Here is a 72,089-nt window from a genome sequence, read left to right as displayed (position 1 = left end):
CAGTATCCTTCTGCCACGACTCAGTGATGGCCATGACATCATATCTGACAATCTGTAATAGGGCAGTAAGATCATCCACCTTATTTCTTATACTCTGTGGATAGAGATATAACACTCTGAGTATAGTATCGCTACCCTTTGATTCTGCATCTCTCATGCACTGATACTTCCCCTGCGTGCTGCAGTGATGTCCTATCATCTGACAGTGTAATTGCATGCTATCTTTGCTTTTTCACCTTCCCTCCTATCCTGAGTGCCTCCACTCTGGTTTCTACACCCACCCTCACCAAATTAGTTTCATCCTCCCCTACCGCTCCAACAAACTGGTAGTATGCCCACAAGAAAACTAATTTCAGGGTTGTATGTGGTGACAGAAATGTATTTTGATAATACATTTACTTTCAGCTTTGAACTTTGTAGTAGAGAGCCGGGTGTTGCACTGGTCTGTGTCCTCACTGGCCGGTACTGTGCTCTGGCAGCTCAGTGTGCTTGGTATACAGTGTCAGTGTTTTTACTGAAGTGTGTCCTTATTACACAATTGACCTTGTCCACCCTGGAACTGACAAGATTCACTGGTGACCAGAATGTTTTGTTTTGGTCACCCTGCCGTCTGACAGACAGCATTAAGCTGGCAAGAGTGCAGAGGAGATTTGTGGAAAGGATTTTTAGATAATTTTCCCTGGAATATTGGAGAATGAGTGCTGATATTGCAAAGGCGTATAAATTCATGAAGGACCAGGGTTGGGTCAAAGAGAACAGTTTTTTTGCCAGTGTTGGGGAATCAAGAACTGGAGGGCAGGAGAGACTTCCGGTAGCGCTCATGGAGTGAAGTCGCGTTCTTGACTCGCTCCATTACCTCTGAGTTTTTTCTCTCTATGGTCAGCTATACTTTAATTAACTATTAAGGCATCAATTTTTACAATACTTTGAATTAAACTGAATTCTCTGACAATTGGATGATATTGAGATCGGCTATGTCTAAGAACGGGAAAGACGGCAAGGATGGTAAACCTCCGGTTAAACCGAAAGCTACGGATCTCCCTCCGACTGAATCACCGGTGACTTTGAAAGCGATATCGGAGTTAATTCAGAGGGAAATTTCAACCTCTGTTAGGGAGATGATTCGTACAGAAATTATGGGCTTTGTTAAAGACCTGATTCATACGGAAATCTCAACTAAGTTCCAGAAAATTGCCGATTTAATTGATAAGATGCAAACATGTATTGCGGAACATCAGTCGGCTATATCTGATCTTCAAAAATCCGCGCAACAAAGTGAGCTTAAGATGGGGAAAGTCGAAGAAACAATTAATGTAATGAAGAAGAAACTTGACTTTTTGACTTTTAAAAACTCTGACTTGGAATCTAGAATGCGACGGCAGAATTTACGAATGATTGGCGTCAGGGAAGCCGTGGAAGCTAACAACCCTATGAAATATTTCTCCCAACTTTTAAAAGATGCATTCCCTACTGTATTTCCTGACCAACCACCGCTACTGGATCGTGTTCACAGAATCCCATCATACTCGTCTAGGTCAGATAGACCGAGGCATGTTATCTTACGTTTTCATTACTTTCAAGACAAGGAGAGACTGTTTCGATTCGCTCGATCTAAAGGTTTCATTGATTTTTCGGATCTTAAGTTCCGATTCGTGGAAGATTTCAGTAAACCAATCTGGGACCAACGGGTCCGTTACAGATCCGTGATGTCGGAATTCTATAAGATGGATTTAAGACCAGCGCTGCTGTACCCTGCACGTCTAAGGATTCGCATGTTAGATGGAGCCCTTCGTTTTTTTGATTCTCCATCGGATGCCCAGAGTTATCTGGATCAACTTTCATCTTCAACATCTTAATTGCCTTTTTTTTAAATTTTCTCCGTTGATCGGAGGCTGTGAATTGGTTGGTTTTAACTTTTCTGTGCCCTATTTGGGCAGAAAAGTTTACTTTCGATTTCTTAATATGGCTGCTAAACTTTCTTTTTAACTGCGTCATTTCTTTCTTTTCCCAGGGGATTCTGAGTGGTTACTTCCCTTTTGTCATCTTACGTATTTCCTGTGCGGCCTTAAATTTTGTAGTTTTTTTTAAATTTTATTCTGTTTTGCTTTTTATAATCATTTTAGGTTAATAATCCTATTTTTTTTTTGTTGCTATGTCTATTCATGAGTTTGAGGTTTATTGTGGTTTTTTTTTAATATATACTTTCCGGCTTTTGTTCTGTTCTGTGTGTATTTTAATTGAGCTAACTTTTTTTTACTTTTTTTTTACTGTTTTACAATTAGCTGACCCTTTTCATATTTATACCTTTTTTTTAGGGAGCGTATACCGGAAGTCATGGGGGTAGTTTTAGCGCTTGCTTCTTTCTGGCGGGTCTGCTTTAGATTTCGCCTTGGGGTCTTGGGGTGGGGGGTGGTGGGAGGGGCTTCACGTTTTAGTTTGTTTCTCTTTGGGCTATATACATTATTGAAGTATTGGTTGCGTCCTTTTCCCCGGTATCTTTTGTATGTTCTGTTTCCTCTCCGGGTTTGTGGGTCGCGCCTATTGTCAATCCTCCTTGTTATGGGTTGACTTTAGGATTTATGGAGTCTATTATTAATTTTGTCTCCTGGAATACTAATGGTCTTAATCATCCTATTAAAAGGAAAAAAGTTTTTAAAGTGTTCCGGAGACTTAAAGCACAAATTTTATTTTTACAAGAGACCCATGTACGGAGGGGGGACAGACTACGTTTTTTCAAATTCTGGAAGGGACAACAATTTCATTCGAACTCCAATGCTAAGATTCGAGGCGTCTCTATTTTTATAGACTCCTCAGTTACTTTTATACAACAGGATATTATCTCTGATCCGAATGGTAGATTTTTACTGGTTAGTGGTTTACTATTTAATAAAAAAGTAGTTTTGGTTAATGTTTATGCTCCTAATATGGATTGTCCGGAATTTTATAAATCATTGTTTGATCAGTTTCCGAATTTGAACGAGTTTTCATTGATTTGGGGCGGAGATCTTAATACCTGTTTATCTCCAGCTTTGGACCGTTCGGCTCCTTTACGGACTTTACCTAATAAATCTGCAAATTTGATTAATTTTTTCCTTTCTGATTCTGGGTCGACGGACATTTGGCGTTTTCTGCATCCTCAGGAAAAAGATTTTTCCTTCTTTTCACATGTTCATCATTCCTATTCAAGAATTGATTATTTTTTCATCGATTCTCGTCTCATTCCTTCAGTGATTAAATGTGATTATGATTCTATAACCATTTCGGATCATGCTCCACTTAAGCTTTCTATTAAAATTATGGCCAATATACCAAACAATAGACAATGGCGTTTTAATTCGCTGTTGCTTCAGGACTCGGACTTTGTTAATTTTATGAATGAACAGATTGAGCTTTTTTTTACAATTAACCATACAGAAGATATTTCGGTTAACACTCTTTGGGACACTTTTAAAGCCTATATTCGGGGTCAGATTATTTCGTATTCCGTTGCTTTGAGGAAGAAACAGAAGCAGGAGGAGATGGCAATTGTGGACAAGATTAAAGAAATTGATAAGAAATATGTTATGGCTCCTTCTGAGGAGCTATACAAACAAAGAACTGAACTTCAAATGGAACACAGTTTACTACTCTCGTCCTCGATTGTAAACCAATTAAAGAAAACAAGAAGTGATTTTTATGTTCACAGTGATAAAATTGGCAAGCTGCTGGCTAATCAATTGAAATCTAATTATGTTAAATCTCAAATCAATCAGATTTATAACCAAAATGATCGATTGATATTGGATCATGTGGGGATTAATCAAACCTTTTGTGATTTTTATTCTTCTTTATATCAATCAGAGTCTCCTCGAGATTCTAAATATATGAATGATTTTTTAGATAAGTTAGACTTCCCTCAGATTTCACAGGATATGTCTTCTTTATTAGATACTTCCATTACAATGGATGAGATTAAGAATGTTATTTTTTCTATGAATCTGGGGAAAGCTCCTGGCCCTGATGGGTTTACCGTTGAATTTTATAAATGTTTTGCTTCTTTATTGATTCCTTGGCTCTATAAGGTTTTTGAGGCTTCTTTGAAACTTGGTAAACTTCCGGAATCTTTTAATAGAGCATCAATTTCTTTAATACTAAAGAAGGATAAAGACCCTGCTCAATGTGCATCTTATAGACCAATATCTTTATTAAATGTTGATTCTAAAGTTTTTTCCAAGTTATTAGCAAATAGACTAGAAAAAGTACTTCCTTCTATTATTTCGGAAGACCAAACGGGTTTTATTAAAGGTCGTTACTCTTTTTATAATATTCGTACATTGTTAAATATCGTTTATACTCCCTCACAAAATGTTCCTGAGTGTGTTATTTCTTTAGATGCCGAGAAAGCTTTTGATAGAGTAGAATGGCCTTATTTATTTAAGGTGCTTGAAATGTTTAATTTTAGCTTGAAATTTATATCCTGGATTAAACTGTTATATCACTCCCCTGTAGCCTCGGTTCGTACTAACTCCTTAAACTCACCTTTTTTTCCTCTCTTTCGTGGTACTCGACAAGGCTGTCCTCTTAGTCCCCTATTATTTGATATTGCATTAGAACCTCTTGCAATTGCTATTCGAGAATCTTCAAATATTACTGGGATAACTCGGGGATTAAAGTCCCATAAATTATCACTCTATGCTGATGATTTACTTTTATATATTTCTAATCCTGAGAGATCCATTCCTGCTGTTTTAGAGTTATTAGCACAATTTGGTCTTTTCTCAGGTTATAAATTAAATCTTAGTAAGAGTGAATTTTTTCCGATTAATAAACATCTTCCCTTATATTATAAATTTCCATTTAAATTGATTAATAATTACTTTTCATATCTTGGGATTAAAATTACTTGTAAACATAAAGATTTATTTAAGACTAACTTTTTACCATTAATAGACCATATTACTCAACTTTCATCTAAATGGTTTCCCTTATATTTAACTTTGATTGGTCGTATTAATGCAGTTAAGATGTTTTTTTTGCCAAAATTTTTATATGTGTTTCAGGCATTACCAATTTTCGTTCCTAAATCTTTTTTTGATAAAGTTGACTCTAAAATTTCTTCATTTATTTGGCAGAATAAGAATCCGAGACTGGGTAAAACACATTTACAGAAAGCTAAGAGAGATGGAGGTTTAGCATTACCTAACTTTAGATTTTATTATTGGGCTATTAATATTCGACATATGAAATTTTGGTTACTTGACCGGGACATACTATCTATTCCTAAATGGGTAGCATTGGAATTACAATCTGTTCAGGGTTATACACTTGGTTCTATTTTAGGTTCCTCTCTTCCTTTTGATTCGAAACGCCTTAAGCAGGTCTCTAACCCGATAGTTAAATATGCTTTGCGCATTTGGTTTCAATTCAGAAAATTTTTTGATCTTAATCAATTCGGGTTAGCGATTCCTATTTTAGGTAACATATTTTTTCCTCCCTCTTTTACGGATCGCGCTTTTCAAACTTGGAAGACTAAGGGTATTTTACGGTTTTTGGATTTATTTTTAGATGGTTCCCTTATGTCTTTTGAACAATTATCTAATAAATATAACTTATCAAGAATACATTTTTTTAGATATTTACAAGTTAGAAATTTCCTAAGTACTATACTTTCTTCCTCTCCAATGCTTCCTCCTATATATATTTTAGATTCGATAATTAACCTTAATCCATGTCAGAAAGGTGCATCGGCTATGATTTATAATATTATTATGAAACTTAGGAAAGCTCCATTTGATAAGATTAGGGTAGATTGGGAACAGGAATTGGGGCTTACCATTTCTGTGGATGATTGGGGGCAGATTTTACAATTAGTTAATACTTCCTCTATTTGTGCTAAACATTCCCTAATTCAATTTAAAGTGGTTCATAGAGCACATATGTCCAAAGATAAGTTAGCGCGTTTTTACTCGCATATTAATCCTTTCTGTGATAGATGTTCGGGGCAGATAGCCTCTTTAACTCATATGTTTTGGTCTTGCCCTACTTTGGAAACTTTTTGGAGAGATATTTTCAATATTATTTCTAAGGTATTAAATATAGATATCTCTCCTCACCCTATTACTGCTATCTTTGGATTACCTAAAATTTCTAGTAATCTTTCCCCTTCAGCCCGTAGAATGATTGCATTTCTTACTTTAATGGCGAAAAGATGTATTTTACAACATTGGAAAGAGCTTAATGCTCCAACTACCTTTTTTTGGTTTTCTCAGACGATTTTATGTTTGAATCTGGAGAAAATTAGAAGTAACCTTTATGATTCTTCATTTAAATTTGAACAGATTTGGGGACCTTTTATTCGATATTTTCATTTAATGTAATATTTACCCTTCTTGTTTTTTTTTCACTGTTTTAATGGAGGTCGGGATTGAGGACGTGATTTTAAGTTTAACTCTGTTTGGTTTCAAGTTAGCCCATTGCTTTGCTTTGCTTTTAGGTAGTTGCACGGTGGGTTTTTTTTTTGGGGGGTTTTTTTTTTCTTTTTTCTTTTTTTTTCCATTGATATATATAAAATCTAGTATACTATTATGTTATCTTGGTTTCTTATGCTTAAATTACATTGTTTGTAGTATTTTCTTTTTGGTATTGTTATCTTTTGGAATTTTATTGTACTTTAACATTGTATTAATGTTTATATGGCTTACCTTTTTTGTATACTTACTCAATAAAAAGATTTAAAAAGAAAGAACTGGAGGGCATTGGTTTAAGATGAGATTTAATAAGGACCTGAAGGGCAACTTTTCCACACACAGGCTGGTCGGTAAATGGAATGAGCTGCTATGGGGAGTGGTTGAGTCAGGTACATTAAAAAGGTACTTGGGCAGGTAGATGGAAAGGAAAGGTTTTGAAGGATATGGGCCAAATGGAAGGAAATGGGACAAGGAGGAGGATGACCTTGATCATAATGTGGTGGTGAGGGGGTTACAGACCACGAGCTCAGATGGGAACTTTGGTCATCGTGGACCATTTGAGCTGAAGGGCTATGTTCAGTGCTGTGTGAATTGGACTGTAAGCCCTGGTGACTTATTTCAATGACATTAAACTTTTCTAAATGACATTATTTCTTTTTCGATTACAGACCCCGGTACCTGAAGTGAAGTTAACTGGGCTACAGTTACCTGCTTTTCATCTTCCACCCTTCTTCAACAATGGTTTTCAACTCCACTGGGACCTTTCTGTAACAGTGAGTTTTGACAGACTTCAATGTCTTTACTTTCTCTCCAGACTTCCTGTGAAAGCCTCCAGTGCAGGTCATTGGGACCAAGTAATGTTTGCTTTTAGGCCCATTATTTTTTTCCCTCGTGATGGTGATTGTTACACATTATGGCACAATGTTGAAATGTCCCCATCAGATATCTGTGGGATGTTTGCTGTGCCCCCACTGTGAACACTAATGCAAATTATTGGAGTTAACCTCTTGCTTTTTCCTTGTTAGTTTTAGATTTTGTCTCATCACTGGTTCCTGGAAAAATCCTGATCCTCTTGTCTGCCTCCTTTGACCACAGAATGTTCTTTGCTCTCTGTGATCCCTCTGTCTAATCGGGATCAATGTCTGCTAAGTGTTACGAACAGTCTCCTTCAACATCTGCCACTGCTCATTACTGACCCGTCCCTGAGCCTATTTACCCCATCTGCCCCAGACAACTCCACTGTCACGTCTCTGTAATTGCCTTTATTTAGGTTGAGGACACTGGTTCTGGACCCTGGTGTTCACCCTCAATCTGTGATCTGGAGATCTCCCACATTGTGATCACTTCTTCAGGGATCCTTCACCACAAGGTCTTTCGATAATCACACCTCATTACACAGCTTACATCTGAAATGGCCCGTTCATGGGTAAGATACTGCTGTAAGAAACTGTCTCTGACCATTCCATAAATTCCTCTTCCACTGTACCAGTTTGATTGGCTTAATTAATACATAGACTGAAGCAAACACACAGAAAATGCTGGAGGAACCCAGCAAACAGTCGACATTTTGGGCTGAGAACCTTCATCGAGATTAGAAAGAAAGGGACAAAAGCCAGAATAATGTGGTGGGGGAGGGGGAGGAGGACAGGTGAGGGGTGGGGAACGTGTGGTTTGTGGAGGGATGATGATCTCAGGAGCTGGGTGATAGGCAGAAAAGGCAAAGAGATGAAGAGAAAGGAATCTAATAGGAGAGAATGTTGGACCATGGGATGACACAGAGGAGGTGGAGAACCAGAGAGAGATGATGAGCAGGTCATGAGGGTGCATGAGGAGAGGTGAAGGGGTTAAATGGCCATCAGAATGGGTGAAAAGTCAGAAGAAAAGTGGTAGTTAGGTGGGGCGGGTGTGGAAACAGGGTAATGATTTCTCGAATTTGGAGAAATCAATGTTCATGCCATCGAGATTGGAGACTACACAGTCAGAATATGAGGTGTCGCTCGTCCAACCTGTACTCGGCCTCACTGTAGTGGGAGAGGAGGCCGTGTACAGACATGTTGATCATGGCCCTCCGCTGGTCAGGGTCGACCATGGATATTGCACCTGAGTTTCGAAGTCGATATGCAAGTAAGGGAAGTATGATATTTAAAGCAAGCAGTTGCCCATGCAGGGGCCCCTGCTCTCCACACAGCTGATGAATCCATAGCAACGACAGAGACCGATGCAGTCAGGCACCAGCGGTTTTGCAGGATTGCCAGTCTGCATTGAACACAGGACCGACAGGGAATCCAGCTCCGGATTGTTCCTCAGGGTTTACTCCCGAAGTCTTCCCCATGAATGGGTCTCGCCATAGGCCAGTGGAGGTTTGAGATCAGAATTTTTCTTCCACTTGATCTGCCAAGTATGGCTGAGGAGCCTCATCTGCCCATAGCAGTTGGTTATATGACACCAGTAAACCCATTTGCACCTTCCCCGTCACTAGAAATAGTTCGTCGAGTGTAGTAGCGAAGCCATATGTAAAAGCCAGGAGCTGGACTTGATTGACAGAGGCAATTTGAGGCGCACACCATTATCAGCATTTGATGGGAAGTGGGAGCTTGTCCCATTACCACCCCACCACCGGTTAAGACAGCTGTAAGCTATGTCAGTATGTGAATGGGGATACTCACTTGGAATGGGTTGCTGCCAGCAGATCGTGGTTGTTGCAGCTCACAGAGCAAAGATACTCGATGCAGCGCTACCCTAATCTGCTTCTGATTAAATCTCTCATGATAATCACAGTTCCATTCTCATCTCTCTTTGATATTTCCCCTCTTTGTGCTTTATCCCATCGGGAGGAACACCTGAGGATCTTGAGACCACTCCTCCCCATGTCTCCTTTCCCTCCCCCTTTCACCATCACTGTCCCTACATGTAAAGTGCCTATGAAAAGTATTCATGCCCCTTGGAAGTTTTCATCTTTTATTGTTTCACAACATTGAATCACAGTGGATTGAATTTGGGTTTTTTTTGATACTGATCAACGGTAAAAAAACTCATTTGTGTCAAAGTGAAAACAGATCTCTATATTAATTACAAATATAAAAACATAAAACAATTGCCTGTATAATTATTCACCCCCTTTAGTAGTAGTCATAGTCATACTTTATTGATCTGGAGGGAAATTGGTTTTCGTTACAGTTGCACCATAAATAATTAAATAGTAATAAAACCATAAATAATTAAATAGTAATATGTAAATTATGCCAGGAAATAAGTCCAGGACCAGCCTATTGGCTCAGGGTGTCTGACCCTCCAAGGGAGGAGTTGTAAAGTTTGATGGCCACAGGCAGGAATGACTTCCTATGACGCTCAGTGTTGCATCTCGGTGGAATGAGTCTCTGGCTGAATGTACTCCTGTGCCCACCCAGTCCATTATGCAGTGGATGGGAGACATTGTCCAAGATGGCATGCAACTTGGACAGCATCCTCTTTTCAGATACCAGCATCAGAGTCCAGTTCCATCTCCACAACACGCTGGCCTTACGAATGAGTTTGTTGATTCTGTTGGTGTTTGCTACCCTCAGCCTGCTGCCCCAGCACACAACAGCAAACATGATCACACTGGCCACCACAGACTCGTAGAACATCCTCAGCATCGTCCGACAGAGGTTAAAGGATCTCAGTCTCCTCAGGAAATAGAGACGGCTCTGACCCTTCTTGTAGACAGCCTCAGTGTTCTTAGACCAGTCCAGTTTATTGTCAATTCGTATCCCCAGGTATTTGTAATCCTCCACCATGTCCACACTGACCCCCTGGATGGAAACAGGGGTCACCGGTGCCTTAGCCCTTCTCAGGTCTACCACCAGCTCCTTAGTCTTTTTCACATTAAGCAGCAGATAATTCTGCTCACACCATGTGACACAGTTTCCTACTGTAGCCCTGTACTCAGCGTCATCTCCCTTGCTGATGCATCCAACTATGGCAGAGTCATCAGAAAACTTCTGAAGATGACAAGACTCTGTGCAGTAGTTGAAGTCTGAGGTGTAAATGGTGAAGAGAAAGGGAGACCCAGTGCTGCTGATCACTCTGTCGGACACACACAGCTCTGTATGACTCTGTATGACACACCAAATCATCACTGGTGCAGCCACTTGGTTTTAGGAGTTACATAATCAGTTTAATGGAGATCACCATGTGTAGTCAAGGTGTTTCAATTGAATGTAGTAAAATTATGTCTGTATCTGGAAGGTCCAACTACTGGTGAGTCAGTATCCTGGGAGAAACTACACCAGGAAGACAAATTAACACTCGAAGCAGCTCTGCAAAAAGGTTATTGAAAATCACATGTCAGGAGATGGATTCAAGTCACTGAATACCCTTGGAGTACAGTTATGTCAATCATCCAGAAATGGGAAGAATATGGCACAGCTGTAAATCTGCCAAGAGCAGGTCATCCTCAAAAACTGAGTGACGGTGCAAGAAGGGGACAAGTGAGAGAGGCTCCAAGTGACCTGTGACAACTCTGGAGGAGTTACAAGCTGCAGTGGCTGAGATGGGAGAGACTGTGCAGACAACAACTGTTGCCCAGGTGCTTCACTTCAAAGTCACAGCTTTTTGGGAGAGTGGTGAAGAGAAAGCCACTGAAAAATACTCTCATGAAGCCTTGCCTGGAATTTGCCAGAAGAAGTGACAGACCCTGAAGTCAGCTGGAAGAAGTTTCTATGGTCTGACATAAACAAAATTGCCCTTTTTGACCATCAAACTGAACACTAAGTTTGGCGGAAGCCAGTGACCGCAAGCACAAAACCAAAGCTGCACAGGAACGCCTTAAAACAAAGTTAGTGTCCTGCAGTGGCCAAGTCAGAGTCCAGACCTCAATCCAATTGTGACCGGACTTGAAATGGACAGTTCACGCACAAACTGCATGCATTCTGACAGATCTTCAGCAGTTTTGTAAAGAAGAAGGGGGAAAATTGCAGTGTCCAGGTGTGCAAAGCTGATAGAGACCTATCCACACAGAGTCTACTATGATTATTGCCAAAGGTGCATCATCTAATGACAGAATTGATGGAGGTGAATACTAATCCATCAGTAATTTTGTGGTTTATATTTGTAATTAGTTTAAATCCCTTTGTAAAGATCTTCTCATTTCGACACCACAGTCTTTTCTGATCATCAGTGTTTTCAATTAAATCCACGATGATTCAACGTTGTAAAACAATAAAACATGAAAACATCCAGTGAGACTAAATACTATAGGCACTGTATCCACCCCTTCAACAGCATGTTATGAACAAATCCACCCTGCTCCTTTCCATTTTGCCGATTCCGTGTGGAACACTGAACATGATGGAAGGTCGAATTCCCAGTCCCAGTCTCCTTAACTATGTCCCTGCAATAGCTGGTAGATCAAACATATTCGTCAATACACAATTTGGAATAGATGGCAACCTGCCCCTCGGCCCACAATATACGTGCTAATCATAATAATGTTGAGAATTTATAAAGTACTGGTGTGGTCTCACTTGGAGTATTGTGAGCAGTTTTGGGCCTTTTATCTTGGGAAGGATGGGCTGAAACTGGATGGGTTTCAAAGGACATTCTCGAAATTGATTCCAGGATTAAACAGCTTGTCATATGAAGAGTGTTTAATGGCTCTGGGCCTGATTCACTGGAATATCAAATGGTGAAAGGCCTTGATAAATTGGATGTGCAGAGGATGGGAGTATCTGAGACCAGAGGACACAGGCTCAGAGTGGAGGAGGATCCTTGTAGAATGTGGAGATGAGGAATTTCTTGAGCCACAGAGTGGTGAATCTGTGGAATTCATTGCCACAGGCAGCTCTTGATCCAAGACTTCATGTATATTTAAGGTAGAGATTGATAGATTCTTGATTGGTCAGAGCATGAAGGGACACATGGAGAAGGCAGGAGACTGGGGCTGAGAGGGAAAATGGATCAGCCACAATGAAATGTCGGAGCAGACTTGATGGGCCAAATGGTCTAATTCTACTCCTATACCTTATTGTCTGTATCACCACCTCACAAACCTGGAGCAACTTTGTCGTGTGTGATCTGCCCACACAAAGCCATGCTGATTGTCCCTAAGCAGGCCATGCCTTTCCATATGTGCATAAATCCTGTACCTGAATATCCTCCCCAGTAGCTTCCCTACCACAGAAATGAGGCTGCCCTGCCTGTAGAAACATAGAAAACCTACAGCATAATACAGGCCCTTCAGCCCAAAAAGCTGAACCGAACATGTCCTCACCTTTGAATTACCTAGGCTTACCCATAGACCTCTATTTTTCTAAGCTCCAGGTATCCATCCAGGAGTCTCTTAATAGGCTGTATCATTTCCGCCTCCACCACCGCCGCTGTCAGCCAAGTCCATGCACTCACCACTCTCTGCGTTTATTAAAAAAAAAAATTCTCCTCTGTACCTACTTCCAAGCACCTTAAAACTATGCCCCCTCATGTTAGCCATTTCAGCCCTGGGAAAAAGCCTCTGACTATTCACACGATCAACGCCTCTCATTATCTTGTACACCCAATCAGGTCACCTCTCATCCTCTGTCACTTCAAGGAGAAAAGGCCAAGTTCACTCAACCTATTCTCATAAGGCATGCTCCCCAATCCAGGCAACATCCTTGTAAATCTCCTCTGCACTCTTTATATGGTTTCCACGTCCTTCCTGTAGTGAAGTGAGCAGAATTGAGCATGTACTCAAAGTCGGGTCTGACCAGGGTCCTATATAGCTGCAACATTACCTCTCGGCTCTTAAACTCAATCCCACGGTTGATGAAGGCCAATGCACCATGTGCCTTTTTAACCAGAATCAACCTGTTTGGCAGCTTTGAGTATCCTATGAGCATGTACCCCAAGATCCCTCTGATCCTCCACACTGCCAAGAGTCTTACCATTAATGCTATATTCTGACATCATTTTTGACCGAGCTAACTGAACCACCTCACATTTATCTGGGTTGAACTCCATCTGCCACTTCTCAGCCCAGTTTTGTATCCTATCAATGTCCCGCTGTCACTTCTGACAGCCCTCCACACTATCCACAACACCTCCAACCTTTGTGTCATCAGCAAATTTATTAACCCATTCCTCCACTTCCTCATTCAGGTTATTTATAAACATCATGAACAGTAGGGGTCCCAGAACAAATCCCAGAGGCACACCACTGGTCACCGACCTCCATGCAGAATATGACCTAGTCGATGGTACGGTTGCAGTTCAGCATTTCTGTAATGGCCTATTCCATGCAGTATCAGAAACAATCAATTAATCAATAATTAACAGTCTCAGAATGTGGGAAACGACATTTTAGGAGAAATATGACTATTGAATCTTAATATAGAAGCATGCAGAGGCTAAGAGGGTAGCTAGATTTCTAGACACAAAAGGCATCAATGGAAAATTGGTGCTGAGGTAAAGAATGTTCATTTTGGATGGCAGAGTATTCTCTAAGAGCCGAATGACCTCCCTTCTTGCTCTCTTTTTTCCCGTTTGTCATTTTAAATGGGATAGACTCAAACCGTATCTGTATTTCGAAAGAGCCATCTACCCCATTCCCCTGTAGGTACTACATTGACATTTACTGAACGTTATCCTGGTCATGACCTATCTAACAGAAGCAAGAGAAAAGAAAGTCCACTCTGCATCATCAGCAAGGTGGTAAAAGTGTTGTGAAATGTCATCTTCATAATTTGCTCACTGATTTTTACTTTGGGTTTTGTCACAAGACCCAGCTTCAGATCTCGTCACAGCTTTTATCCAAAGAGGTGGAGTGAGAGTAACTGGCTTTGACATTGTACATTCTCCATATATCCCTGACAAGCACTATAAGAAGTTTATACATTTCAAATGGAACTCCTCTCATTTTTCTTAATGCTGGAAGCTAACCTGTCCTCACACAGCAAAGTTCAAAGTAAATATATGCCACCTCATACAACCCTGAGATTCATTTTCTTGTGGGCATACCCAGCAAATCGATAGATTAGTAACGGTAACAGGATCAATGAAAGATCAACCAGAGTGCAGAAAACAAACTGTGCAAATGCAAAAAGAAGAAGCAATAATATAAATAAGTAAACAATAAGTATGGAGATCATGAGATGAAGAGTCCTTGAAAGTGAGTCCTTTGGTTGTGGGAACATTTCAGTGATGGATATGTGAGGTTGAGGGAAGCTGCCCCCTTTAGTTCAAGAGCCTGATGGTTGAGGAGTCCCTGAATCTGGCAGTCCAAGTCTTGAGATTCTTCTACCTTCTTGCTGATGGCAGCAATGAGAAGAGAGCATGTCTACCCCTCACCAAGTCCTGCTGACCAACCCTAACCAGATCATGCTGACGATTCCCAGGCCTCTTTGTTCTTACTGCACACCTCAGTACCCTGCCATTCATATGAAGTGTACGGTCATGCACTTTGGTACAAGAAATGAAAGGGTTGACTATTTTCTAAATGGAGAGAAAATACAAAAAAACTGAGGTGCAAAGCATCTTGGGAGTCCTTGTGCAGGTTTCTCTGAAGGTTAATTTGCATGTTGAGCCTGTGGTGGGGAATGCAAATGCAATGTTAGCATTCACTTTAAGAAGTCTAGAATATAAAAGCAAGGATGTAATGTTGAGGCTTTATATGGAACTGGTGAGGCCTCACTTGGAGTATTGTGAGCAGGTTTGGGCCCCATATCTTACAAAGCATATGCTGAAACTGGAGAAGGTTCAAAAGAGGTTCAGAAAAATGATTGCAAGATTGAATGGCTTGTATTATGAAGAGTGTTGATGGTTCTGGCCTGTATTCACGAGAATTTAGAAGAATGAGGGATGATCTCATTAAAAACCTATCGAGTTGTGAGAGGCCTTGATAGGGTGGATGTGGAGAGGATGTTTTCTATGGTGGGAGAATCTAAGACTAGGGGACACAGCCTCAGAACAGAGGGGTGTCCTTTTAGAATGGAGATGAGGAGGGATTTCTTCAGCCTGAGAGTGGTGAATCTGTGGAATTATTTTCCACAGGCCATTGTGGAAGCCAAGTCTTTATGCATATTTATGGCAGATCTTGGTAGAACCTTGACTGGTCAGGGCCTGAAGGGATATGGGGGAAAGGCAGGAGATTGGGGCTGAGAGGAAAATTGGATCAGCCATGATAAAATAGTGGAGCAGACATGATGGGCCAAATGGCCTAATTCTACTCCTATATCTTGTGGTCTAATCGAGAATCTACTAATCTCTACCTTAAACATACCTAATGACTTGGCCTCCACAGCCGCCTGTAGCAACAAGTTCCACAATTGCTATTATTTTAAAAATAAATGAGCAAAGGCCTTCATTCTTAATCTCCAACACTGTCTCTTATGACAATTGTAAACCAATTACTTTCTGAAGATGACAGCATTTTTGTTCTTTACTTCAGGTTTTCTGCGGTATTTTGTCCTTGGCTAAATTCTACTGGCAAGGTAGACAGTTTACGATCTGCGGTTGTTGGGGTTGGTGATATCCAGAATTAACTCCTCTGCTGTCAACTCGTCCTGTGGGTAGCACTGTCTCTCTCCTTCGGCCGAGGACCGTGAAGCCAAAAGAACGAGAAGGAATAAGTCTCAGTGCAATTCAGAATCCTTTAGCTCTTTAAATAGCCTTCAGAGACAGTACCCCTGGAACAAAGGTATGGTTTTGGGAGTGAGCAGATTGCTGGCTTCTCATTTGATCAAGGTGGCTGTTAGAGGCCAGACTCTCACATCATCTGTTGGGAGCAGAAGCAGGCGTTCACGCTTCCCTTGTCCGTACAACAAAAACAACCCTCTGCTCCCCAATGGGTGCATATCTCTAAACAGCATTACAATAAAGTGAAAAAGGCAGAATACTGTGCAAATACATGGAGGGGGAGAAAAAGACATGGGTTTTCAAACCAATTGCAAATTCATGCAGTCATGAGGCACTGGTTCACTACACAGTATTTTTAGTCCAGCGCTTACTCCTAAACTGGACGTATCGTGAGAAATGTGTTCCATGAATGTGGAAAACAGAATGCGTTTCTCCTTATGTTTTCAACAGGCACATGTTATTTGAAATAAAACACTGGTTAAAATGTTATTACATCACAGCGCTAAGCAGTGTTGCATCCGTATTGTACTGTCTCAGTGCTTTTATATTTGTGTGCTGTAGCACTTTTCTTATTTGCAGTTAATTTTGTAAATAACATTATTGTTTGCATTTCTGGTCAGATGCTAAATGCATTTCATTGGCTTTGTATCTGTACTCGGCACAATGACAATAAAGTTGAATCTAATCTAATCTAAAATGTCCAAGACAATTGCCCATGGTTACACTGCATGCCGCCTTGGCGCACCAACTAATCTAATTAATTATTTAATAAAATAGCATGGAATAGGCCTATCCAGCCTTTAGAGCTGCACTGGCCAACAACCCCCGATTTAATCCCATCCTAATCACAGGACAGTTTACAATGAGCAATTAATCTATCAACCAGTACGTCTTTGGATTGTGGGAGGAGACCGGAGCACCCAGAGGAAACCCACGCGGTCACGGGGAGAACGTACAAACTCCTTACAGGCAGCGGCGGGAATTGAACCCGGGCCACCTGTACTGTAAACCGATGTGCTAACCACTATGCTACTGTGTCACCATTCTTGCATTAGTTGTGAGTATTGAATAATTACACAAAATTGATAAATTTTTGGAAACGAGATGCTGAGGAGTTTTAGTCCTTATAACAACAAATCTCGGCTATGTGTTCTTGGTATTTTGGGAGAATGTAAGAGTGTTAGCTTTCCCTAGAAATCACAAAAGTAAAAAATTGTCAGTATCTTGTTGCAGTAATAAACACATGAGAAATCCTAGCAGGAGACCATCAAAATGTGTTCAAAATTGGGACCTTCACAGTCCTGTTGGTGTTACTCCACAACTATGGGAATTGCATGTTTTCTGGAGAGAAATGGCAAGTGCATCACAAAATATTTCATATTATTGTCCATCTAGGGTGACCATGGAGACAAATCCATACACGTGCACACATGCACACGAGAGAGAGAGAGAGAGAGAGAGAAATACACACACATATATAAGTATGTACAGTATATGTCACCATATACAACCCTGAGCTTCATGGTCATGGTAGTCTTCCTCGGGGTAAACAAGTTTAAAGGGAGAGTCTTTTTTCGTAAAAGTGAAATGTGTCCTCCATAATTTCGGAGGTCTGTAAAGCTTTATGGAAAGCATTGCAGCCAGAGTTCCTTCCCTGCATTTCAGTCGCCCCCTGGGAAGCTATTGCAGTGTAGGAGGAAATGCGATGCTCCCAAGCGGACCAATCACAGTTGTTGCGGTTTGCAGTCTGCGTTGCAATGACACGTAGGTACATTTTGGGAGAGGTGCACGTCAGGCTAGGGCGTAGGGATCCACGTAGGCACTGCATAGGGTTCGTGGCTATGCCGTACCTACGATGTCGATTTGACACACGAGTATAAATCAGCCTTTAGTCCTGAAGAAGGGTCTCGGTCCAAAACATCGACAGTTTATACGTTTCCATAGATGCTGCCTGGCCTGCTGAGTTTCTCCAGCATTTTGGATGTTGTGCCTCGACTGGTAAGCCTTCTTTACTCCCCTATCTAAGTGTGCGGCAATTTTTCAGTTCCGTGGACCCCAGGGACACTCCGTAAACCATTTCTCTTAAGGGTCCTGCCATTCGCTGTGCACTTTATTTTGATGGAAGCGAGGGTTTTCCACCATGCTCTGCAGCCTCCTTCGATCCTGCACGCTGGAGCCCCACAACACCAGACGGTGATGCAGCCAGTCAGAATGTTCTCCACTGCCCGGCGGTGGAAATTTGTGAGAGTCTTTGGTGATATACCAAAATCTCCTCGAAGTTTCTAATGAATTCCCGCTGCTGTCTGTCAGAGTTTTTACATACTGCCCATGACTGCGTGGGTTTCCTCCAGGTGCTCCGGTTTCCTCCCACAGTTCAAAGGCGTATCTATTAGTAGGTTAATTGCTTATTGTAAATTGTCCCATGAAGAGGCTAGGATTAAATCTGGAGATTGCTGGGCGGCGTGATTCAAAGGGCCGGAAGGGCCTATCCACACTGTATCTCAATAAGTAGTAAATGAAAAAAACAACTTAGCAAAAAACTAATCCATGTTGGTTTGCATTTTCCTAGACTATCCTGCTGAACTTGCTGCTCTGCTCGCTGGTGTTCTACACAGTCTACTACCTGTTTGCAAGTGTCTGCTTTGGAGCATTTGGGTAAGACATATTGTCGCAGTTACAGTGGCATGCAAAAGTTTGGGCACCCCGGTCAAAATTTCTGTTACTGTGAATAGTTAAGTGAGTAGAAGATGAACTGATCTCCAAAAGTCATAAAATTAAAGATGAAACATTCTTTTCAACATTTTAAGCAAGATTAGTGTATTATTTTTGTTTTGTACAATTTTAGAGTGAAAAACGGGAAAGGAGCACCATGCAAAAGTTTGGGCACCCCAAGAGATTTGAGCTCTCTGATAACTTTTCCCAAGGTCTCAGACCTTAATGAGCTTGTTAGGGCTATGGCTAACAAGTTGTCATTAGGAAAGGTCAGGTGATACAAATTTCAAAGCTTTACCCTGACTCCTCAAGCCTTGTCCCAACAATCAGCAGCCATGGGCTCCTCTAAGCAGCTGCCTAGCACTCTGAAAATTAAAATAAATGATGCCCACAAAGCAGGAGAAGGCTATAAGAAGATAGCAAAGCGTTTTCAGGTAGCCATTTCCTCAGTTCGTAATGTAATTAAGAAATGGCAGTTAACAGGAACGGTGGAGGTCAAGTTGAAGACTGGAAGACCAAGAAAACTTTCCGAGAGAACTGCTCATAGGATTGCTAGAAAGGCAAATCAAAATCCCTCTTTGACTGCAAAAGACCTTCAGGAAGATTTAGCAGACTCTGGAGTGGTGGTGCACTGTTCTACTGTGCAGCGACACCTGCACAAATATGACCTTCATGGAAGAGTCATCAGAAGAAAATCTTTCCTGCGTCCTCACAACAAAGTTCAGGGTCAGAAGTTTGCATAGGAATATCTAAACAAGCCTGATGCATTTTGGAAACAAGACCTGATGAAGTTAAAATAGAACTTATTGGCTGCAATGAGAAAAGGTATGTTTGCAGAAAAAAGGGTGCAGAATTTCGTGAAAAGAACACCTCTCCAACTGCTAAGCACAGGGGTGGATCAATCATGCTTTGGGCTTGTGTTGCAGCCTGTGGCACAGGGAACATTTCACTGGTAGAGGGAAGAATGAATTCAATTACATGCCAGCAAATTCTGGAAGCAAACATCACACCTTCTGTAAGAAAGCTGAAGATGAAAAGAGAATGGCTTCTACAACAGAATAATGATCCTAAACACACCTCAAAATCCACAATTGACTACCACAAGAGGCGCAAGCTGAAGGTTTTGCCATGACCCTGAATGTCCTCCGACTTAAACATCATCGAAAATCTGTGGATAGACCTGAAAAGAGCAGTGCATGCAAGACGGCCCGAGAATCTCACAGAACTAAAAGCCTTTTGCAAGGAAGAATGGGTAAAAATCCCCCAAACAAGAATTGAAGGACTCTTAGCTGGCTACAGAAAGTGTTTACAAACTGTGATACTTGCCAAAGGGGGTGTTACTAAGTACTGACCATGCAGGGTGCCCAAACTTTTGCTTCGGGCCCTTTTCCTTTTTTGTTATTTTGAAACTGTAAAAGTGGAGATGCTGGTAGTGTTGGTTGTGTTGCGATGGGTGGAGAAAGCTAGACAAGTCAAAGTGTTGATATGCTCAGATTCATCCTCAGTTCTAGCAAGTTTAAGGTCTTTTCACTCAAACAGTCAGCAAGATGTACTTTATGAAGTCCTTCAGTCAGTCACAAGAATTGCAAATCAGGGAGGTCAGGTAAAATTTCTATGGGTTCCAGCACATGTAGGGGTGAAGGGGAATGAGAGGGTGGATGAATTGTCAAAGAGGGCGTTAAAGAAAGAAAATATAGAAATGCACATTTGGATCCAAAATAAACTTGGCAATAGGAGAGATTGTGAAACAATGCCTCTGATTAGTTTTATTGCACAGAGATCAGTGCTGGGACGTGTGCTGCCTTACATAAAAATGAGACACATGTTCAATAAATTTGCAGATGACACAAAGATTTGTGGAATTCTGTTCAGTGCAGCATAGCCTTAGGCTACAGGGTAATATCAGTGTGTGGATGAAATGGGCTTTTGCTGTTCAATTGCCTTGTCCATTCATCCCCCTCCAGTAATCTCCTTCCCGGCACTTATCCCTGCAAGTGGCCAAAGTGCTACACCTGCTTATTCACTTCCTCCCTCACCTCCATTCAGGGCCCCAACAGTCCTTCCAGGTGAGGCAACACTTCACTGGGGTCGCCTATTGTATCCGGCGCTCCTGATGCGGGCTCATCTACATTGGTGAGACCCATCATAAGTTGGGGGACCACTTTGTCAAACACCTCTGCTCCTTCTGCCAAAAGCAGAACTTCTCAGTGGCGAAACATTTTAATTCCCATTCCCATTCTCCTTCGGAATTGTCGGCCCAAGGCCTCCTCTTGTGCCATGATGAGGCCACCCTCAGGGTGGGGGAGCAACATATTGCATTCCGTCTGGATAGCCTCCAAACTGATGGCGTGAATATTAACTACTTCTTCCGGTAAAAAAAAATACCCTCCCTCTCCTCTCTTTTATTCTCCACTCCAGCCCCTTACCTCTGTTCACCTGCTTACGACTTCCCCTTGGGTCCCCTCTGCCTTCCCTTTCTCCTGTGGTCCACTTTCCTATCAGATTCCTTCCTCTCCAGCCCTTTACCTTTCCAACCCACCTGGCTTTACCTATCATCTTTTAGCTTATCCTCCTTCCCCTACCCCTGCCTTTTCATTCTGTCATCTTCCCAGTCCTGAGCCAAGCGTCTTGGCCTGAAATGTCGACTCTCTGATGCTATGGTAGCTTCAACCGTGAGCCATTATAGTTGCTCATCTGGTTACTCAAATGTGGTGAAAGACTCTACGTCCACCATCCCTCGAGGTTGCAACCACCCTCCCTGTATTCACCAAATATGATGTCCTCCTCCTCGTAAATCTTCATACAAAGTATCCAATTAGGATCTTGCCTTGATGTCTGCTGAGCTGGTGGGCCACGGTTAGATCTCAGATGGATAATCTATAGGTAACATTGATTGGATTCCAGTTCAATTGACAATATTACAGTAACTAGGTATTGTTAGAACTCTGGAAAATGACAAGGTTGTGAGGAAGGAGCTTACGTATGGAATTAGGAGAACCAGAAGGGGCCATGAGGAGGCCTTGGTGAGTGGGATTAAAGAAAACCCCAAGGCATTCTACAAGTATGTGAAGAGCAAGAGGATGAGCCGTGTGAGAATAGGACCAAATCAGGTGTGATAGTGGAAACGTACATGGAGTCGGAGGAGGTAGCCGAGGTGCTTAATACTTTGTTTCAGTATTCACGAGGGAAAAAGACCTTGGCAATTGCAGGAATGACTTACAGCAGACTGAAACACTTGGGAATATATAGACATTAAGCAAAAGGATGTGCTGGAGCTTTTGAAAAGTATGAAGTTAGATAAGTCACTGGGACCAGATGAGGTATACCCTCGGCTAATGTGAGAAGCAAGGGAGGAGATTGCTGAGCCTCTTGTGATGATCTTTGCGTCATCAATAGGGACGGGAGAAGTACCGGAGGATTGGAGGGTTGCAAATGTTGTTCCCTTGTTCAAGAAAAGGAGATAACCCAGGAGATTGTAGACAAGTGAGTCTGACTTCAGTGGTGCGCAAGTTGTTGGAGAAGGTCCTGAAAGGTACGATTTATGAGCATTTGGAGAGACATAATCTGATTAGGGATAGCCTGCATGGCTTTGTCAAGGGAAGGTCGTGCCTCATGAGCCTGATTGAATTCTTTGAGGATGTAATGAAACACTTCGAAGGTAGAGTAGTGGAAGTGGATTTCAGTAAGGCATTTGAAAAGGTTCCCCGTGCAAGGCTCCTTCAGAAAGTAAGGAGGCATGGGATCCAAGGAGGCCCTGCTTTGTGAGTCCAGAATTGGCTTGCCAGCAGAAGACAAAGGCTGGTTGTAGATGGTTCATATTCTGCATGGAGGTCGGTGACCAGTGGTGTTCTGCAGGGATCTGTTCTGGGACCCCTCCTCTTTGTGACTTTTACAAATGACCTGGATGAGGAAGTAGAAAGGTGAGTTAGTAAGTTTGCTGATGACACAAAGGTTGGGGGTGCTGTAGGTAATCTGGAGGGTTGTCAGAGGTTACAGCGGGACATCCATGGGATGCAGAACTGGGCTGAGAAGTGGCAGATGGAGTTCAACCCAGATAAGTGTGAAGTGGTTCAGTTTGTTAGGTCCAATTTGAAGACAGATTATAATATAAATGGTAAGACTCTTGGCAGTGTGCAGGATCTGAGAGATCTTGGGGTCTGTGTTGATAGGACACTCAAAGCTGCTGCGCAGGTTGACAGTGTTGTTAAGAAGGCGTATGATGTGTTGGCATTCATCAACCATGGGATTGAGTTCAAGAGCCGTGAGGTAATGTTACAGCTATATAAGACCTTGGTCAGACCCCAATTGGAGTACTGTGTTCAGTTCTGGTCACCTCACTACAGGAAGGACGTGGATACTATAGAGAGAGTGCATAAGAGATTTACAAGGATGTTACCTGGATTGGAGAGCGTACCTTATGAGAATAGGTTGAGTGTACTTGGCCTTTTCTGCTTGGAGTGATGGAGGATGAGAGGTGACCTGATAGAGGGCTATAAGATGATGAGGGGCGTTGATCGTGTGGATAGCCAGAGGCTTTTTCCCAGGGATGAAATGGCTAACACAAGGGGGCATAGTTTTAGGGTGCTTGGAAATGGGTACCGAGCGGACATCAGGGGTAAGTTTTTCACACAGAGTGGTGGGTGCGTGGACTGCACTGCTGGTAGTGGTGGTGGAAGCGGATATAATAGTGTCTTTTAAGATACTCTTAGATAGGTACATAGAGCCCAGACAAATAGAGGGCTACGTGATAGGGAAATTCTAGGCAGTCTGTAGAGTAGGTTACATGATTGGCACAACATTGTGGGCCGAAGGGCCTGTAATGTGCTGCAAATTCCTGTGTTCTATGTTCTTCTTTCATTTCCATAGATGCTGCCTGACCAGCTGAATTCCTCCAACATTTTATGTGCATGTTTGAGAAATGGCTGATAATATTAGCACTGATAAACATAATGTGATGTGCTTTGGGAGTATTAAGGAGGCTGGGACATACACCATGGACAGTCCGATCATTGGAAGTATCGAGGAAGGGATGGACCTTGGTCTGCAAGACCAAAGAGCCTTGGAAGATGGCAGCATAGCGAGACAAAAACCATATTGAATATTGGCTTTCATTATCCGGGGCATTGAAAGCTGCTTATTCAGTTAATTAGTATGCCAAAATAGTCGTGAACATAATGATTTAATAATTGTGCAAATGGCTTTTTAGTACACAAAAATTCCTGAAAGAAATACTGGAAAGAACGGCTAGTAAATTTAGTAACTTCACCATTAATGGCTGGGGATTGGAAATGAGAATGTTCTTAGTGTATTAAAAATGGTGTCCGATGGACTCAGTGGCCTAACAATCTTATCCTATCGACAATCCCTTATGCCCGTATTTAAATTTAAAAAGAATTCATTCTTTGGGAAGCAAGCTCTGGGAAGGTTTGTGTAGTGGCAAAATGGATCCAAAATCAAAACAAAACAATTGCTATCAGCCACTTGTCTGACACGCCACTGCTCCAAAGATTCGAATTCCTCATTCTGTTCCTTAATTAGCAATTAATATTATTGAGCGTTATCTCAGCAATCAGCAAAGATATGACCTTCACGGTCCCAAAATAAGCATCTACAAGTAACATATTCCCTTCGCTTTTGCCATGTCCCCACTAATATGACTAGTTACCATATACACATAATAAATGCCCAGCACAGAATATAGGGCTCCTACAATTTGTAATGTTTCTCTTTCATTAGCTCTTAAGAGGCTTAACAAGGTAGATGTGGACTTGTTGGGGTTCCTGACTGTCTCAAAGTAAGGGATCAATCTGAGAAAAGGTGACAAGAAATTTCTTCTCCCCAAAGTTATTTAATCATTGCAGAAACCCAGTCGCTGAACACTTTCACGACTAGATCTGTTTTTATTTATTATGGGAATTGGGTTTGTTCGGAACGATGGTGCTGAAGTAAAAGACCAGCCATGAAATTATTGAATGATTGAACAGGGGTGATGGGCTGAATGGTCTACGTTTGCTTCCACATCCTATATTCATATGTTCCTGAAACGCTTTGTGCATTGCAGTCTTGATTCATTCGATGGGTTGATTCCATTTGACTTTAAAACTCCAGCTTCAACATCCAGCTCAAAGTACCTAGGTAAGAAAAATTACACAATTGATTGAGAGTTTCAAAATTATAATATGATCAAAGTGCTGTGGAGTAGAATTATTATTTATTTTGGGCTCACTAGATGAGCAACTTGAATCCCTGCAAGTTGTAAAACGCTGAAATACATGGGTCCTAATCAGGTTGGGTTTGGATGTAACTAGAGTGGAGAGATCGGCTCTCAGTTATATACTATTGACATTAATGAATTAGAGGAAGGAATGAAATATAAGGTTTCCGGGTTTGCAGATGATACACACGTGGGTGGAAGAATGTTGTGAGGAGGACGCAGTGATTCTGCATTCTGACATAGGTAGAATGATTGGCTTAGGGAATATTTGGGGTAATGCACCTCTGGAACCAAAAGGCAAGTTGTTATCGAAATGGAGAGAGACTTTGTGTGAGTGAAATTCAGAGGAATCCAAGAGGTGAAGTGCCACTTACAGCATCCCAATAAGTTGCATCTCCATCTGGTGTGGGAGCAGCAGAACATCGGACTGGTCGTCCCCTCAAAGGATTTGTGAGAATGGCCGAGAGGATCATAGGGTCTCCCTACCATTCATCGGGGACATATATCAGGAGCATTGTGTTCACAGGGCCCTTCGTATTATTAAGGATCTCACCCATCCATCCAGCTTCCTCCTTAACTTTCTACCATCAGGCAGGAGACTCCGATGCATAAAGACAAAACCTCCAGTATGGGAAACAGTTTCTTCCCTCAGGCCATTAGGCCTCTGAAGTCACTGCCGTGTCACATTCAAAATGTCACCGGTTAAACTGTTCTGTACCTTCCAATATTTAACTTGTGCACTTTACTTTGTTTAATTATGAGTAATTCATCTGTAGATTTTAGCCTTACTTTCATAAGTTATTACGTATTATAGGTGTTTACACCCTGGTCCAGAGAAATGTTGGCTCGTTTGATGGTAAACATGTAAATAGCTAAATAACAATAAACTTGACTTGAATCAGAAAAAGTTGGTATGCAGATCCAATGTGTAGTTAAGAAGGCAAGTGGCATTTTCGCATTTATTGAAAATGAACTGGAGTTTAAAAATAGAGAGTTTAATAAGAGAGGATCATAGGGTCGCCCTACCATTTACGAGTTTAGCTTTATCATAGTTGTACAACCTATTGTTGAGACTAAACCTGGAATACTGTACACAATTTTGTTCTACTTACCTTAAAACAAAGTAGTATTTCCAGTGGTTTTGTTCGGTTACTGCTTATGCAGTGTTAGCAGTGAGGAGGATGCTAAGAGGATGCAGGGTGACTTGGATAGGTTGGGTGAGTGGGCAAACTCATGGCAGATGCAATTTAATGTGGATAAATGTGAAGTTATCCACTTTGGTGGCAAAAATAGGAAAACAGATTATTATCTGAATGGTGGCCGATTAGGAAAAGGGGAGGTGCAACGAGACCTGGGTGTCATTATACACCAGTCATTGAAAGTGGGCATGCAGGTACAGCAGGCGGTGAAAAAGGCGAACAGTATGCTGGCATTTATAGCGAGAGGATTCGAGTACAGGAGCAGGGAGGTACTACTGCAGTTGTACAAGGCCTTGGTGAGACCACACCTGGAGTATTGTGTGCAGTTTTGGTCCCCTAATCTGAGGAAAGACATCTTTGCCATAGAGGGAGTACAAAGAAGGTTCACCAGATTGATTCCTGGGATGGCAGGTCTTTCATATGAAGAAAGACTGGATGAACTGGGCTTGTACTCGTTGGAATTTAGAAGATTGAGGGGGGATCTGATTGAAACGTATAAGATCCTAAAGGGATTGGACAGGCTAGATGCGGGAAGATTGTTCCCGATGTTGGGGAGGTCTAGAACGAGGGGTCACAGTTTGAGGATAGAGGGGAAGCCTTTTAGGACCGAGGTTAGGAAAAACTTCTTCACACAGAGAGTGGTGAATCTGTGGAATTCTCTGCCACAGCAAACTGTTGAGGCCAGTTCATTAGCTATGTTTAAAAGGAAGTTAGATATGGCCCTTGTGGCTACAGGGGTCAGGGGGTATGGAGGGAAGGCTGGGTTCTGAGTTGGATGATCAGCCATGATCATAATAAATGGCGGTGCAGGCTCGAAGGGCCGAATGGCCTACTCCTGCACCTATTTTCTATGTTTCTATGTTTCTATGTTTTTGCTAATAGTTTACAATAAAATGGCTTTACTGTGGTACTTGTAATGAATCTTGTCAATAAGTTTCTTTCTTCACTCTCGTAGTGAACCTGCTGTCAATGGAACTGACATATTTCATCAGCGGTCTGCTGTTTGCAGCTATAGTTAAGGAAAGGGTTTGGGACGACTCTTTCACAGTTGCACTCAGTCATATCCTGCTGACTTCAGCAGGTAAGAACTCCCATTTAATCATATCATGAATTGGAATATGAGAGTCATTTTATATCGGCTTTAAGTACTATTGTTTTCCTCAGTGTCAATTATTCTAATTGCTCTTTGTTTCACTGGTGAGTATATCCTAGGCCACTGATGTGGTGACCAAGAAATTCTCCATCAGTCCCTTTGTACGTGCGTATGAAGTATATCTGCCAGGGTTTATGCAGAACCAGACAGAGGTGGAAACATCTGGCTTGGTGTAAAGGCTATACTTCTGCATCAACGGTCTCGAGTATTAAGTCAGAAAACATGAGAAGCTGGAGAAGCTGGGGTTATTCTCCTTAAAGCAATAGAAACATAGAAAATAGGTGCAAGAGTAGGCCATTCGGCCCTTCGAGCCTGCACCGCCATTTATTATGATCATGGCTAATCATCCAACTCAGAACCCTGCACCAGCCTTCCCCCCATACCCCCTGATCCCTTTAGCCACAAGGGCCATATCTAACTCCCACTTAAATATAGCCAATGAACTGGCCTCAACTGTTTCCTGTGGCAGAGAATTCCACAGATTCACTACTCTCTGTGTGAAGAAGGTTTTCCTAATCTCAGTCCTAAAAGACTTCCCCTTTATCCTCAAACTGTGACCCCTCGTTCTGGACCTCCCCAACATCGGGAACAATCTTCCTGCATCTAGCCTGTCCAATCCCTTCAGGATTTTATACATTTCAATCAGATCACCCCTCAATCTTCTAAATTCCAACGAGTACAAGCCCAGTTCATCCAGTCTTTCTTCATATGAAAGTCCTGCCATCCCAGGAATCAATCTGGTGAACTTTCTTTGTACTCCCTCTATGGCAAGGATGTCTTTCCTCAGATTAGGGGACCAAAACTGCACACAATACTCCAGGTGTGGTCTCACCAAGGCCTTGTACAACTGCAGTAGTACCTCCCTGCTCCTGTACTCAAATCCTCTCGCTATAAATGCCAGCATACCACTCGCCCTTTTCACCGCCTGCTGTACCTGCATGCCCACTTTCAATGACTGGTGTATAATGACACCCAGGTCTCGTTGCACCTCCCCTTTTCCTAATCGGCCACCATTATTTATTGATATACAGCGGGGAGTAGGCCTTTCCTGCCCTTTGAACCGCGCCACCCAGCAATCTCCCAATTTAATCCCAGCCTAATCACAGCTCAATTTACAATGACCAGTTAATCTACTAATCGGTACAACTTTGGACTGGGAGAAAGCCAGAGCACCTGGAGGAAACCCACGCGGTCATGGGGGGGAACATACAAACTCCTTACAGGCAGCATCGGGAATTAAACCGAGGTTGATGTTACTGTAAAACTTTTCCTAGCCGCTATGCTACCGTGCCGCCCCATTCTCCAACCTTCTCCCCGTAACCTTCAACGCCCTTTCTAATCAAGAACTTATCAACCTCTGCTTTAAACAGACCCAGTGACTTGGCCTCCACAGCCATCTGTGGCAGTGAATTCCAAAGATTCACTGTCCTCTTGCTAAAGAAATTCCTCCTCGTTTTGCTTGTTTTAAGAATCTTGCGTCAAGGTGTGAAACACTGCAAAGTCATTAAATTCAGGTTTCATTTCATTTCCAGTGATGGTCGAATTTCCTTTAGTATGGCAGTGGTGGTTGGCATTGGGTGAGTCTGAGTAGATTTTCTTCAAAAATGTTATAAACATGCTGTACATTCTTTATTCAATTCACCTCTGAATAGTTAAATCAGACTCTACTGGACAATGAGCACTAAATTTCTTTTTGCAGCTTAACAGAGATACAATGCTGAAATGATGTTATCATAGTTAGTCATAGAGTCAGGCCCTTTGCCCTAAATTGTCTCTGCTGACCATGTTATACAGCAATCTACTCTCATCGGCTCATGTTTGGTTCATAGCTCTTTAAACCTCTCCAATCCATGCACTTGATGGTTTTTAAATGTTCAATGGTTCAGTTTAATATCAGAGAATGTATACACTATACAACTTGAAATTCTTACTCTTCACAGACTTCCACGAAACAGTACTCTAGTAATTTTATATATTGCACTATACTGCTGCAAAAAAAAAAACAAATTTCATGGCATATGTGAGTGGTGATAAACCTGTGGGTCTCTATTGTGGACTGAGAGTGGGAAGGAGGCAGGGAGAGGAGAATCATGGTTGGGAAAAGGGGAAGGGAGAGGGAAGCACCAGAGAGACATTCTGGAATGATTAATAAACCAATTGTTTGGCATCAAATGACCTTGCCTGTTGTCTCAGAGCTGGGTGTATCTGCACCTACAGCAAACCCCCACCCCTGCCACTCCTCTGCTTCCACCTGTCCCAGACCCCTCCCACGGCGCTCCACGCTCACTATTCCCAACATCCTTTGCTCCTGCCGGAGTTACAAACTCGCTCTCTGCTCCACGTTGACAAGTACAGCACCGTGCAAAAGCCTTCGCTGTGTATGTGTGCCTGAGACTTTTGCACTGTCCTGTATCTGGCAGCTCATCCCAAATACATACACACCGCCCTTTGCACTGAGAAGCTGCCCCTGATGTCCCTTTTAAATTTCTGATGCCTGATCTTCAACCTATTCCATCTTATAAAGTATTGTAAGACTATCTGTACAGTTCATAGACCATGGTGATAGTTATGAGTTTTAACGACTATGATTCTTCTTTTAGGTGTCGGTTTGTTGCTGATGATTGCTGATGGACAGTTGGTTGCACATTTCGTTTTCCGGAATAACCCCAGTTACTCTTCAGTCAATGTTTGAGAGAGAATGGAGGAAACATGGCTGCAGACATCAAGGAACTAAAGAGAGCTCTACGACTGTGTGGACTGATGCCGTATCTGTATTCACTTTAGTGTATAAAAAAGTCGCGCTTTTTCAGCGATATCACACGCTTGAAATGCAGACCCTACATTTTATCTGTGAGACGGGTTATTTTGTGGCAAGAAAATTATGAAAATCGGGGAACTGAAACAAGAGATTAATTTTACAATTTCATTGCCCTGCGTTGTTCCGATGTTTCATTGTTCCCGCTTTCCAAGGTTCTCTTGAAAAGTGATGAGTTTGGAGATAATTTTAATTTTGCCCAAACTTATGTGCAGTTGGAACGGCTTGAAAAAGTTTGCTTTGAACGTGCTCTTGATAAGAATTGCTAGAACAGAATTATCTCCGGTATAAGTTGAGACCTTGTAAAATGTGCTCCAGTCAGGCCAGCTTTTGTTCAGTTTGACTGTGCCAGGTTGACGTGAAAACAAACTTGTGAAACTTTTAAAAATTGAGCACAAAAAGAATTAGTTTATTCAGATTTTCTTTTTATGTGTAGTGTATTCATAGTTGTAAAGTAGAATTTAAAATACTCCCCAGAAGTGTTTACAGTATTCATATAAAATATTAAACTTTATTTCTATTTTGATGCAGTGTTTATAGACATGTATTTTAATAATTACAATAAACATATTACATATGTATATAATTATTTCTATTTTGTATTATTTTATTTAGCGATACTGTATAGTATGGAATGGGTCCTTTCGGCCCAACAAGCTGCACCACCCAGCAACTCACCAATTTAACAGTAGCCTAATCACAGGACACTTTACAATGACCAATTAACCGATGTGGGAGGAAACCGGAGCACCTGGAGGAAACCCACGTGGCCCGGAGAGAATGTACAAACTCCTTGCAGAAGACGCTGGAATTGAACTCCCAACTCTGGAACACCCTGAACTGTGATAGCATTGTGCTAACTGCTACACCACCATGGTGCCTGCCCTTCAACACCTTTAACTTCAAATTTTTAAATAAATAAAATATTACCCATTGCCGGTTTATATATGGTGAAATTTAATCTACAAAGTTCGCAAATAAGATTGAAAGAGTACAGAAAAAAATTTACAAGGATGTTGCCAGAACTGAAAGACCTGAGTTATAAGGAAAGATTGAACAGGTGAGGACTTTATTCCTTAGAACGTAGAAGACTGAGAGGAGATTTGATAGAGGTATACAAAATTATGAGGGGTATAGATAGCGTAAAGGTAAGCAGGCTTTTTCCACTGAGGTTGGATGGGACTACAACTAGAAGTCATGGTTTAAGGGTGAAGGTGAAAAGTTTAAGGGGTGTTACGTACCCCGTAACTGGGTTGCCAAACCAGCAGAAATGGATCACTCAGTTGGAGTCTGGAGTACTAGAACTAAGAAAGTTTTATTAAAGAAACAAGCAACACAGTAATCGAAAGGATAATAAATGCAACAGTTCAGTGATGATAAACACACATGTGCACAGCATTAAGATAACAGCATCAATCAAGCTCTATCGTTGTCTAGGGGTAAATGACCAATTTCAAAATGACTCAAAGTTCAGTCCAGTTAGTAGTTCAGTTCGCAGTAATCGTTGCCATGGCGATGGACAACGTGGGGGAAGAGAGAGATAGAATAGGAACAACTGATCATTCAGAACACTGCTTCACTCACAGACCAGCGGGATGGCTCACAAACAGCTTTTTGGGCGGGTCCTTGGTGATGTCACCTGAGGTCACCGACTGTGACCCCTCCTCCAGATGCGGTCGATCCTCTGCAGTGAACCTGGCACCCAGGCAAGGGCGGAGACACACCGGGTTCCCGCTGATCGTACCTTTCCACCCTTGTCGTTGTCTGATGCTTCTCACCCACTCGTGAGAGGCGCACCGCTTCCAGGGTCTCGTTACCTCGGGTGGCGTGTGTGTCCGTCTTAGCGAACCTGTCCCTTTTTATCCCCCTGCTGGGGGTATCGCCTGTCCATCACTTCAAACAGTTCAGGGTTCAAAGGGGGGAGCCGCTCCAGACAGCTCTCCCTCCCACATCCCTTCATTACACATCTCCAGACGCTGCTCCATTGTTCCTTATCTCTCCTTCCCCTGAGGGCAGGTGGCAGACCAACTGCTGATGCCACTGATGCTAGCCCAGGCCAGCAAACATCTTAATTTTATGTGTATTCTCGTAACACTTCCCCCCTTTAAGGATTTTTACCGGGAGGTAAAAATTACAAACATGACTACATTATCTGATACATACACAATATACATCTTTAACAGTTATTTAGCTAATACAGAGAATTTGAAGCTGTCAACACCTTGACAGACAGTCATCACATTTTCTGTTCCTTTTACACGTGTTATTAATAATCCCTTAGACCAGGCTCCAACTCAGCAAACTTCATAGTGGCCAAAAACACTGATGTATTGCGACCAATGTAACCTCTCATTTGGTTTTGTCCCGGACCACAACAACAAGGGTCGTCCCATTCCGGCTCAGTTTTCTCTCGCAAGGGCTTAGTAGGAGGGGGACGGGTATTGACCGCAGAGTTATTGCAAAACTTCCTGCAGTACCCCACCATCGCCAAAAGCCTTCTGAGGGCCTTCTTGTCTGTCGGGGTTGGGAGGTCAGCGATAGCCTGCACTGCAGCTTGCATCACTGCCAGCTGCCCCTGTGTCACCACAATTCCCAGGTAAGTGACCCTCGTGTGGCCGAATTCATTTTTTTTCAAGGTTCACTATCAAACTGGCTTCAGACAGCCGTGTTAAATTGCCAATACACACCTCTGTGTTCATCAGCCCTTTAGTCACTGAATTACTCGAAAAATATGGGTGTTGTTTACTTGGCTGCCCTATTGTAACCACAATCACCCAACGTCCCAGTTCTTTGCATTTCCTCGGGACAATCAAACACATGGGTGCGAGTCGTTTAATTACTCCTTCGGGGATTAAGGGAGAGACCTTATCAGTAGACCTGGCCAAAACAATAGCCTTCTCCCATCTGACCGATCCCATCCTAATCTTTTCAAAATGGTTTTTTCCTCTTATCAAGGGGCCCCTAGCTTCATTGATTTCCACGCTAACACCGACTAGGTTTGTTAGCATATCAAAAGCCGGTGACCGTCTCAGTTCGCGTCGGTCATGATCAATAACATTCTTCCCCCTGGGCAGCCGGTAAATCTCTTTCATGATTCCACCAACTGTTTCCTCCAGCACCGCAAAATGTCCACCGGGGGGTACCTCGTGGGCCATGTTAAAAACCTCATCCCCATAACTCTTTTGCACCACCCCCCACTCCTCATCCGCGGATACTGTCCTTGATTTCCCTTTCTTCCCCAGCACCTCCTCATCCGCACAATAGCCTACTAGTTCCCTTGTCAAGGCTGTGTCAGAGAGAGCTGTCTCTGCAAAAACCATCAGCCCCTCGTCTCGCTCCTGCGTCTGCAGAAATTCTTTCCTGGCTACTGCTACGTCCGTCCCAGCTCCCTCACTACCTCTTATCTCACTACACCCTGTCTCATACAAGGTTGGCAGAAATGTTTCAGCCAAATTCACCATCGCGGGCGGGGCCTCCATGCTGGCAGGCTGACCCGTCAATCTCACGACTGGGAACACGATTCCTCCGGCGATGTCATTACCGAGCAAGACTTCCACGTCTTTCATCGGTAATTCGGACCTCACCCCGATCGTGACTAGTCCAGAGACCAGGTTGCTCTGTAAGTGTATCTGGTGCAAAGGGACTGACTCTGTCCCTTCCCCAACACCTTTGACCTCTACCTCCCCAGTCTGGGTCTCTGAGCTAAACTCTAATACACTCTTCAGTATTAGTGACTGACACGCTCCCGTGTCTCTCCAGATCCGCACTGGAACTGGTTTTAACCTCTCCTTCACTGACACCAGTCCGGCCGAGATAAACCTCTCGCGCCCTTCCTGGACTTTTTCAGACCTGTCCTTCCCTAGCGGTTCGCTTAACAGCTCGATACAGCCATTCAAAATTTCCGCTTTTCCTTTCCCCGTCTCCTTCCTTGGGGCAAAGCACCTGGACGCAAAGTGTCCGACTTTCCCACAATTATAACAGACGACCCCAGGAGACTTCCTACCAGACTGCTCCCGGTCTACCTTATCCTTTTCACTAGTCCCCGGCTTACTTTCTGACTTTTCCGGCGGACTCTCCCCGCCGTCCTGACTACCCTTCTGGTAGCCTTTACTCGGGGCAACCTTCATTTTATGCGTCAACGCATACTCATCCGCTAACTTAGCAGTTGCGGCTAACGTGGCTGCCTCTTTCTCATCGAGGTAGGGTTTCATACCCTCAGGGACACAACCTTTAAACTGCTCAATCAGAATCAGCTGCAGCAGTCTGTCATAATCCCCCTCTACCCCCTTCGAGGCGCACCAACGCTCACAATATGTTTGCATCTCACGAGCAAACTCCAAATACGTGCGGTCCCACTGCTTCCTCGCATTCCGGAACCTCTGCCGGTATGCCTCCGGGACCAACTCATAAATCCTGAGGATGGCCTCCTTCACCACCTCATACTTCTGGGCATCTTCCGCGGATAAAGCGGAGTAAGCTTGTTGGGCCTTCCCTTTCAGTACACTCTGAAGTAAAACAACCCACTTATCCCTCGGCCATTCCTGACTTATAGCCACCTTTTCGAAGTGGAGAAAGTACCGATCCACATCGGTATCGTCAAATGGGGGAACCAGCCTAACCTCCTGGGTCGCCCGGAACCCTCCACCTTGGTTCGGCACGAGCCCCTGCTCGGCCCTTATCTTTAACTTCTCCAGCTCAAATTCCCTTTCCCTCTGTTTCTCCTCTCTCTCCAACTGTCTTTCTCTCTCTTGCCTTTCTACCTCTTTCTCTCTCTCTTGCCTTTCTACCTCTTTCTCTCTCTCTTGCCTTTCTACCTCTTTCTCTCTCTCCCGCCTTTCTAACTCTTTCTCTCTCTCCCGCCTTTCTAACTCTCTCTCTTTCTCCCGCCTTTCTAACTCTCTCTCTCTCTCCCGCCTTTCTAACTCTCTCTCTTTCTCCTGCCTTTCTAACTGCTTCTCTTCGTGTTCTAACTGCCGTACCCGGAACTCGTGCTCGAGTCTCAGTTTTTCAAGCTGTACCTGTACCGCGTCTCCAGCAGGTTTTTCAATAGACACCACCCCCAGCTCACCTTGGGGAAACACACCTTTAGATACATAGTGCTCTACAATAGCTCTGTGTATCTCCTCTCTCCTCATTGTCGACTTCACCTTGGCAAGATTCACCCGTTTGGCCACAGCTATCAATTCCGATTTCCTGGCATCCTCTAATGCCTCCAAGGTCGGCGCCTTTATAAATTCCTCAACCTCCATTTCTGCTGTTTGTCTTTTCTTTCTTTCGGGAATTTTAACCCAATCAATTTACTCCGTCCCAAATTTAGCGTTCAAAATCGCGGACGAGAACCCCACTTATGTTACGTACCCCGTAACTGGGTTGCCAAACCAGCAGAAATGGATCACTCAGTTGGAGTCTGGAGTACTAGAACTAAGAAAGTTTTATTAAAGAAACAAGCAACACAGTAATCGAAAGGATAATAAATGCAACAGTTCAGTGATGATAAACACACATGTGCACAGCATTAAGATAACAGCATCAATCAAGCTCTATCGTTGTCTAGGGGTAAATGACCAATTTCAAAATGACTCAAAGTTCAGTCCAGTTAGTAGTTCAGTTCGCAGTAATCGTTGCCATGGCGGTGGACAACGTGGGGGAAGAGAGACATAGAATAGGAACAACTCATCATTCAGCACTGCTTCACTCACAGACCAGCGAGATGGCTCACAAACAGCTTTTGGGCGGGTCCTTGGTGATGTCACCTGAGGTCACCGACTGTGACCCCTCCTCCAGATGCGGTCGATCCTCTGCAGTGAACCCGGCACCCAGGCAAGGGCGGACACACACCGGGTTCCCGCTGATCGTTACACCCTTGTCGTTGTCTGACACTTCTCACCCACTCGTGAGAGGCGCACCGCTTCCAGGGTCTCGTTACCTCGGGTGGCGTGTGTGTCTGTCTTAGCGAACCTGTCCCTTTTTATCCCCCTGCTGGGGTATCGCCTGTCCATCACTTCAAACAGTTCAGGGTTCAAAGGGGGGGAGCCGCTCCAGACAGCTCTCACTCCCACATCCCTTCATTACACATCTCCAGACGCTGCTCCATTGTTCCTTATCTCTCCTTCCCCTGAGGGCAGGTGGCAGACCAACTGCTGATGCCACTGATGCTAGCCCAGGCCAGCAAACATCTTAATTTTATGTGTATTCTCGTAACAGGGGAACATAAGGGGAAACGTCTTGACTCAGAGGGTTGTGAGTGTGTGGAATGAGCTGCCAGTGCAAGTGGTGCATGCGAGCTCGATTTCAACATTTAAGAGAAGTTTAGATAGATACATGGGTGATATGGGTATGCAGGGCTATGGTCCCGGTGCAGGTTGATGGGAGTAGGGAGTTCAAACGGTTCGGCATGGATTTGATGGGCCAAAGGGCTTTTTCTGTGATGCTAACACCCCCTTCAATTTAAAGATTTTATTGAAATAGGCATGGAGGAAATTCCCATTTACAGCATCTGGCTTACTCATTTGTCCGGAGTTTGAGATATCGTCTCAAATATAAGCAGGGTTTACAGACGGAACCAGGGAGTAGGCTAAGTATTCGGCGGAGCTGTGATCCAGGTCAAGAATGCCAATGGTCAGGAACATGGGTAGATTACAGCTGGAGCTAAGGTCCAAAGTGTTAGTATATTTCGGCTTGCTTTATTTTTATTGGTGTGTATCATGTAAAAATGAAATAAAAATATTGGGGGATTAATAACATTTTATTTTACGTAATACTGAGTACATTTTTAGCAACATTCCAACGGTTTAATAGAAGACACACTCATTAACCACTTTATTAGGTACAGGCGTGGAATCTGGAGTGGTCTTCTGCTGCTGTAGCCCACCCACTCCCAGATTCAACGAGTTCTGTATTCAGAGATGCTCCTTGGCTCACCACGTGGTTATCTGAGTTACTGTCACGCCCCTGAGAGCTTGGACCAGTCTGGCCATTCTCCTCTGACCTCTTTCATTAGCAAGGCATATACATTAGAGGCTTTTAGGAGACGTTTGGATAGGCACATGGATGTAAGGAAGATGGAGGGGTATGGACACGGTGTAGGTAGGAGGGATTCGTGTTTGGGCGTTTTTGATTTACTTTTAATCTGGTTCAGCACAATATTGTGGGCCGAAGGGCCTGTTCCTGGGCTGTACTGGTCCGTTCTATTCCTGAAGACGGTAAACAGATCACATCGGGTTTTATAGAAATCTGACTGTTTTGTGGTCATCATAACACATCACGACACCAACCTTTCCCTCAATGCCAACAAAAGAGCTGAAAATTGACTTCAGAAGGGGTGGGGATGTGATGCACAGGCTGCTGCCTACATCAGTGGGGTTGAGGTTGAGAGTTACAAGTGAGCATCACCAATAGCCTGAGTCGGTCCACATGGGCAACGAAGCTTACCAACGCCTCCACTTCCTCAGGAGGCTGAGGAAGTTCAGCACAGTCCCATTGACATACCAATTTCTATCAATTTTTACCATACAAAGCATCCCGTCTGGGTGCATAATGCAGGAGCTCTGCATGTGACCACAAGAAACCGCAGAGCTGTTGTGACCATAGCTCAGCACATCACAGGAACCAGCCACGTGCCATGGACTCTGTTCTGTACTTACCCCCTCCTTGGTAAGGCAGCCAGCAGCACTAAAGCAAATGCAATAAGCATATACGTCTCTGTGCGACGGGAGAACACACACAGTATAATAGTCTCTGCTTTGTTATTTCGTACATTATTACTATTGCAGAGTATCCCACATTAGTAAAGTATTACTGTATATATTATTATTCTGCACTTAGACCATAAGACAAAGGAGCAGAAGTCGGCCATCGAGTCTGTTCCGCCATTTTATCATGAGCTGATCCATTCTCCCATTTAGTCCCACTCCCCCGCCTTCTCACCATAACCTTTGATGCCCTGGCTACTCAGATACCTATCAATTTCTGTCTTAAATACACCCAATGACTTGGCCTCCACTGCCGCCCATGGCAACAAGTCCCATAGATTCATCACCCTCTGACTAAAAAAATCTCTTTGCATCTCTGTTCTGAATGGGCGCCCTTCAATCCTTAAGTCATGCCTCTCCTACTAGACTCCCCCATCATGGGAAACAACTTTGCCGCATCCACTCTGTCCATGCCTTTCAACATTTGAAATGTCTCTATGAGGTCCCCCCTCATTCTTCTAAACTCCAAGGAATACAGTCCAAGAGCGGACAAACGTTCCTCATATGTTAACCCTCTCATTCCCGGAATCATTCCAGTGAATCTTCTCTGTACCCTCTCCAACGTCAGCACATCCTTTCTTAAATAAGGAGACCAAAACTGCCCACAGTACTCCAAGTGAGGTCTCACCAGTGCCTTATAGAGCCTCAACATCACATCCCTGCTCCTATACTCTATTTCTCCAGAAATGAATGCCAACATTGCATTCGCCTTCTTCACCACCGACTCAACCTGGAGGTTAAACTTAAGGGTATTCTGTACGAGGACTCCCAAGTCCCGTTGCAACTCTGAACTTTGAATTCTTTCCCCATTTAAATAATAGTCTGCCCATTTATTTCTTCTACCAAAGTGCATAACCATAACACTTCATTATTAGTTAATACTATTATTCATATTAATTAATACCAGCTGGTGTAGTGGCATCGAGGCAAATGGTCATGAGTTCAAACCCAGCCGGGTCCCAACCTGGGCAGCAGCAGTATCTGTGTGGAAGAAAGGCCTGGCAATCTATTTCCATATCTTGCTGTGAAAACCCTATGCTCCACAAGGTCATGAAGAGATGGACTCGACTTAATGACTGAACACCAACAAAACCATTATTATATTTACTATTATTATTGCTAAGTGTTTCTAAATGTTGTTGCTGTAATGAAATAATTGGCCACTCAGGATCAATAAAGTATTTATTATTATTATTAAAAATCCTACGCACCCTGCACATTCTCTTTTCCCTCCTCTCCCATTGGGCCAAAGATACGAACTCCTGAAAGAACCGAGCTGGAACCAGGCTCATGGACAGCTTCTGCCCCACCGCTGCCAGACACTTAAATGGACCTCTTGGGCAGCAAGGTGTACTCCTGGCCTCACAATCTACTTCATTATGAGTTTGCACCTTACCTGCACTGCCCTCTTTTGGTACGTTTGACACTTTATTCTGCATTGTTATTCTTTTACCTAATTCCAGTTCAATGCACACTGCAATGATTTGATCTGCATAAGCAGTATGCAAACTACAAACTTTTCACTGTATCTTGGTGCATATGACAATAATAAACCAATACCAATTATATTGCCCCCCCCCAAGGTGTTGTAACATCAATTAGACAGTGAGCCAAACTCCATTCAAAATGACATGAGAGTCAGGGTATGGTCTCCTAGCTCCTTGGGTTTTATTTCAGACTCAATGGCACAATAGAGTGAATAAGGAGTGAAACTGAAAAAACAACAAAATACAACACAAATCTAGCCAGTCCCACAAGTAAATATGCACAGGTAAGTGAGAACTTAGCTAAAGTTCCTACAGGTAAGTATTATAGGATTCTGACTATAGTTAAGTAGTATGTGTAAACCATTAGCATCTAAGTTAGTGTCTAATAAACTCAAAATTAATGTTCTATTTCAGCAAAATCTTACTGACACCTTTAGATTAACTTCTAAACAATATAACATCAAGTTACAGTCAATGCTTTTGCTGGGGAAACAACAGGGGGGGTTTTAGACAGAAAATTCTTTAGCTCCTGACATAAACCTCTGGACTTCTGCCAGCCAAAGTGCTTTCCTACTTCCTGGTTCCTGACTGCAGGAAGTGACCTCATACAGATCTGAAACTGCTCATTTCAAAATAAAAGCCGTATGTGCTTAATCACATAGAAAAAGAAAATAAGTCAATTGCTTGAAAATAGTACTGCTGTGAAACAACACAGTGGACTCAGACCTAATCTCCAGTGCTCTTTTGTGTAATTTGCATGTTCATCTTGTGACCGTGTAGACTTCACTGTAGTGCTCTAGTTTCTTTCCATGATCCAGCAGACTTTATCCTTACTGTCTGAGGTTATTGTGTGTTATATATGTGTGTTATCTGTACTACTGTGCTTTACATCCTGGTCTGGAGAAACATTATCTCATTTGATGATATACATGTATATAGTTAAATGACAACAAACTTGACTTGACTTGACCCTCCACACTTCCCTCATCCACGTACTCGTTGACCTTTTGCAAACTGACCTAGGTTAGACAATTCTCTACACGGATCCTATTTAATTCAAAGCTTGCACTTTATTTTCACTGTACAAATGTCAATTCAACTATGTTGACCCTGGTCTGACAACTTAAGTCATGAATTCTGTTTCCTTCCACAAGAGAGGACAACTGGAGCACCTGGAGGAAGACCACACATTCATGGGGAAGACGTGGAAATCCCTTCGAGATGGCATCGGAATTGAACTCCGGCATCCCGCTGTCACAACCACGGATCTGGCAGCACAGTAGATACGGCAACAGCGCTTGTGAATTTGCCCGTGTCAGGTAATTAATATTTAATCGTGATAGTATTTAACTCCATTCTTGTCATCCTAGTGCTTGTCGAGACTTGGACAGAGCATAGCAAAGTTTCACTGCTGTTTTACATTCGGCCTTCCCTGAGCCATTGGACTTTCAAAATCACCTGACTCTGAAGACCAGAGGTATTCGTATAGTGTTTAGATGTTCTTTTCAGCCGCACTGTAAGCTTCGTTTCCCTTTTGAGAGTTTCAGTTAACGGCCCTGATTGGCCCAGCATTTACTGTTTTATTTGATTTTGAAAGTCCAGTGGCTCCGGGAAGGTCAAATGCAAAGCATCAGTGAAGCTTTGCTATGTTCTGTCCAAGTCTCGACAAGCACTACTACGACAAGAATGGAGTTAAATACTATCACGATTAGATAATAACTACCTGTCACGTGCAAATTCACAAGCGGAATTACTGTATCTACTGCACTGCTGAATCCGTGGTTGTGACACCCGAGCTGTAATAGCGTCGCACTAACCGCTATGCTACAGTGTCGCTCCATTAAATGGTCTTGAAACTTGCAATGATTAAGAAAAAAAATTGGTTAAATGAATGAGGACAAGAACTACGATACAACCCTAATGTCCTTCATCCTAGGCTTATGAAGATGATGCTGGAGCAGTACCATTCCGGGTCTGCTGATGGCACAAAGCTGAGTGATCGCGTGGGCCACCAGGATGATACGGAAAAAGGTCTGTGGGCTATGGCAGACAAAAAAAATGTGTTCAACCAGATTGGCAGGAGTAAAACAAGCAAACATGAGGAAATCTGCAGATGCTGGAATTTCAAGCAACACACACAGAAGTTACTGGTGAACACAGCAGGCCAGGCAGCATCTCTGGGAAGAGGTACAATCGACGTTTCAGGCCGAGACCCTTCATCAGGACTAACTGAAGGAACAGCTAGTAAGAGATCTTAAAGTGGGAGGGGGAGGGGGGGAGATCCAAAATGATAGGAAAAGACAGGAGGAGGAGGGATGGAGCCAAGAGCTGGACAGGTCATTGGCAAAGGGGATACGAGAGGATCATGGGACAGAAGGCCCAGGGAGAAAGACAAGGCGAGGGGGACCCAGAGGATGGGCAAGCGGTATAGTCAGAGGGACAGAGGGAGAAAAAGGAGAGAGAGAGAAAGAATGTGTGTATATAAATAAATAACGGACGGGGTACGAGGGGGAGGTGGGGCATTAGCGGAAGTTTGAGAAGTCAATGTTCATGCCATCAGGTTGGAGGCTACCCAGACGGAATATAATGTGTGGTTCCTCCAACCTGAGTGTGGCTTCATCTTTACAGTAGAGGAGGGCGTGGATAGACATATCAGAATGGGAACGGGATGTGGAATTAAAATGTGTGGCTACTGGGAGATCCTGCTTTCTCTGTCCGCCAACCTGATGGCATTTATTTATATACACACTGCCAGGAGATTGTACCCATCGATTGCAGGACAGGTCACTGAGGGTGTTGGACTACATAAATGTTCTTATCCCGCGTGAAAAGGCTTCTCTACTCGCTTTACTGAATGCACTATTTTGTTCACTCTGCACCGTGTCCCCGAGGAACGCTGCCTTATTCGCCGTATCTATTATGGCTGAATGATAATTAAACTTGATTTGATTTGTGTCTCACTCTGCTGACAGGATAAAGCAAGCAGGGAGAAAGAACGTGACACAACTGACATGACACAAAGTAAGGCTTTCATTGTACAGATCCAGTCAATTTCCCATTCTCACAGATATGGTGAAAAGTTTATATTTCAGACTGGATGGAATAAAGCTGAAAATAAACTACCCTTTGTGTTCTTTCTGAAACTATCTGATTTCTAAATCTATCTAGATTATTTACAAATTAACAAAATGACATCACATGATTAGAATCTATTTGCTTGATATAAATGGTGTGGTAGCAGCTTTGAGGGCCACTTGATAGTCCTGAAATCGAACCTCAGTGCAGACTGGCGCCTTCAGCTTCCCTGCTTGAATGAAGCCTCACAAATGGGAGATCATTTCCTGCAGCAAACCTGGCAAAATGGGAGATCATTTCCTGCAGCAAACCTCAGACATCCCAGCCTGCAAAAACTCATTTCAAGGAGGTATCACCACCATTTCAGGGAGGTAGCACCCCCGCCCCCTACAACACCATATCCCCATCCCCCGCCCCCCGTTCATTGACCTCCAAGTGTGTATGTAATACTTTGTTTAGTGATTTTGTCTAATCAAGGTATAATCAAGGTCAAGACATTAAGAAGTTGATTTCTGATTCATCAAATTCACCCAATATTATATCTACTCAGGAAACCTGGCTGTTACCACATTCAGGTTTTCCTTTGCAGTATTATATTGTAATTCGGCATGATAGGTTCGATGGTAGAGGGGGTGGTGTTGGTACTTTGATAAGGAAAGGGATATGACAGAGTTGCAGATGTGAATGAAGTGTTCGAGGCATTTGTAGTAGAAGTATTTGATTCAACAGGTAGGGGCCTTAAAGTGGTAAAACCCTTGTGGAAAGCTTTTGTTTACTTTGCCAGAAAGTATATGTAGCTCCAGCTCACTAAGAGTTGCATAGTGTGGGTAATTTTGTGCACATAGTTCACTGTGGGGTCATTCATGGAATGGTTTGATTGTAGAAGAATTTTTAGGTATTTCCAATCTTTGTGCCTTAATGATGGGAGGGCTATGAGATTTAATGTTTATGACAGTTCAGAAACCGCTGTAGATTTAACTCCAGTTTCAAGCATTCTGGCTGGAGTGAGTGAGTGATGTTGTGTGTGATAAGACACTGAGGAGTGATCATTTTCCTATATTTATAAGCTTAGGTTTGGAGTTATATAGGGGCAGCAGTATGTTTTTGGGAGGTGGAATTTTGGTAAAGCAAACTGGGAGAAGTTTTACGTGATGAACGTCTGTCAGGGCTGAACATAGAGATTTCTGTAATGAATTGTTATGTCACATTAGTCATCAAACTGCTGTGGAAGTGTCTCCTGTTAAAAATGGCATTAACAGGAGAAAGACTGTGCCATGGTGGATGGAGGAGTCTGCAGAGGCAAATAGGGAGAGAAATAAGGTGTTTGGGAAAGTTGACCTTATTAAGTATGAAAGGACACAGGATGTGGTGAGCAAACTGGTGAAGGTAGCGAAAGAGGTTTCCTGGAGGTCATCTTGTGATAGTGTTGACGAGATATTAAACTTGGAGATGTTTGAGGAATGATTAAGAAAATTGGGGGGAGGGGGTTCATAGGGTTAATAAGATTCCAGTATTGATTAAGGAAGGTGATTGTTACTGAAATAGAGAAGGTTGAGTTACTGGCTCGGTCATTTGCTGCAATTCATAATCAATATAATTTAAGTGAAGAGCTAAACGATGCAGGGATGAGGGTTTCAGCGATACTCTGATGCGTTGAAAGCCAGCTGTAGTTATTATAGTGATGTAGAGTTTTCTTGAGACTTCCGGTAGCGCTCATGGAGTGAAGTCGCGTTCTTGACTCGCTCCATTACCTCTGAGTTTTTTCTCTCTATGGTCAGCTATACTTTAATTAACTATTAAGGCATCAATTTTTACAATACTTTGAATTAAACTGAATTCTCTGACAATTGGATGATACTGAGATCGGCTATGTCTAAGAACGGGAAAGACGGCAAGGATGGTAAACCTCCGGTTAAACCGAAAGCTACGGATCTCCCTCCGACTGAATCACCGGTGACTTTGAAAGCGATATCGGAGTTAATTCAGAGGGAAATTTCAACCTCTGTTAGGGAGATGATTCGTACAGAAATTATGGGCTTTGTTAAAGACCTGATTCATACGGAAATCTCAACTAAGTTCCAGAAAATTGCCGATTTAATTGATAAGATGCAAACATGTATTGCGGAACATCAGTCGGCTATATCTGATCTTCAAAAATCCGCGCAACAAAGTGAGCTTAAGATGGGGAAAGTCGAAGAAACAATTAATGTAATGAAGAAGAAACTTGACTTTTTGACTTTTAAAAACTCTGACTTGGAATCTAGAATGCGACGGCAGAATTTACGAATGATCGGGGTGAGGGAAGCCGTGGAAGCTAACAACCCTATGAAATATTTCTCCCAACTTTTAAAAGATGCATTCCCTACTGTATTTCCTGACCAACCACCGCTTCTGGATCATGTTCACAGAATCCCATCATACTCGTCTAGGTCAGACAGACCTAGGCATGTTATCTTACGTTTTCATTACTTTCAAGACAAGGAGAGACTGTTTCGATTCGCTCGATCTAAAGGTTTCATTGATTTTTCGGATCTTAAGTTCCGATTCGTGGAAGATTTCAGTAAACCAATCTGGGACCAACGGGTCCGTTACAGATCCGTGATGTCGGAATTCTATAAGATGGATTTAAGACCAGCGCTGCTGTACCCTGCACGTCTAAGGATTCGCATGTTAGATGGAGCCCTTCGTTTTTTTGATTCTCCATCGGATGCCCAGAGTTATCTGGATCAACTTTCATCTTCAACATCTTAATTGCCTTTTTTTTAATTTTCTCCGTTGATCGGAGGCTGTGAATTGGTTGGTTTTAACTTTTTCGTGCCCTATTTGGGCAGAAAAGTTTACTTTCGATTTCTTAATATGGCTGCTAAACTTTCTTTTTAACTGCGTCATTTCTTTCTTTTCCCAGGGGATTCTGAGTGGTTACTTCCCTTTTGTCATCTTACGTATTTCCTGTGCGGCCTTAAATTTTGTAGTTTTTTTTAAATTTTATTCTGTTTTGCTTTTTATAATCATTTTATGTTAATAATCCTATTTTTTTTTGTTGCTGTGTCTATTCATGAGTTTGAGGTTTATTGTGGTTTTTTTTTAATATATACTTTCCGGCTTTTGTTCTGTTCTGTGTGTATTTTAATTGAGCTAACTTTTTTTTACTTATTTTTTTACTGTTTTACAATTAGCTGACCCTTTTCATATTTATACCTTTTTTTTAGGGAGCGTATACCGGAAGTCATGGGGGTAGTTTTAGCGCTTGCTTCTTTCTGGCGGGTCTGCTTTAGATTTCGCCTTGGGGTCTTGGGGTGGGGGGTGGTGGGAGGGGCTTCACGTTTTAGTTTGTTTCTCTTTGGGCTATATACATTATTGAAGTATTGGTTGCGTCCTTTTCCCCGGTATCTTTTGTATGTTCTGTTTCCTCTCCGGGTTTGTGGGTCGCGCCTATTGTCAATCCTCCTTGTTATGGGTTGACTTTAGGATTTATGGAGTCTATTATTAATTTTGTCTCCTGGAATACTAATGGTCTTAATCATCCTATTAAAAGGAAAAAAGTTTTTAAAGTGTTCCGGAGACTTAAAGCACAAATTTTATTTTTACAAGAGACCCATGTACGGAGGGGGGACAGACTACGTTTTTTCAAATTCTGGAAGGGAAAACAATTTCATTCGAACTCCAATGCTAAGATTCGAGGCGTCTCTATTTTTATAGACTTCTCAGTTACTTTTATACAACAGGATATTATCTCTGATCCGAATGGTAGATTTTTACTGGTTAGTGGTTTACTATTTAATAAAAAAGTAGTTTTGGTTAATGTTTATGCTCCTAATATGGATTGTCCGGAATTTTATAAATCATTGTTTGATCAGTTTCCGAATTTGAACGAGTTTTCATTGATTTGGGGCGGAGATCTTAATACCTGTTTATCTCCAGCTTTGGACCGTTCGGCTCCTTTACGGACTTTACCTAATAAATCTGCAAATTTGATTAATTTTTTCCTTTCTGATTCTGGGTCGACGGACATTTGGCGTTTTCTGCATCCTCAGGAAAAAGATTTTTCCTTCTTTTCACATGTTCATCATTCCTATTCAAGAATTGATTATTTTTTCATTGATTCTCGTCTCATTCCTTCAGTGATTAAATGTGATTATGATTCTATAACCATTTCGGATCATGCTCCACTTAAGCTTTCTATTAAAATTATGGCCAATATACCAAACAATAGACAATGGCGTTTTAATTCGCTGTTGCTTCAGGACTCGGACTTTGTTAATTTTATGAATGAACAGATTGAGCTTTTTTTTACAATTAACCATACAGAAGATATTTCGGTTAACACTCTTTGGGACACTTTTAAAGCCTATATTCGGGGTCAGATTATTTCGTATTCCGTTGCTTTGAGGAAGAAACAGAAGCAGGAGGAGATGGCAATTGTGGACAAGATTAAAGAAATTGATAAGAAATATGTTATGGCTCCTTCTGAGGAGCTATACAAACAAAGAACTGAACTTCAAATGGAACACAGTTTACTACTCTCGTCCTCGATTGTAAACCAATTAAAGAAAACAAGAAGTGATTTTTATGTTCACAGTGATAAAATTGGCAAGCTGCTGGCTAATCAATTGAAATCTAATTATGTTAAATCTCAAATCAATCAGATTTATAACCAAAATGATCGATTGATATTGGATCATGTGGGGATTAATCAAACCTTTTGTGATTTTTATTCTTCTTTATATCAATCAGAGTCTCCTCGAGATTCTAAATATATGAATGATTTTTTAGATAAGTTAGACTTCCCTCAGATTTCACAGGATATGTCTTCTTTATTAGATACTTCCATTACAATGGATGAGATTAAGAATGTTATTTTTTCTATGAATCTGGGGAAAGCTCCTGGCCCTGATGGGTTTACCGTTGAATTTTATAAATGTTTTGCTTCTTTATTGATTCCTTGGCTCTATAAGGTTTTTGAGGCTTCTTTGAAACTTGGTAAACTTCCGGAATCTTTTAATAGAGCATCAATTTCTTTAATACTAAAGAAGGATAAAGACCCTGCTCAATGTGCATCTTATAGACCAATATCTTTATTAAATGTTGATTCTAAAGTTTTTTCTAAGTTATTAGCAAATAGACTAGAAAAAGTACTTCCTTCTATTATTTCGGAAGACCAAACGGGTTTTATTAAAGGTCGTTACTCTTTTTATAATATTCGTACATTGTTAAATATCGTTTATACTCCCTCACAAAATGTTCCTGAGTGTGTTATTTCTTTAGATGCCGAGAAAGCTTTTGATAGAGTAGAATGGCCTTATTTATTTAAGGTGCTTGAAATGTTTAATTTTAGCTTGAAATTTATATCCTGGATTAAACTGTTATATCACTCCCCTGTAGCCTCGGTTCGTACTAACTCCTTAAACTCACCTTTTTTTCCTCTCTTTCGTGGTACTCGACAAGGCTGTCCTCTTAGTCCCCTATTATTTGATATTGCATTAGAACCTCTTGCAATTGCTATTCGAGAATCTTCAAATATTACTGGGATAACTCGGGGATTAAAGTCCCATAAATTATCACTCTATGCTGATGATTTACTTTTATATATTTCTAATCCTGAGAGATCCATTCCTGCTGTTTTAGAGTTATTAGCACAATTTGGTCTTTTCTCAGGTTATAAATTAAATCTTAGTAAGAGTGAACTTTTTCCGATTAATAAACATCTTCCCTTATATTATAAATTTCCATTTAAATTGATTAATAATTACTTTTCATATCTTGGGATTAAAATTACTTGTAAACATAAAGATTTATTTAAGACTAACTTTTTACCATTAATAGACCATATTACTCAACTTTCATCTAAATGGTTTCCCTTATATTTAACTTTGATTGGTCGTATTAATGCAGTTAAGATGTTTTTTTTGCCAAAATTTTTATATGTGTTTCAGGCATTACCAATTTTCGTTCCTAAATCTTTTTTTGATAAAGTTGACTCTAAAATTTCTTCATTTATTTGGCAGAATAAGAATCCGAGACTGGGTAAAATACATTTACAGAAAGCTAAGAGAGATGGAGGTTTAGCATTACCTAACTTTAGATTTTATTATTGGGCTATTAATATTCGACATATGAAATTTTGGTTACTTGACCGGGACATACTATCTATTCCTAAATGGGTAGCATTGGAATTACAATCTGTTCAGGGTTATACACTTGGTTCTATTTTAGGTTCCTCTCTTCCTTTTGATTCGAAACGCCTTAAGCAGGTCTCTAACCCGATAGTTAAATATGCTTTGCGCATTTGGTTTCAATTCAGAAAATTTTTTGATCTTAATCAATTCGGGTTAGCGATTCCTATTTTAGGCAACATATTTTTTCCTCCCTCTTTTACGGATCGCGCTTTTCAAACTTGGAAGACTAAGGGTATTTTACGGTTTTTGGATTTATTTTTAGATGGTTCCCTTATGTCTTTTGAACAATTATCTAATAAATATAACTTATCAAGAATACATTTTTTTAGATATTTACAAGTTAGAAATTTCCTAAGTACTATACTTTCTTCCTTTCCAATGCTTCCTCCTATATATATTTTAGATTCGATAATTAACCTTAATCCATGTCAGAAAGGTGCATCGGCTATGATTTATAATATTATTATGAAACTTAGGAAAGCTCCATTTGATAAGATTAGGGTAGATTGGGAACAGGAATTGGGGCTTACCATTTCTGTGGATGATTGGGGGCAGATTTTACAATTAGTTAATACTTCCTCTATTTGTGCTAAACATTCCCTAATTCAATTTAAAGTGGTTCATAGAGCACATATGTCCAAAGATAAGTTAGCGCGTTTTTACTCGCATATTAATCCTTTCTGTGATAGATGTTCGGGGCAGATAGCCTCTTTAACTCATATGTTTTGGTCTTGCCCTACTTTGGAAACTTTTTGGAGAGATATTTTCAATATTATTTCTAAGGTATTAAATATAGATATCTCTCCTCACCCTATTACTGCTATCTTTGGACTACCTAAAATTTCTAGTAATCTTTCCCCTTCAGCCCGTAGAATGATTGCATTTCTTACTTTAATGGCGAAAAGATGTATTTTACAACATTGGAAAGAGCTTAATGCTCCAACTACCTTTTTTTGGTTTTCTCAGACGATTTTATGTTTGAATCTGGAGAAAATTAGAAGTAACCTTTATGATTCTTCATTTAAATTTGAACAGATTTGGGGACCTTTTATTCGATATTTTCATTTAATGTAATATTTACCCTTCTTGTTTTTTTTTCACTGTTTTAATGGAGGTCGGGATTGAGGACGTGATTTTAAGTTTAACTCTGTTTGGTTTCAAGTTAGCCCATTGCTTTGCTTTGCTTTTAGGTAGTTGCACGGTGGGTTTTTTTTGGGGGGTTTTTTTTTTCTTTTTTTTCCATTGATATATATAAAATCTAGTATACTATTATGTTATCTTGGTTTCTTATGCTTAAATTACATTGTTTGTAGTATTTTCTTTTTGGTATTGTTATCTTTTGGAATTTTATTGTACTTTAACATTGTATTAATGTTTATATGGCTTACCTTTTTTGTATACTTACTCAATAAAAAGATTTAAAAAGAAAGAAAGAAAGAAGAGTTTTCTTTGTGTGAACTTAAGAAAGCTATTAACAGTACATTTCAGACCGCTCCAGGAAAGGATGATATATGTTAGTTTATGTTTAAACACATGGCTTAAAACTCTTGAGATAATATTTACACTCTTTAATTATATTTGCAGTTTAAACTATCTTCCCTCCTCATAGAAAATGGTAGTTCCTGTTCCAAAACCTGAAAATCCCCATAGGATCCATATAGTTATAGACCAACATCATTAACGTCCCATCTCATTTTGGTAAACTTGCAGAACATATGCTAATAGAGTGATTGAATTATATTTTAGAAAAGAGAGGTGATGTAGCATTTTGTCAGTGCAGATTTTGGAAATGTAGAATGACATTGGATTCAGTTTTATATTTGGAAGATGATATTAGGAAAGCACGGGTAAATAAAGAAGTTGTAATTGCAGTATTTTTGTACTGAAAAAGGATATGATATGAAAGGATTAAATTATGGAAATGTGTTGTGAGGAGAAGGCTACATTATTTTTTTCTGAGTTTTTATTTGTATGGTCTAGGCAGGTAAGGGTGTGTAAGGTATATTTGGGCTTCTATGTGGTGGAGAATTGGACCTCATAAGACAGTATTTGTCACCTTTTTTGTTTAATATTATGACCAATGATATTTTCTGTAAGATAGGTACTGGGGTGGGGAAATCACTTTTTGCAGATGATGGAGCTTTATGGATCAGAGGTAGAAAATACAGTTTAATTGTATATAGAATGTGATTAGTGATTAATAAGGTCGAACAGTGTGCAAATCGATGCGGTTTTAAGCTTTCAGTAGCTAAAATATGTTCTGTGTTTTACAAAGATGATCAATAGAACTCTTTATTGATCCATATCATCCTCAATACCAATTGATTTGAAATGTTATGATCAAACTCTTGAATACATGTCAGTGGTCAGATTTTGTGGCATGTGGCTGGATGATAAGCTGACATTGAAAAAAAATCAGTAAAATAATTGATAAATGTAAAGGAGCACTGAATATCCTTGGGTGTCTGTGTGGGTATTCTTGGGGCACTGCAGGCCCATCACTGTGACTCTGTAAATAATTGATAGATGTAAAGGAGCACTGAATATCCCTGGGTGTCTGTGTGGGTATTCCTGGGGAGCTATTAGCACATCACCGTGACTCTGAGGGGGAACCAATGCTACCAGAAATCCACCGAACTGCTCATCCACAAACTTCCCTTCCAGCATCTGGTGCAGAAGATCAGGTAGGACTTCAAAACCGATCTATGCTCCCAAAGCTCAGCCATCAAAGGCCTGGAGGAGATTAACGAGGTTTACCTGGTCGGGCTCTTTGCATCATCCACACCAAGCTAGTCACCCTTGTGCCCAAAGATATTCATTTGGCTTCCCGCATCCACACGATGTGAGCCTCAGTCTGGCCTCGGCAGCAAACACAACAAAAGGCTCTTTTAAAAGCCACTAACCTGGAAGAGGGAAGGGTTGTTGCTTTCTCTTCATGACACTGTTGTGGTGTTGACACACATTATCCCTCTGATCTCCCCTGTGTGAGTTTTGGGGTTGTTTGATGGGAAATCCCAATTCTCACACAAACTGATTTACTTGTTTTGGTCTCAGCTCATTTCATCAACACGTCGATATCACACTTTAGCCGAAGATGACCATCCACACCAGCAATAACTCCATCATCTCACAGTCAGTGTGAACTTACTGCTCACGGTTCCTACATCCACTCCCAAATCACTCAGTTGTATCACAAACAGCAAGGGCCCCAGGACAGATCCATGTGGAACAACACTTGTCACCAGCATCGGATCACAAAACTACTCTCTGCCATCACTCTGTCTCCTATTGCAAAGCCAATTCTGGATCCAATTTGCCAAATGGCCTGACTGAGGCCCATATGAACCGTATCAATAAACTTCATCAGTGACAGCAGACCTGGGTGAGGATGGTCAGGACCCAAGTGCTGGAGTATTGGAGACTAAAATCCAGACACGATAGGAGATGGAAACAACGACAGGGTTCAAAACTAGTCTGTGTCTGTAGGGAAGACCACTTTGAGTAACTCCTTTGCTCCAAATAGGAGAAAAATAAGTAAATAGAGAAGAAATAAAAATTACGATTAAAAAAAGCAGATTCTGTAGTCTGAAGCAAAAACAGAAAACAGAAAACTCCAGACCTGAGTGTTCACCACTTGTACCAGGAAAACATTTGGAGCTGTAGCAAAGCAGGAAATTTTTGCCAACTTACAAAACCATCAGGCAAAGTCAACAGAGTCTGGTGAAAGTGATTCTATGTTTAACAAACACATTTGAGTGGTTGGAGCAGTAACACCAACTGTGGGTAAAGGGACCCAGGGACGCACTGAACCGAGACGTCCAGGACACGTTTGATACGCCGCTCCATCACAGGGGGTTGGGGAAAATGAGAGCCGACCGTGATCTCTGAGCTTGCTGATCACAAACACTGATAGGAACTGAGTTGTGAAGAGCGGTGAGTGTCTACAAAGGGGTAGATACAGGTGACGTGATTGGACACAGGTCTGACAGCTGGGATATTGTGGGGAAGGGAGGGTGTGAACTTGTACATCACCCTCTGGCTAAAGGGTCGTCTTCTTATCTCTTTTCTGAAGAGACATCCTTCTGTTCTGAGTGTGTGCCATCTGGTGCTTGACTAAGCCACTACAGGAAACATCCACTCCACGTTCACTCAAGTGGTTATAATGTCACTCTCTCCTCATTCTTATGAACTCCAGCAAGTACAGGCCCAGAGGCATCAAATGCTCCTAATATGTTAACCTTTTCATTCCCGGGGTCATTCTCGTCAACCTGCTCTGGACCCTCTCTGATGCAAACATATCATTCCTTGGATAAAGGGCCCAGCATTGCTCACAATACTCCTTGCGGACTGACAAATGTCAGCATGGACAAGTGGGCCCCCTGTTTTCGCATTTCTGTGAAAAAAGTAACTAATTTTCATTCTTATATTTTGCTGATTTTAATGAAATCTTCTTCCTCAGTTGTAATTTCTATTTCCTTTCCACGGTGAAGACTTTGCATTCAAAGTCAACAACATCTCCTCCACAATCACCATCAGCACTGGTGCACCACAAGGTTGTGCTTGGTCCACTACTCTGCGCACTTTATACCTGTGATTGTGTGGCTAAGTACAACTCCAGTGACATATTTAAGTTTGCAGATGACACCGCTGTTTTGGATGAATCAAAGGTGGTGACAAATTTGCCCTCAGGAGGGAGATGAACGATCTGGTTGAATGGTGCCACAACGACAACCTCTCACTCAATATCAGCAAAACCAAAGAGCTGATCACTGACCACAGGGGCAGGAAACCGGAGATCCATGAGCCAGTCATCGTCAGGGGACTGGAGGTGGACAGAGTCAGTAATGTTAAATTTCTTAGCATTATCATTTCAGAGGGTCTGTCCTGGGACTAGCAGTAAGTGTCATTATAAAGCAGGCACGGCAGTGACTCTACCTGCGTATAATCAGCATGACATCTCAAACTGTGACATATATAGATGCAGAGTGGAGAGTAACCTGACTGGTTTCATCACGGCCTGATATGGAAACACAATGATCAGGAATGGAAAGGAAAATGTCTACAAGAAATTTGTGGAGATGTCAGGTGTAAGTTTTTTTTTACACAGAGCATGGTGAGTGCGTGGAATGGGCTGTCGGCAAAGGTAGTGGAGGCGGATACAATAGAGTATTTTCAGAGACTCCTGGATAGGTACGTGCAGCTTAGAAAAACAAAGAGCTCTGGGTAATGCCAGGTAATTTCTAAAATAAGTACAGGTTTGGCACGGCATTGTGGGCCAAAGGGCCTGTATTGTGCTGCAGGTTTTCTATGTTTCTAACTAGTGGATGCATCCAGTTCATCACAGGCAAAGCCCTCCCCATCATTCAGTACATTTACAAGAAGCACTTCAACAGGAAAGCTGCATCCATCTTCAACGACATCCTTCATCCTCCTCATGCTCTCTTCGACTGCTGCCATTGGGAAGGATGTACACGAGCCTTAGGTCCCACACCAACAGGTTCAGGAAGAGTTGTTATCCTATCCCAGTCATGCTCTTGAAATGGTGTAGGCATCTTCACTGAACTGATTCCATAACCTGCAGACTCACTTTCAAGTACTCCACAACTGAATTGCATAGAAATATTTACGTTTTAGTATTTGCATGATCTGTCTTCTTTTGTACATTGGTTGTCTGTAGGTCTTTGCTGTTTATAGTTTTCATAAATTCCACTGTCTTTATTTCCCTGTAAATACCTGAAAGAAAATGAATCTGAAAGTAGTAACCTGTTGCGCCAGATGTCCCAACACAAGAGACCACTGCTACACTACGATAAGGAATGTCTATCGTTTGCTCCCAAAACCACATTTCGTTAAGTCGGATCATTTGGCTGTACTCGTCCTACCTGCACACAGACAGAGCCTAAGGAACAAGGCTCCAGAGATCAAGATAACCGAGGGGTGGTGTTGGGAGGCTGAGGAATGGTTACAGGATTGCCTTGAGTCAGCAGGCTGAGCCATGTTCAAGAACTCATCTCAGGACCTGAAGGACGACACCAGGGTCACTGCAGACTTTACTAAAACAGCTGTGGAGGCATATGTCCCCACAAAATCATTCAGGGTTTTCCCAAATCAGTAGGCCTGGATGAGGAATGAGATCTGGAACCTGCTGAGTGCCAGGTCAGAGGCATTCAAGTCTGGAGATCAGGAATGCTACAAGAGGTGCAGGTATGATCTCCGGAAACCATCTCTCAGGCAACGTGCAGATTTCAAACTAGACTGGAATAAAAGAGGGATGCTTGACAGCCACGGCAGGGTTTGAATGTCAAAACCTCCTGCAAAGGGAAATAGTGACAAAGGGGACAGAAGAGCTTCGCTTCCAGACGAGCTCAATGCCTTCTGTGCTCACTTTGTCCACCAGAAGAGGGAGGAACCATCGCACACCCCCGTGTCTCCCGATGGTCATTTGGTCTCAGTATCTGAAGATGACATGCAGGCTGCCTTCAAGAGAGTGAATCCAAGGAAAGCATCCGGTCTGGATGGAGTACCTGGCCGAGTACTGAAGACCTGTGCTGACCAGCTGGCTGGTGTATTCATGGATATCTTCAACCTCTTGATCTGGCAGTGTGTGGAACCCACCTGCTGCAAGGAAGCTTCAGTGCCCAACAGGAGTGTGGTAACCTGTTTAAATGACCATTGCCCAGTGGCACTTACATCCACAGTGATGAAGTGTTTTGAGAGGCTGGTGTTGAAGCATATCAGCTCTTGTCTGAATGGTGACTTGGATCCTCTCCAATTCACCTGCTGAAGCAACAGCAGATACTGTCTCGTTGGCTCTTCACATAACTCTGGAACATCTGGACAGCAAAGATGCAAACATCTGGATGCCCTTTATTGATTACAGCTCAGCATTGAACATTGTCATCCCCTCAAAACTGATCAGTCAGCTCTCAGACCTGGGCCTCAATACCCCCTTGTCCAATTGGATCCTAGATTTCCTCAGGTGCAGATCCAAGTCAGTTCAGATTAGTGAAAACAGCTTCTCCACAATCTCTATCAGCACAGGAGCACCATAAGGAAGTGTGCTTAGCCCCCAGCTCTACTTGCTTTCGACCTATGACTGTGTAGCTGAGTACAGCTCCAACACCATATACAAGTTTGCTGATTACACCACATTCAAAGGTGGTGATGAATCAGCAAACAGGAGGGAGATTGAAAACTTGGCTGAGTGGTGTAATAACAACGACCCCTCACTCAATGTCAGTAAGACCAAGGGACGGATTGTAGACTTTAGGAGGGAGAAACCGGAGGTTCATGAGCCAGTAATCAAAGGATTATCAGAGGTGGGGAGGGTCAGTAACTTTAAATTCCTGTGTGTCACTCACTCAGAGGATCTGTCCTGGACCCATCTCATAAATATAATTGGGAAGGAAGCACGACATCACTCTACTTCCTCAGGACTCTGCAGAGGTTCAGCATGTCATTGAAAACCTTGGCAAACTTGTATAACTGTGTGGTGGAAGATGTGCTGACTGGCTGCATTACGGCCTGGTATAGGAACAACAATGCCTTTGAGTGGAAAATCCGACAAAGGGTAGTGGATTCGGCCCAGTATATCACAGATAAAACCCTCACAACCACTGTGCACATCGACATGAAACATTGCCGTAGGAAAGCAGTGTCCATCAGCAAAGATCCTCACCACCCAGGCAATGCTCTTTTCTCACTGCTGCCATCAGGTAGAAGGTACAGGTACCTCAGGACTCACACCACCAGGTTCAAGAACAGTTACTACCCCTCAACCATCAGTGCCTTGAACAAAACACTCATGTCACCACTGTTATATCGTTATTTCATGCTTGTTATTTATTGCTATTTATTTCTCTGCATTTACACAATTTGTTTACTGTTTATAGTTCCTCATATTTACAGTTCACAGTTATTGTTCTATAGATTTGCTAAGATTGCCGGTAGAACAAGATTCTCAGGGTTGTCTGGGGTGCCAGGTATGTACTGTGAGAATAAATTTTAATTTGAACTTTGAACAATATGGTGACATATGCGCAGTGTGATAACAACTTACTTTGGATTTAAATTTTGGCTTTGGCAATATTTTTCCGTGACGCTCTTTTTTCAGTGATCTAGTTCCATCATATTTTATCCAAAATTATAAAAAGATTATCCACACAAAAATATACAAAATACAAACATTAAATATTTATAAGATCGAACAGCCAAATTATAATATGAACACTACTCCTGGAAATCTCCCAGTCTCCCCATTCTGTTTACAATGGTCGCAAGTTGTTCAGCCGCTCTGCTGATTGACAGCTCTCTGCCCCGCCTCCCGCCTCACTGTCACGTGACACGATGCGAGTGTTGACCCGTGACGCGCTGACGTCACAAAGCCCCACCTTCAGCGACGTCGTTTCCTGGGGAACGGTCCGTGGTCGGCGGGAAGTCCGAGATGGTGGAGCCGGTCTCCACTTGTTGGGGTTTCGGCTCCGCTGTGGGATCCGCCTCTCCTCTTCCTGCCCGCGGAACAGCGAGTGTCCGTCAGCGCCTCACTGCACCGGCTCTCTGCCTCAGGTACAATATTTAAAACATATTTCCACAGTCACATGGATGGGAAAGGTTGAGAGGGATACGGGCCTAATGCAGGCAGATGGGCCGAGTTCAGGTCGACAACTTGGTCGGCGTGGATGAGTTGTACCGAGGGGACTGTTTCATTTCTGTATAAACCAGTGACTCTATTTTGGGAGGTTAAATCATGGCAAGATGCACACAGGTTCCTGAGGAGTTTCTGCCCCCCCCCCCCCCCAGCACACCTCTATCTTCTGGTACTGATTTACAATACCAGCTATTCTCTGTGTGAAATATGTACCCTTCAGATCCCCTTTAAATCTGTCTTTAAACAGTTTTGTACAATTCTAATGGGAGGCAGTTCTTTGACTGACAAGGCAAGTAGAACACACAACCCTGTCTACCTGTGATGCCACATACAGGGAACTGTGTAACATTATTAGAGGCACATGCACAGGTACTTCAGTGAGCAAGGCCCAGAGGGATATGAAACTAATGCAGGAAAGTGGGATTGTATCGTTCTGCATAATGGGGACCATAAATGTGATGGGCCAGAGGCTCTGTCTCTATCCTGTACAACCCTGACCACAACACTCCTCCACTGCAGTGGGGTTTGTCACCTTCATTCTCAGCTGTGAGCTTGTTCTACTGAACCCCTTATCCTCTGAGAAGATATTTGCACCCTCCCACTGTGACCAAGCTGTCAGCCATCTCTCCTAATATCATCCAGAGTACTTCACCAAATTCCCATAGAAAACTATTGTTACTGGTGCATAGGGAATGGCAGCATTTTGGTAGCCTTTTGAGGGGGTTGGTTCAGTATTTGACCATTAATACCTTTGTACAACAACAATCCCATCATACTGGGTACTGAATGTTTTAGGTATGACCATCCTGAAGTTCTGTGTTTCAGGTTCCCATTGCACTTTCACTGTCAGTGATTTCTGCATGTCCATAGTGACCATTGAGAATCTGTCCCCACTAACTCAGCACTTGGTCTGTCTCCTACCCTGCCTTGGTGATTCAAATGCTCATCCAGATGGTCCTTAAATACCAGCCTGCACCACCCCTTCAGACTGTGTTCCAGATTGTAACCTCCCTCTGGGGAGATGGGAAACATAGAAAACCTACAGCACAATGCAGGCCCTTCGGCGCACAAAGTTGTGCCAAACATGTAGCTACCTTTGAAATTACTAGGGTTACCCATAGCCCTCTATCTTTCTAAGCTCCGTGTATCTATCCAAACGTCTCTTAAAAGACCCTATCGTATCAGCCTCCACCACCATTGCCGGCAGCCCATTCCATGCACTCACCACTCTCTGCGTTTAAAATAAAGAAAAAAAAACGACAACTTAACCTGACATCTCCTCTGTACCTACTCCCAAGCACCTTAAACCTATGCCCTCTTGTGGCAGCCATTTCAGCCCTGGGAAAAAGCCTCTGACTATCCACACAGTCAATGTCTCTCATCATCTTATACACCTCTATCAGGTCACCTCTCGTCCTCTGTCGCTCCAAGGAGAAAAGGCCGAGTTCATTCAACCTATTCTCATAAGGCATGCTCCCCAATCCAGGTAACATCCTTGTAATTCTCCTCTGCACCTTTCTGTGGTTTCCACATCCTTCCTGTAGTGAGGCGACCAGAACTGAGCACAGTACTCCAAGTGGGTCTGACCAAGGTCCTATCAAGCTGCAACATTACCTCAATTCCACGGTTGATGAAGGCCAATGAACCGTATGCCTTCTTTACCACATAGTCAACCTGCGCAGCTGCTTTGAGCATCCTATGGACTCTGACCCCAAGATCCCTCTGGTCCTCTACACTGCCTTGGTCTTACCATTAATACTATATGCTGTCATCATATTTGACCTTCCAAAATGAACCACCTCACACTTATCTGGGTTGAACTCCACCTGCCACTTCTCAGCCCAGTTTTGCATCCTATCAGTGTCCCGCTGTAATCTCTGACAGCCCTCCACACTATCCACAACACCCTCAACCTTTGTGTCATCAGCAAACTTACTAACCCATCCGTTCACTTCCTATCCAGGTCATTTATAAAAATCACAAAAAGTAAGGGTCCCAGAACAGATCCCTGAGGCACACCACTGGTCACCGACCTCCATGCAGAATATGACCCGTTTACAACCACTCTTTGCCTTCTGTGGGCAAGCCAGTTCTGGATCCGCAAAACATTGTCCCCTTGGATCCCATACCTCCTTACTTTCCCAATAAGCCTTGCATGAGGTACCTTATCAAATGCCTTGCTGAAATCCATATGCACTACATATACTGCTCTATCTTCATCAATGTGTTCAGTCACATCCTCAGAAAATTCAATCAGGCTCGTAAGACACGACCTGCCCTTGACAAAGCCATGCTGACTATTCCTAATCATATTATACCTCTCCAAATGTTCATAAACCCTGCCTCTCACGATCTTCTTCATCAGCTTACCAACCACTGAAGTAAGACTCACTGGTCTATAATTTCCGGAGCTATCTCTACTCCCTTTCTTGAATGAGGGAACAACATCCGCAATCCTCCGGAACCTCTCCTGTCCCCATTGATGATGCAAAGATCATTGCCAGAGGCTCAGCAATCTCCTCCCTCGCCTCCCGCAGTATCCTGGGACACATCTCATCCGGTCCCGGCCTCTTATCCAACCTGATGCTTTCCAAAAGCTCCAGCATATCCACTTTCTCAATATCTACATGCTCAAGCTTTTCAATCTGCTGCAAGTCATCACTAAAATCATCAAGATCCTTTTCTGTAGTGAATATTGAAGTAATGTATTCATTAAGTACCTTTGCTATTTCCTCCGGTTCCATACACACTTTCCCACTGTCACACTTGATAGGTCCTATTCTTTCATGTCTTATCCTCTTGCTCTTCACATACTTGTAGAATGCCTTGGGGTTTTCCTTAATCCTGCCTGCCAAGGCCTTCTCATGGCCCCTTCTGGCTCTCCTAATTTCCTTCTTAAGCTCCTTCCTGTTAGCCTGACAATCTTCTAGATCTCTAACAGTACCTAGCTGTCTTAACCTTTTGTAAGCTTTTCTTTTCTTCTTGACTAGATTTACTACAGCCTTTGTACACCACAGTTCCTGTACCCTACCATAACTTCCCTGTCTCATTGGAACATTCCTATGCAGAACTTCACACGAATATCCCCTGAACATTTGCCACATTTCTTCTGTACCTTTCCCTGAGAACATCTGTTCCCAATTAAAGCTTCCAAGTTTCTGCCTGATAGCCTCATAATTCCCCTTACTCCAATTAAACACTTTTCTAACTTGTCTGTTCCTATCTCTCCCAATGCTATTGTAAAGGAAATAGAATTATGATCACTATCTCTAAAATGCTCTGCTGCTGAGAGAACTGACACCTGACCAGGTTCATTTCCCAGTACCAAATCAAGTACAGTCTCTCCTCTTGTAGGCTTATCTATACATTGTGTCAAGAAACCTTCCTGAACACACCTAACAAACTCCACCCGATCTAAACCCCTTGCTCGGGGGAGATGCTAATCGATATTTGGGAAATTAAAATCTCCTACCGCGACAACTCTTGTTATTACTCATTTCCAGGATCTGTTTCCCCATCTGCTCCTCGATATCCCTGTTACTATTGGGTGACCTATGAAAACCACCCAGTAGAGTTATTGACCCCTTCCTGTTCCTAATCTCCACCCATAGAGACTCTATAGACAATCCTCCCATAACGTTCACCTTTTCTGCAGGCATGACACTATCTCTGATCAACAGTGCCATGCCCCATCTCTTTTGCCTTCCTCCCTGTCCTTCCTGAAACATCTAAAACCCGGCACTTCAAGTAACCATTCCTGTCCCTGAGCCATCCAAGTCTCTGTAATGGCCACCACATCATAGCTCCAAGTAGTGATATATGCTCTAAGCTCATCTGCTTTGTTCACAATACTCCTTGTGTTAAAATAGACACATCTCAAACCGTTGGTCTGAGCACGTACCTTCTCTATCACTCACCTGCCTGTCCTCCCTCACACACCGTCTCCAAGCTTTCTCTATTTGTAAACCAACCTCCTCTTCCCCAGTCTCTTCAGTTCGGTTCCCACCCCCCCCAACAGTTCTACTTTAAACTCTCCCCAGTAGCAACCCCCCCCCCGCCAAGATATTGGTCCCCGTGGGATTGAAGTGCAACTCGTCCTTGTTGTACAGGTCACAGCTGCCCCAAAATGATCCAGAAATCTGAATCCCTGCCCGCTGCTTCAATCCCTCAGCCACGCACTTATCCGCCAACTCATTCTATTCCTATACTCACTGTCACGTGGCACAGGCAGTAATCCTGAGATTACTACCTTTGCTCTCCTGCTTCTCAACTTCCTTCCTAACTCCCTGTAGTCTGTTTTCAGGACCTCTTCCCTTTTCCTACCAATGTCAGTGGTACCAATATGTACCATGACCTCAGGCTATTCTCCATTCCACTGCAGGATATTTTGGACGTGATCTGAAACTTCCCGGACCCTGGCACCTGGGAGGAAAACTATCATCCGTGTTTCTTTCCTGCATTCACAGAGTGCCTAACTGAAGAGTCCCCCATCACTACGGCCTTTCTCTTCCTTTCCCTACCCTTCTGAGCCACAGGGCCGTGCTCTGTGCCAGTGGCACGACCACTGTTGCTTCCCCCAGGTAGGCTATATCCCCCCTCCCCCCCAACAGTACTCAAACAGGAGTACTTATTGTTCAGGGGGACAGCCACAGGGCTACTCTCTGGTCCCTGACTCTTCCCCTTCCCTCTCCTGACTGTTAACCACTTCGTCTGTCTGCTGTGGTCCCGGTGTGATCACCCTTCTATCACCTCCTCGCTGTCCCTGACCAGACAAAGGTCAACGAGCTGCAACTCCCGTTCCCTAACGCGGTCCCTTAGGAGCCGCAACTCGACACACCGGTTGCGGATATTGCCATCCTGGAGGCTGGGAGACTCCAGAACTTTCAACATCTGACACCGAGCACAGAACACCGGCCTCACACACATACTTCCTTTCCACAATTAACACAGGTAAACCGACCTCGCCTCATTACCACCTAAGCCCATTGAGCCAAAGCCCTCTAACTCTGCTGCCCGCTGGATATGGCGGTCTTCTTTTTAACCTTTTCCCGCTGTACTGGCTGATGTTACGTGCCTGTGCAGTCTTGCCTCTCTTTACTCCGAGTAGTAAAATGCCTTTGCTCCAGAAATCCTGAGCCGTTCCACTCGCAGCCTGCTTGCTTTTCCTCATCCTCTTTAAACCACACATTTCTCTCGTTAAACTTTTGTTACACACACCTCATAATTGTCTGCATTAAATTCCATCTGCCATTGTAACAGCTGGACAACGTCCCATGTCAGTATTTGCTAGCCTTTCTTGCTGTCCACTGCACCCCTAATCTTGGTGCTATCTGCAAACTTGCTGATCCAGTTTACCACATTCTCATCCAGATCGTTAATACAGATGGAAAACAACAATGGACCCAGCACCGGGAAGTTTAATCAGGGCAGGATGTACACGGTGAATGACAGGTTCCTGAGAAGTGTTCATGAACAGAGACTTTGTGTGTTTCTGCCTCCACCAGCTCCTCTGGCAGCTCATTCGGGAGACCATCACTGATCCTTATCCCTCTCAAACCCCCCTCCCACCCCCTCCCATCCCACTCACAATCAAGAACATCCACATGAAATATACCCAGTGAATTGGCCTCAGCCGTCTGTGGGGATGAATTCAGAGTCAGAACCAGAATCAGGTTTGTTACCACCGGCGTGTGTCATGAAATTTGTTAATGTAGCAGCAGCAGTTCAATGCTTTACATGATAATGTAGAAAGAATAAATAAATTACAGTATGTGTGTGTATGGATATGTTTATTTAGATTAAAAACAGTGCAAAAACAGAAATAACATATATAGAATACATCTATAGCAGTTTTGTCTGTTTTAAATTGAGAAATCAAATATCTTCAAACTCCTGATGAAATATATCCACTGTCTTGCCCTCTTTATACTGTAGCTGCATCGATATGTTGGGACCAGGTTAGATCCTCGGAGATACTGGTATCCAGGAACTTGAAATTGTTCACTCTCTCCACTTCTGATCCTTCTATGAGGATTGATTCCTGTTCTCTCATCGTACCCTTCCTTCAATCAGCTCTTTTGTCGCACTGACATTAAGCACAAGGTTGTTGCTGTGACACCACTCAACTAGCTGGTATATCTTGCTCCTGTAAGTCCTCTCCTCTCCGTCTGAGATTGTACCAGCAATGGTGGTATCCAGCATATTTATGGATGGCTTTTGGGCTACACTTAGTCACACAGTCATGGGTAGAGGGGGAGTGGAGCAGTCGGCTCAGCACAATCCCTGAGGTGCACCAGTGTCAGTGTTGATCGTCAGCAAGGAGGAGATATTAATTTGAATTTGAATTAACTTTATTTCTTGTATCCTTCATGTACATGAGGAGTAAAAATCTTTGTTACATCTCCATCTAAACGTGCAATTTACAATCATAGTAATTTATATTAATTTATAATAAATAGAACAACCAATGTGACATAGAAATACACTCAAATCAGTGTGAGTTAATCAGTCTGATGGCCTGGTGGAAGAAGCTGAGCCGGAGCCTGTGTGTCCTGGCTTTTATGCTGCGGTCCTGTTTCCTGGATGGTTGCAGCTGGAATAGATTGTGGTTGGGGTGACTCAGGTCCCCGATGATCCTTCAGGCCCTTTTCTCACACCTTTTGTTGTAAATGTCCTCAGTCATGGGAAGTTCACAACTACAGATGTGCTGGGCTGTCTGCACCACTCTCTGTAGAGTCCTACGATTAACAGAGATACAGTTCCCACACCAGGCAGTGATGCAGCCATTCAGGATGTTCTCAATTTTGCCCCTGTAGAAAGTTCTTAGGATTTGGGGGCCCATAGCAAACTTCCTTGACTGTCTGAGGTGAAAGCGGTGCTGTTGTGCCTTTTTCACCACTCAGCTGGTGTGTGCAGACTGTGTGAGATCCTCGGGTATGCTGATGCTGAGGAACTTAAAGCTGTTTACCGTCTCAACCCCAGATCCACTGATGTCAATAGGGGTTAGCTCGTCTCCATTAATCCGCACAGATTGTGGTCTCCTGGTTAGGGAGTCGAGGATCAAGTTGCAGAGAGACCAGGTTCTGCAGCTTATTAATCAGGACTGTGGGATTGATGGTGTTAAACACTGAGCTATAGTCAATGAACAACATCCTGACACAGGCTGTGCAGATTCACTACCCTTTGGTAAGGAAATTATTCCTGATCTTTGTTCTAACAGGATGTCCTGTGTTCTGAGGCTCTGCTCTGTGATCCCAGACTGCCCCGCTATCGGAAACATCCTCCCCACTCCATTGTAGGTCCTTCTATTTTTGATAGGTTTCAATGAGATGCCCTCATTCTTCTGAAGTCTAGCGAGTACAGGCCCAGAGCCAGCAAACAATCCTCGTGCATTAACCCTTTTATTGCCAGGATCATTCTTGTGAACCTCCTCTGGACCCTCTCCTATGCGAGCACGTACCTTTTTAGATAAGGGGCCCAAAACAGTTCACAATACTCCAAGTGTGATCGGACCAATGCCTTATAAAGTCTGAGCATTACATCCTTGTTTTTGTGTTGTAGTCTTCTTGAAATGAATGCTGACGTTGCATTTGATTTCCTTACCACCAAATCAACTGGCAAGTTTATCATTAGGAAATCCTGCACATCTGAGATGTGCCTGACCCCAGTACCCAGGAGGGGACACCCCACTGTGGCATCTCTCTTGCTGCCACAGAATCTCCTGCACATCCCCTGTACAGTGAGTCTGTTGTCATCACTGCTGTGATTGACCTTTCCTCCCGCGGAGTATCGGACCAGGGTGTCAGTATCACTGACATGACAGGCTGCTGTTCTCTGGTTTGTCACCCTCCCAGGGGTATCCAAAGGAGTGTACATGTTGCTGAGGGTCGCAGCCACAGGGAGACATTGCACTGTCTGTCTCTTCCCCTTTCCAGTCACGGTAGTCACCAAACTATTTGCAGCCTAACCTCAGGTTTGACCAACCCACTGAATCTCTGGTCTCAGCATCCTGGAAACGCTGGGTCTGTCCATCTCCAGCACCATTCCCATTTCTAGTGGTCACCCTCGTGCATTAATCCTTTTATTGCCAGGATCATTTGTGGCACCTTGTCAAAGAAAGCCTTTTGAAAGTCCAAATATATGACATCAGTGCATCCCCTTTATCCATCCTGCGTGTAATCTCCTCAAAGTATTCCAACAGGTTCATCAGGCAAGACTTTCCCTTAAGGAAACCGTGCTGACTTTGTCCTTTCTTGTCCTGTGTATCCAATACTCCTTAATAATTGACTCCAGTATCTTCCCAACCACTGAGGTCAGTCTCAGTGGTCTATAATTCCCTTTCTGCTGCCTTGCTTTGTTGTATGCCCTCCCTTTTGGTTTTACATTCGCTTTGATTTCCTTGTCAGCCACGGTTGTACTATTTTGCCATTTGAGTATTTATTTGTTTTTGGAATACATTCATCCTGCACCTCGTTCATTCTCCCCAGAAACTGTTGCTGCTCTGCTGCCGTCCCTGCCAGCATCTCCTTCCAATTTACTTCAGCCAACTCCTCTCTCAAACCACTGTAACTACCTTAACTCCACTGAAACGCTGCTCTGTCAGACTGTACTTTCTCCCTATCCAATTTCAGGTTAAACTCAATGATACTGAGATCACTGGCTCCTAAGGGTTCTTTTACCTTAAGCTCCCAAATCACCTCCAGTTTATTCAATAACACATAATCCAGTATAGCTGTTCCCCTAGTAGGCTCAATGACAAACTGCTCCAAAAGCCATCTGTTCGGCATTCAGCAAACTCTCTTGAGATCTATTTCCAACCTGATTTTCCCAATCGACCTGCATGTTAAAATCTCCCCTGACTCCCATGAAATCTCGAATAACATTCCCCTTTTGATATGTCTTTTCTATTTCCTGTTGTAATCTGTGGCCCACATCCCAGCAACTGTTGGAAGGCCTGTATATAGCTACCATCAGCGTCTTTTACCCTTGCAGTTTTTTAACTCAATTCACAAGGATTCAACATCTTTCGATCCTATGTCACATCTTTCTACTGATTTGTTACCATTCTTTACCAGCAGAGCCATGCCATCCCCATTGCCTACCTTCCTATCCCTCTGATACGTGTAACCTTGGGCATTTAGCTCCCAACTACAAACATTCTTCAGCCGTGGATCAGTGATGGTCACGACAATCTGTAGTAGGGCAATAAGATTATCCACCGTATTTCTTATACTCCGTAAATTGAGATATAACAGTTTGAGTTCTGTATTTGCTACCCTTATTGATTCGTCAACCCTCATGCACTGATACTTACCCTGCTGGCTGCAGTTATGTCCTATCATCTGCCTGCCCTTCCTGACCGTATGACTGCATGCGATCTTTGCTTTCTTTACCATCCGTCCTACCCTGAGTCTTTTCACACCTGTTCCCACACCCCTGCCAAATTAGTTTAAACCCTCCCCAGCTGCTCTAACAAACCAGCAGTATGCCCACAAGAAAACTAATCTCAGGGTTGTATGTGGCGACAGAAATGTATTTTGATAATACATTTACTTTCAGCTTTGAACTTTGTAGTAGAGAGCTGGGTGTTGTACTGGTCTGTGTCCTCACTGGCCGGTGCTGTGCTCTGGCAGCTCAGTGTGCTTGGTATACAGTGTCAGTGTTTCGACAGAAGTGTGTCCTTATTACACAATTGATCTTGTCCACCCTGGAGCCTGGTAGATTCACTGGAGATCAGAATGGTTTCTTCAGACTATTATTGGGTAGAGAATCATTCTGTGATCGTCGAGACTATTTGACCCATCAAGTTAATACCACCTCCTGCTACAACATTTCCACAGTCCCATTCCCCACTCTGTCCCCACAGCTCTGCAGGTCATTTCCCCTGAAGGACCTGTCTAATTCCTCTTTGAACACTGGTTGTTCCTGCCACCACTCTGCTGAGTCCCATATTTCCCAAGGTGAAGTCAAGAATGTCCCCCTCCCTGGTGGACCACAGATTGTTTCAGGAAACCTTCCTGAACACAAATCATGCCCCATCCAAGCCTCAGTTTGTTACTCTGAGGAGATATTCACTCACCAGATCTACTCTGTTGTTTTTACATCATCCCATGACTTGTTAACATATCTGTTTCTGTCTCTTACTGGCTATTGGGAGGCCGACAGTATAATCCCATCATGGTGATTGCACCTTTCTTATTCCTGATTTCTATCCAGATTGTCTTACTGGATGAGCCTCTGGGGTGACCTTGACCTTGTGACATTCTGCCTGATCAGCAGTACCGCTCCCCAACCTCATTCACCTCCCTCAGGACTGTCTGAATCATCTGAATCCTGGAATGTTTATCTGTCAGTCCTGCCAGTCAGTCAGATCTCTGTAATGGATGAATCACCGTGCCATGTACTAATCCAGAATCTAAGTACGTCTGCCTTAACCATTCTACACTGCACTGATATAAACACACTTCAGGCCCTCAGTGCCACTGTGCTCATTAACTTGGCCTAACTTCACGGTGGTGCACTGGGCCAATGGCACCAACACGGGTGATGCCATCAGACTCAATAAACTGATTAGAAAGGCTGGCTCTGTTATAGGAGTCAAACTGGACACACTGGAGGCCGTGGTAGAACAAAGGACCCTACGGAAAATCCTGGCAATTCTGGAAAATGTTTCTCACCCTCTGCAGGCCACCTTGGCTGAACAGAGGAGCACCTTCTGTAACAGACTAAGACAACTCTGCTGCTCAGAAGAACGCTGTATGAAGTCATTCTTACACTGGGCCGTCAGGGTCAATAATGAGTCAACCTATAGCCGGGGAAGTGACCCCCCCCCCCCATGTTCGACTGTTGGAGGTAACTAACTTTTTATTCTTTCTCTTGCTTCCCTTCTGATATTTGTATATCTGTGCACTTGTAATGCTACTGAGACACTGTAATTTATCCATTTGGACTTAGTTTCTGTGTTAATCCACATCCATCAATGCCAGTTACTGACCTCTTACTCTTCCCATCACCTGTCCTGAAGGAGAGCCTAATGATCATGTAACTAAAACCCTCCGTCCTGCACCAGCTTGTGAGCCACACATATATCTGTACCACCTTTGTATTTCTTCCCTCCCTAGCAGCTGACACTGAGATTACCCCCCCCCCCCCCAACAACACCCCAGAGTTTCTACTTAACTTTTTCCTGAACTTCCTAAGTTCTCTTTGCAGGACTTTGTCTCTTTTGTTAGAGCCAATATGGACCACGACCTCTGGCTGCTCACCCTGCCCTTTCAGAATGGCCTGTACTTGTTCTGTTCCATCCTTGGCCCTGGTACCAGGGAGGTAATGCACCATCCTGCAGTCTCTCTCCTTACCACAGATACACCTGTCTGTGACCCCGGCTAAAGACTCCCCTGTCATGAGGCTTACCGAGAACACAGAGCAGTACAGCACAGGAACAGACCCTCCTTCCCATGATGTCTGCGCGGAACACGATGCCAAATGAAACTAAATCTTTTCTGCCTGCGTATAATTCATGTGCTTCAATTCTCTGAATATTCATGTGGTTATCTAAAACCCTGTTAAATGTCATTATCATATCTGCTTCCAACAGTCCCCATGGTAGCCCATACCCGGCCCTCACCACTCTCTGTACGGGAAACAGAAATCTTACCTGTCCTATCGTCCACCTTTAAATTCCCACCGTGTCATCTTAAAACTCTGCCTTCTAATATTTGATATTGTTACCCTGGCAAAGTGATCCTGCCTGTTTACCTTGTCTACACCTCTCATAGTTTTATAAACTTCTGTCAGGTCTCCCCTCAGTCTCCTTCACTCCAGGGAAAACAGTCCCAGTCGGTCTGATCTTTCCTTGTAACTCAAGCCCCCAGTCCAGGTAACATTCCTGTGAATCGTTTCTGGACCTTTCCAGCTTAATCACATCCTTCCTCTCATGTGACCAGAACTGCACAGGGTACTCCTGGTGTGGTGTCATTATTGATTTGTACAACTGTAATGTGATGTCCCAACTCCTCTCAGAGCCTTTGCCGATGAAGACAAGCATGTCGTGTTCCTTCTTCACCACCTTGTCTGCCTGTGTTGGCACTTTCAGGGAATTACGTACCTGTGCCCCAGGTTTCTCTTTCATCAACACTTCTCAGGACCCTCCATTCACTGGGTACGTCCTGACCTGCTTTAACTTCCCAAAATCCACCATTGTGCACTTGTCTGTCATGGTAACAACACTTCTCTGTTTCTCTGCACCAACACCCCAGCAGCAAATGTCAATGAACCATTCACCTCTGAACCTTGGTCATATATGGTTTTATGAACCACTCACTGCTCCCGTCTCTATTTTGTTGTGTAGTTCAGCACCTCGACCCCTCTCTATTTCTCTGATTTACAGTTTATCGCCACATAAATCATAGCTTGACTTCTGATTCCTCCTACCACTCTACATGCCATCACACCTCACCACATTAAACTCCATTCACCAAGTATTCTACTCACCAGCTTCCCCATGTCCCGTTGGAGAGACCAAATGTCCAATCACAACATGTCTCCCACCACATTCCCTGTCATTGCCACCGTGGATTCCTCACTCTCTGCCCCTCCTGCAGGTCATTAATATCAATAATAAATCATTGACGATCCAGAACTGGTCACTGGGACACTCCACTAGTAATATCATCCCAGTCTGAAACAGACCTGTTATTCTATCCCAGTATGATAACCAGTCTTCAGTCAGTATCAACACACTTCCTTCCCAGTACTGAGCTCTGGTCTTGTCCACCAGCCTTACATGTGGCACCTTGGCAAATGGCTCCTGAAAATCCAAAAACACCACTTTTCCAACTTGCCCTGTGAAGTCTCAAATCTCTGGTATGTTTGTCAAACATGACTGAACATTCAACAACCCAGGTTACAGGGTCCGAGACCTGGTTCCAGATGGACAGGGTGGTGAAGAGGCTTTTGGAACACTGGTTTCAGTCAGGGCACCGAATATAGAAGCTGGGATGAGATATTGCAGTTGTCCAACACGTCGGTTTGGCTGCATTTCGCGAATAGTGTTTAGTTTTAGTGACCCTGCTGTATGACAGACACCATTAAGCTGGAAAGAGAGCAGAGCAGATTTACGAGGATGTCACTGGATCTTGAAGGACTGATTTGTGGAAAGTGTTTTGGTCAATTTTCCCTGGAATGTTGAAGAATGAGTAATGATATTGCAGAGGTGTATAAAATTATAAGGGGCCTGGGTTGGGTCAAAGATAACAATCATTTTGCCAGTGTTGGGGAATCAAGAACTGCAGGGCATTGGTTTAAGATGAGATTTATTAGGAACCTGAAGGGCAACTTTTCCAGTTGGTGGTGTTGAGGGGGTTACAGACCACGAGCTCAGATGGGAACTTTGGTCATCGTGGACCATTTGAGCTGAAGGTCTTGTTTCTGTGCTGTGTGAATCTGACTGTAAACCCTGGTGACTTAGTTCAATGACATTAAACTTTTCTAAATGATTTGCTATTTCTTGATAGATTATCGACTCCAGTACCTGAAATGAAGTTAACTGGGCTACAGTTACCTGCTTTTCATCTTCCACCCTCCTTCAACAATGGTTTTCATCTCCACGGGGACCTTTCTGTAACAGTGAGTTTTGACAGACTTCAATGTCTCCACTTTCTCTCCAGACTTTAGTGCAGGTCGTTGGGACCTGGTAATGTTTGCTTTTAGTCCCATTAGTTTCTCCCTGGAGACGGCGGTTGTTACACATTATGGCACAATATTGAAATGTCTCCATCAGATATCTGTGGGATGTTTGCTGTGTCTCCACTGTGAACACTAATTCCATGTTGGTCTGATGTTCAGTGCAGACTGGCAATGCTGCGACACTGCTGGTGCTTGACTCCATCGGTCTTCATCAGCTCCTGCATGGACAACTGCTTGCTTTACGGTTCGTACGTCCCTGACTTGCTTTACGGTTCGTACGTCCCTGGCTTGCTTTACGGTTCATACGTCCCTGACTTGCTTTACGGTTCATACGTCCCTGACTTGCTTTACATTTCGTACGTCCCTGACTTGCTTTACGGTTCGTACGTCCCTGACTTGCTTTACGTTTCGTACGTCCCTGGCTTGCTTTACGGTTCCTACGTCCCTGACTTGCTTTACGGTTCGTACGTCCCTGGCTTGCTTTACGGTTCATACGTCCCTGACTTGCTTTACGGTTCGTACGTCCCTGGCTTGCTTTACGGTTCGTACGTCCCTGACTTGCTTTACGGTTCGTACCTCCCTGACTTGCTTTACGGTTCGTACGTCCCTGGCTTGCTTTACATTTCGTACGTCCCTGACTTGCTTTACGGTTCGTACGTCCCTGGCTTGCTTTACGGTTCGTACCTCCCTGACTTGCTTTACGGTTCGTACCTCCCTGACTTGCTTTACGGTTCGTACCTCCCTGACTTGCTTTACGGTTCGTACGTCCCTGGCTTGCTTTACATTTCGTACGTCCCTGACTTGCTTTACGGTTCATACGCCCCTGGCTTGCTTTACATTTCGTACGTCCCTGGCTTGCTTTACGGTTCGTACGTCCCTGGCTTGCTTTACGGTTCGTACGTCCCTGGCTTGCTTTACGGTTCGTACGTCCCTGACTTGCTTTACATTTCATACGTCCCTGGCTTGCTTTACGGTTCGTACGTCCCTGGCTTGCTTTACATTTCGTACGTCCCTGGCTTGCTTTACGGTTCGTACGTCCCTGGCTTGCTTTACGGTTCGTACGTCCCTGGCTTGCTTTACGGTTCATACGTCCCTGACTTGCTTTACGTTTCGTACGTCCCTGGCTTGCTTTACGTTTCG

The 72,089-nt window shown here is 43.0% G+C and overlaps 1 protein-coding gene and 1 long non-coding RNA gene across 3 annotated transcripts; both read left to right on the top strand.

Annotated features, from left to right (window-relative positions):
- Positions 1-6,864: 6,864 nt before the first annotated feature.
- LOC134339723 (putative transmembrane protein 244) lies at positions 6,865-30,694 on the top strand. Its single transcript, XM_063036447.1, has 6 exons — positions 6,865-7,044; positions 18,604-18,689; positions 24,808-24,881; positions 27,115-27,240; positions 28,845-28,889; positions 29,913-30,694. Exons 1-6 carry the CDS (start codon positions 6,865-6,867, stop codon positions 30,002-30,004), a joined length of 603 nt encoding a protein of 200 aa, XP_062892517.1. The 3' UTR covers positions 30,005-30,694.
- Positions 30,695-57,047: 26,353 nt separating this feature from the next.
- On the top strand, positions 57,048-70,889 carry LOC134339682 (uncharacterized). 2 transcript variants are annotated; one of them, XR_010016436.1, is made up of 3 exons: positions 57,048-57,181; positions 67,949-68,114; positions 70,778-70,889. It is a non-coding gene; the product is annotated as an uncharacterized LOC134339682 (long non-coding RNA). The 2 variants fall into 2 exon arrangements; XR_010016435.1 differs by lacking the exons at positions 67,949-68,114; positions 70,778-70,889 and adding an exon at positions 62,634-62,839.
- Positions 70,890-72,089: the final 1,200 nt, after the last annotated feature.

Source organism: Mobula hypostoma, chromosome 30 (assembly GCF_963921235.1).
Source record: "Mobula hypostoma chromosome 30, sMobHyp1.1, whole genome shotgun sequence".
Classification (NCBI taxonomy): Eukaryota; Metazoa; Chordata; class Chondrichthyes; order Myliobatiformes; family Myliobatidae; genus Mobula; species Mobula hypostoma.
This window is presented reverse-complemented; position numbering and strand designations above follow the sequence as displayed.

What these genes read in the sequence shown, in the direction of transcription:
- LOC134339723 (XM_063036447.1), top strand. Translation starts at nt 6,865, where the DNA reads ATGGAAAGGAAAGGTTTTGAAGGATATGGGCCAAATGGAAGGAAATGG. An exon ending in TATCCTGCTGACTTCAGCAG is followed by an intron (nt 27,241 to 28,844) that starts GTAAGAACTCCC and finishes TTTCATTTCCAG; the next exon opens with TGATGGTCGAATTTCCTTTA. An exon ending in GCAGTGGTGGTTGGCATTGG is followed by an intron (nt 28,890 to 29,912) that starts GTGAGTCTGAGT and finishes TTCTTCTTTTAG; the next exon opens with GTGTCGGTTTGTTGCTGATG.